Source organism: Anolis sagrei, chromosome 6 (genome assembly GCF_037176765.1).
Source record: "Anolis sagrei isolate rAnoSag1 chromosome 6, rAnoSag1.mat, whole genome shotgun sequence".
Classification (NCBI taxonomy): domain Eukaryota; kingdom Metazoa; phylum Chordata; class Lepidosauria; order Squamata; family Dactyloidae; genus Anolis; species Anolis sagrei.
The window spans coordinates 108,056,906-108,124,336 of record NC_090026.1 but is presented as its reverse complement, the minus strand read 5'-3'; the positions used below and the strand labels follow the sequence as shown (position 1 = coordinate 108,124,336).

The following is a 67,431-nucleotide window of genomic DNA, read 5'->3' as shown; positions in this document are numbered from 1 at the left end:
TAAAGTGGTGCATGCAACTAATTCTACAATGCAGATAAGGCATGGGCAAACTTCGGCCCTCCCTCCAGGTGTTTTGGACTTCCACAATTCCTAACAGCCCCAGGCCCCTTCCCTTTCTCCCTCAGCCGCTTAGGAATTGTGGGAGTTGAAGTCCTAAACACCTGGAGGGAGGGCCGAAGTTTGCCCATGCCTGGTGGAGATGCACCCCAAGCTCTAAGCTTGTCTAGCCTTTCTCCCTCCATGAGTGTAGATGAATGTTTCTTTCTCTTGGGGATGTTGGGAGGACAATCCAGTGAAAGGCGTGGTGATGGAAGCCCTTTTCGCCCTTCCAATCAAAATAAATAATAAAGACCAATCAAAAGCGGAACAGTCCACAAATGGATCAATACAAGAAACCAACCAAGCTCTGGTGTGACGTGGAAAGGATCTCTGGAAAGACCTTTGTGCCCCTCAGAAAGAAACTCCGCGTCTTGCCAAAAGAGAACTTAGCCTTCATCTCAGAGAAAACAGAAATGGATCTCTTGGCAGGAAGACAGCCGCCAGAAGGCCTTTTCTTCTCTGGCTGCGACGCCACAACAACCCACGCACCACTTCCAACTCCATCCCCTTTAATTGCTTCCCTCTCCAAGGCAATTGCAGGGAAATCCTTCCATTCAGGACTCAGAGCTTCCAGTCTAAGGCTTTGAACCGGAATATAGGGCAGTGTGGATTCAGATAACCCAGTTCAAAGCAGATACTGTGGGATTTTCTGACTTGATATTCTGGGGGCCCTTCCACACAGCCCTATATCCCAGAAGATCAAGGCAGAAAATTCCACAATATCACCTCACTACCTCTGAGGATGCTTGCCATAGATGCAGGAGAGAATGCCTCTAGAACATGGTCATATAGGAAAAATATGGCCATGTAGGAAAAAACCTACAATTCCACAATATCTGCTTTGAACAGGGTTATCTGAATCCACATTCAGATAATGTGGGATTTTCTGCCTTGATATTCTGGGACACAGGGCAGTGTGGAAGAGCCCTGGGTTAGATGGCTGTGTGGAAGAACCCTAAGTGGCCAAAAGCCTAGAGTGGATTTCAGGGACAGCTTCTAATTATTATTATTAATAATAATAATAATAATAATAATAATAAATTATTAGAAGCCTTTGCTTCTAATAGTGACCAAGGGCCCTTCCACACAGCCCTATATCCCAGAATATCAAGACAGGAAATCCCACTATATCTGCTTTGAACAGGGTTATCTGAGTCCACACTCAGATAATGTGGGATTATCTGCCTTGATATTCTGGGATACAGGGCAGTGTGGAACAGCCCTGGGTTATATGGCTGTGTGGAAGAGTCCTAACTGGCCAAAAGCCTAGAGTGGATTTCAGGGACAGCTTCTAATCAATAATAATAATAATAATAATAATAATAATTAGAAGCCTTTGTTTCTAATAGTGACCAAGGGCCCTTCCACACAGCCCTATATCCCAGAATATCAAGACAGGAAATTCCACATTATCTGAGTGTGTTTTCTGATGCTCTTTGGTGACCCCTCTGAAACCCCCCTTGCGACCCCCAGGTTGAGAAACACCGCTCTACACAGTCTGGAGGAGAGAGAGAGAAAAGGTAAACATGGGTTTGCTTCTCTCTGCAGAATGAAACAACCTCTCTAGGTTTCTGAGTAGGAGGTGGGGAATACTAGGGTCCTAGTTCCACAGCCATATATAATCCAGATTAGTGTATATGACAGTGTAGACCAGGGACGAGCAAACTTGGGCCCTCCGGGTGTTTTGAACTTCAACTCCCACAATTACTAACATCCTCAGGCCCTTTGCTTTTCCCCCTCAGCAGAATTGTTAGAAATTGTGGGGGTTGGAGGTCCGAAGTTTGCCCTGGTGTGGATGCACCCACAGTTACTTTTCTGAACCACAATTTCCAAAACCCACAGCAACTTCCGCCCCAACTTCTTTACTCTCAGGGAAAGAACGTGTGAGCATGGTTTGGGTTGGATCAGGCCCGTTGGAGACCGGATTGTAGCAGCTTCCTGGTGGCTGCTTTCGGTTGCTATTAACCTCTTAGCGAAAACAAACACCACAAGCCCATTATCGCAAACGAAAGTATTGGAGTGGATCCGAGAGGCAGATAAATAGAAAAGGACGTCCCCGGTGCGGTGTTTCCAATCATAAGGAGGCGACCGTGCGTCATTGCAGACGTCAAAGCTCCGCTTGAAAAAGTACTTCGGAAGATCCTAGTCTGGAGTCTAACTTAATAATAGAGGCATCCAAGTGCTAACCAGGCCTGACCCTTCTTAGCCTCCAGGATCAGGCTGTAAATAGGACAAATTCCAAGGCGGTGGGAGTTTCCTGCAATAGACTTAGCAAAGAGATCTTAAAATTCCTTTGAGGTAAGTCTGAATTGGATTGTAACTCAAACGTCGAAGCGGTTTATTTACTGGGTTGCTGTGAGTTTTCCAGAATGCTTCTGGAACATGTATGGGCATGTTCCAGAAGCATTATCTCCTGACGTTCCGCCCACATCTATGGCAGGCACCCTGAGAGATTGTGACGTCTATTGGAAACAAGGCAAGTGGGGTTTAGGTATCTGTGGAATGTCCAGAACTCTTGTCTGCTTGAGGTAAGTGTGAATGCTACTCACTGGTTTACTCACTGTTTCCTAACGCAGAGTTTTCCAAACTGTTTGTCTTGCCAGTGTGTTGCCTGTAGTCCCTCAGTGTGTTGCCTGAACAATACGCGCCCCCCCCCCACTTCCACTCCCACAAACAAAGGCAGGGTGGAGGAGAGTGAGGAGAAGGAAGAAGAGACCACCCAAAAGGTGTCTAGTCCAACCCCCTTCAGCCAAGCAGGAAGACAGTCAAAACCTTCCTAACTGACAGCCATCCAGCCATAGTTCAAAAATCTCCAGAGAAGGAGAATCCACTGGAAGAGACCCCCAGAGGGAATCATGCCCCAGAGGGAATCTAGTCCAACCCCCTTCAGCCAAACTGGAGGACCATCCAGCCATTGTTTAAAAACTTCCAGAGATGTTTAATCACTACAGAACTGGAATGCTGATGCTGCTCAAGGGTAGGCACTGTCATAATATCGTTTGCACAATGTGTTGACTGTCTTGCAGTCATGACCACTACAGTGGATACGTTTTTAATTAAGAAAAATAATCTGTTGACAATTATGTTTGTTCGGTCGCTGTGAGGTTGTGAGGTTTGTTGGAAACTAGACAAGTGATATTTATATATCTGTGGCATGTCTAGGGTGGGAGAAAGAATTCTTGTCTATTTGAGGCAAGTGTGAATGTTGCAACTGGCCACCTTGATTAGCATTGAATGGTCTTGCAGCTTCAGAGCCTGGTTGCTGTCTGGGGGAATCCTTTGTTGGGAGGTGTTAGCTGACTCTGTTTCTTGTCTGGAATTCCCCTATTTTCTGAGTGTTGCTCTTTATTTACTATCCTGATTTTAGATACTTTTTTTAAATACTGGTAGCCAGATTTTGTTCACTTTCGTGGTTTCCTCCTTTCTGTTGAAATTGTCCACATGCTTGTGGATTCCAGTGCCTTCTCTGTGTAGTCTGACATGGTGGTTGTGAGAGTGGTCCAGCATTTCTGTGTTCTCGAATAATATGCCATGTCCAGGTTAGTTCATCAGGTACTCTGCTATGGCTGACTTCTCTGGCTGAATTCATCTGCAGTGCCTTTCATGTTCCTTGATTCGTGTTTGGGTAATGCGGCGTTTGGTGGTCCCTATGTAGACTTGTCCACAGCTGCATGGTACACTCCTGCAGGTAGACTCCTGCAGAGGTAAGAGGCTCCCTCTTGTCCTTTGCTGAAGGTAGCATTTGTTGGATTTTCCTAGTGGGTCTGTAGATAGTTTGTAGGTTGTGTCTGTAGTTTGTGGAGCAGTTATAGAAGAAACAAGGCAAGAATCAACTATAGGACGTAAAAAGTGTAAAGGAAAAAAATCCAAACCTAATTTAAACAGTAAAGATTATATGAAACTTGTATATATTCTGTTACATATTGTATGAAACTCTTATAAGGGGTTGGTTTAACCTCCGGTGTGCTAGTAAAAGGATGTCTCAAAAGCCTGTCACCAACTTGACAAGCTTGGAAAGCAATCTTGCTTCTGGGTTGCTGTGAATTTTTCGGGCTGTATGGCCATGTTCTAAAAGCATTCTCTCCTGACGTTTCTCCCACTCTGGACATTCCACAGATATATAAACCCCACTTGCCTAGTTTCCAACAGACCTCACAACCTCTGAGGATGCCTGCCATAGATGTGGGCGAAACGTCAGGAGAGAATGCTTCTGGAACATGGCCACACAGCCCGGAAAACTCACAGCAGCCTAGTGATTCCGGCCATGAAAGCCTTTCACAACAATATCGCTTCGTCTTCTTTAAGTAGGTGCTGGTAGTACGGATAAAATGACCCTACAATCCTTGTAGAGCCGGGAAGTAATTAGCATTTCTTACAGGGAAAAGGTTAGGAATAACTCTTTTACTGTGGTCAGGACTCTCCATTTTTGAAAGTCCTGGATGGTAGATTAAATGGCTATCTTTCAGGAGTGCTTCAGTGATGCTTCAGACTAGATGTCCCTTGTGGTCAATGTCAACTGTAAATTTTCAAGACTGTTGGTTAGATTTCTTGATCAATAGGGAAAAGGTAGATCAATTCACCAAACATGTGTCTCATTTTATTTTTAAATAGACTTTTATGGAATATATTCCAGAATCTCCACTAACTTCACCCCACAAGGCATGAAGTTAATCTTGATCCTCAGGCGGCCCAAAAAGTACAGTTCTAGAGAAGTCTACTCAGAACCCAATGCCTGGCAGTAATCTGAGTTTCTGACGGTAGTTTTCTGTGGACTCATTTAAAATCCAATATTTATGGCGTTTACTTAACAAATATTCAAGTGTATCTCTGCAAGGGAAACGCAGGGAAGGCTGTGGTTTATTTTTATGTGGGGAAGATGAAGGAGTTTAGAAACAAAACTCACCTCCGCTTCGGATGAGAAAGTATCGGATTGTCTGTCGTCAGGAACGGTTGGGGAACGCTCCCCTTTTATGTAAAGGAAGGGTTATTTGGGGGAAGATCATTGCCTTCCAGGAAAAGCAGAGAGAAGGAAGAGAGAGCCAACTGTATTAAGAATGTGATGTCCAAGACTTTCATGGCCGGAATCACCGGGTGGCTGGGAGTTTTCAAGGCTGTGTGGCCATGTTCCAGAAGCATTCTCTCCTGAGGTTTCGCCCACATCTATGCCAGTGAGGTTTATACATCCGTGGCATTTCCAGGGTGGGAGAAAGAACTCTTGACTGCTTGAGGCAGGTATTTGCGTTGCAATTGGCCACCTTGATTAGCATTGAAAGGCCTTGCAGCTGGTTGCTGCCTGGGGGAATCCTTTGTTAGGAGGTGTTAGCTGGCCCTGATCGTTTCTTGTCTGGAATTCTTCTCTTGTCTGAGTGTTGTTCTTTATTTAGTGTCCTGATTTTAAAAGTTTTTAATACTGGTAGCCAGATTTTGTTCATTTTCATGCTTTCCTCCTTTCTGTTGAAATTGCCCACCTGCTTGTGGATTTCAATGGCTTCTCTGTGTAATATGCCAGGGTAGTTGTTAAAGTAGTCCAGCATTTCTGTGTTCTCAGGGTAGTTGTTAAAGTAGTCCAGCATTTCTGTATTCTCAAATAATATGCTGTGTCCAGGTTGGTACATCAGGTGCTCTGCTATGGCTGACTTCTCTGGTTTAATTAGTCTGCCTTTCGTGTTCCTTGATTCGTGTTTGGGCAATGCTGCGTTTGGTGGTCCCTATGGAGACTTGCCCACAGCTGCATGGTACACGGTAGACTCTTGGCTAGAGGAAATTGGGGGAGAATACCTCAGTCTATCTAGGCTAACAACTCATTGAGAGCTGGAGACTTGTGCAGTCAGGGATGAAGCCTAACAGTCTGCCTTTGGTGTTCCTTGATTCGTGTTTGGACAATTCTGCGTTTGGTAGTCCCTATGTAGACTTGCCCACAGCTGGTATACGATACACTCCTGCAGAGGTGAGAGGATCTCTCTTCATTTTCATAGTTTCCTCCTTTCTTTTGAAATTGACCACATATTTCTGGGTCTCAATGGCTTCTCTGCGTAGTCTGACATGAAACTGCAATGCTATTTAATGCTAATCAAGGCGACCAATTGCAACATCCACACTTGCCTCAAACAAACAAGAGTTCTTTTTCCCACCCTGGATATTATTCCGCAGATATATAAACCCCACTTGCCTAGTTTCCAATAGACCTCACAACCTCTGAGGATACCCCCCAACAAAGGATTCCCCCAGGCAGGAAGCAGCCAGGATTTGAAGATGCAAGGGAAATGGGATTTCTTGATCTGTTCTTTCTCCCACCTTGGATATTATTCCTCAGATATATAAACCTCACTTGCCTAGTTTCCAACAGACCTCACAACCTCTGAGGATGCCTGCCATAGTTGTGGGCGAAACGTCTGAAGAGAATGCTTCCGGAACATGGCCACACAGCCCGGAAAACTCACAGCAACCTAGTGTATTAGGGATTTCCTAAGAACCCTGGATATTCAGGGTTAAGTTGCGGTTTTCCTTTCATCCTGTGTCTTTGTTTGTGCCAGGGAGTAGTTTGAGCCTCTGGAGACCAGGGTTGGATTGACACCCAGGGTTGGATTGACACCTTAGGCAAACCACACACTCTCAGCCTCAGAAGGGAAACGTCATGTGTACAAATCTTGACAAGAAAACCTTTTAAAGCAGGCATGGGCAAACTTCGGCCCTCCAAGTGTTTTGGACTTCAGCTCCCACAATTCCTAACAGCCGGCAGGCTGTTAGGAATTGTGGGAGCTGAAGTCCAAAACACCTGGAGGGCCGAAGTTTACCCATGCCTGCCTTAAAGTCACTATAAATTGGAGGGCGCACAACAACAAGAAGAAGATCCTGGACTTCCAGGGTTCAGATTGCAGGTCTCTTTTCTCCCATGTCTTTGTCTGTCTACACATACTCTGTGCACAGATATATGCACACAAGTCTGCAAACGCTCCATCTGCAGAGCTCCTTACGTCACAAAAGAGCCGGCCTCCTTCCTGCTCCTGCCGGATGGGGAGGGGGCTGTTTCCAACGCGGCGGGTGGCAGAACAAAGGCCGAGCCGGTGCCTTGCGATGGGAGGGGGGCAAAGGTAGCGGAGAAGGAGGGGGAAGCGCCGGTGTGGTTGCCCCTAGCAACAAGCGGGGAGGGGGTGAGCCAGGAAGAGCGGAGGAGGCGGGAGAAAGAAAGGAAAGGGGGTTTCTCCTGGCATCTCTCAGCCCCTCCCAAGGGCCATTGCTTGGAGCACTCACGTCCCAACCAAGATCTTCTCTCACCCTTAGACTGCCTCTTCTCTCACCCTTAGACTGCAGACCCACTAAGAAAATCCCACAAACCTCTGAGGATGCTTGCCATAGATGCAGGCGAAGCGTCAGGAGAGGATGCTTCTAGACCACGGGCATATAGCCCGAAAAACCTCCTACAACCCAATCCCACAGATGCTACGTTCAGCAAAGGATAAGAGGGATCCTCTCACTTCTGCAAGTCTACCATATATCATGCAGCTGTGGACACGTCTACATAGGGATCACCAAGCCCAAACACGAATCAAGGAACATGAAAGGCACTGCAGACTACTTCAGCCAGAGAAGTCAGCCATAGCAAAGCACTTGATGAACCAACCTGGACACATCCTATTATTTGAGAACACAGAAATGCTGGACCACTCTAACAACTACCATGCCAGGCTACACAGAGAAGCCATTGAAATCCACAAGCATGTGGACAATTTCAATAGAAAGGAAGAAAACACAAAAATGAACAAAATCTGGCTTCCAGTATTAAAAAAAAGTCTCAGGATAGTAAATAAATAAAATCTGGCTGCCAGTATTAAAAACCTCTAAAATTATAACAGTAAATAAAGAACAAAACTCAAACACAGGGGAACTCCAGACAAGAAACAATCACCTCCCTACAAAGGATTCCCCCAGGCAGTAAGAAGGTACACCTTGAAAACTGCTAGGCCATCAAATGCTAATCAAGGTAGCCAACTGAAACATTCACACCTAGCTCCAACAGACAAGAGTTCTTTCTCCCACCCTGGACCTTCCACAGATATATAAACCCAATTTTCCTAGTTTCCAACAGACTTCACAAGCTCTTGGGATGCCTGCCACAGATGGAGGCGAAAGGTCAGGAGATAATGCTTCTAGAACATGGCCATACAGCACAAAAAACTTACAACAACCCCGTGATTCCAGCCATGAAAGCCTTTGACAATACATTAATGTAGTTTGACACCCACTTTAACTGCTATGGCTCAATGCTTTGGAACCCTAGGGGTTGTATTTTGGTAAGGTGAGGCAACTCATCCATTTGGGACTGTTGCCTCACCAGACTAAAAACCCCACAATCCCATGCCTCACTGCAGTAATTCTACAGACCCAAATGGCGATCAAGATGGCAGGGATTACTGCAGTGTGGCACCACTTTCTATGCCCTGGCTCAGTCCTATAGAATCCTGGGGGTTACAGTTTTTTGCAAGCCACCCACAGCGTGGATTCAGCCTGACTCAGGCCTCTTTCCACACAGCTGAATAAAATCCCAAATGTTCTGCTTTGAACTGGAATATATGGCATTGTGAACTCAGATAACTCAGGGGCTTTCTACACAGCCATATAACCCAGAATATCAAGCAGAAAATCCAACAATATCTGCTTTGAAGTGGGTTATCTGAGTCCACACTGCCATATATGCTGTGGAAGGAGCCCCAGTTCAAAGCAGATATTTTCTTCCTTGATGTTCTGGGTTATATGGCTGTGTGGAAGGACCCTTATTTAAAGCAATTGAATGAGGCATCGAGGAAAATAGCTTTTACCCAGGAAATGTGATTTGGAACATATTGTCCTGGTTCATGCTGCCTGATTTGTGTGCCCGCTCAGTGAATCTGAGGAGTGGTGGAAGGCCTGAAGAATGAGATCTGTGCTTCTTCAGGATCTGCCTAGTGTTACCATGTTTGCAAATTAGCAGTAAGATGCAGCAGAACTTCATGGCATGAGAGGCTGACATGGCATGAGAGGCTGAATTATTTATTTATTTATTTATTGACAGCATTTTAACCCCGTTCTTCTCAATTGGGGTTGGGGGGGGGGGGGGACTCAATAGCTATTATTCCAGTTTGTGTTCTACCTAAAATACCAAATGAAAGGACTGATTTTTTAGGTTAACTATGGACCCTTCCACACAGCCCTACATCCCAGAATATCAAGACAGAAAATTTCACAATATCTGCTTTGAGCTGAGTTATTTGAATCCACACTCAGATAATGTGGGATTTTCTGCCTCGATATTCTGTTATATAAGGCTGTGTGGAAGGGCCCCCAGCCATGCATTTATTTAGAGAGAAAGAAAACATACATTCTTGAACTACATGGAGCATACACTTCTGTCTTTATGAAGGGCCCACATCCAAAGTACAAGCTTTGATGGCCTTTCCTTCAGTCAGAGGGTGAATCTTCACTAAAGCAAAAATAAAATAAAATAAAGCAAATGCAGCTTGACACAATTTAACTGCTATGGGTATATGCTGTAAAATCCTGTATTTACTGAGGGCCCTTCCACACAGCCACATCCCACATCCCACATCCCAAAATATCAAAGCTGAAAATCCCACAATATCTGCTTTGAACTGAGTTATTTGAGTCCACACTCAGATAACTTGGGATTTTCTGCCTCGATATTCTGTGATATAGGGCTGTGTGGAAGGGCCCTCAGTCTTTGGCAGAGAAGGCTGAAATCATTGTAAAAATCCTATGATTCTACAGCATTGAGTGGTATCAAACTGCTTTAATTCTACAGTGAGATGCACCCTGTGCGAGTGAGCAATTCTTATAGTAAGGCATTGTCTGCCAGTTCTTTAAGGGTTCTGACCTTCAAATGAAGGATGTCCCTTATAATAAAGTACCTGACAACTCTAGATTCTCCAAGACCTTGAGAAAGTTACTTTTAGATTATTAGTCATTCTCCTCCCTTTTTCCTTCTTCCTCCTTTTGCAATTTCCAGTGAGATCCGAAGGCAAACGGCTAATGAAAATTCAAGTTATTTGCACCGAAGGAAATTTGATGGAAGAAGACACCTACATTATTTGAAAATACAACATTTTTCCTCCCAAGAATCCAAACCCGCCTCTTTAAAAAGTGTCTGGACTCTCCTCTTTAAAATAAAATAAAATAAAATAACACAACAACCTTGCAAGATTGTTTAGGTCGAGTCTATGAACTTGGCTTGAAGTTGTTTCAGAGCCCGCATGGAGTTGTAGTCTTGGGACAATACCAGATTTCTGTCTAACTGGGGCTGGATCTACTCTCCATTCACGTTACAGACTTAAAGCGTTCTTATTCCACTTTTAAGTGGCACAGTTGCATTCCATGGAATTGGTGGAGTTTGGTGAGACACTAGAATGCCCTGGTTTAGGATTTTAATCTTTTTCCCCAAACCGCCAATTCCTAGACTCCATAGGAAAGAATCGTGGCATTGATAAAAAGTGGAATGGGAATGTTGTAGGTTTTTTGGGATGTATGGCCATGTTCCCGAAACATTGTCTCCTGACGTTTCGCCTGCATCTCTGGCAGATGCTTGCCATAGATGCAGGCGAAACGTCAGGAGAGAATGCTTCTAGAACATGGCCATATAGCCCAACAAACCTACAACAACCCACTGATTCCGGCCATGAAAGCCTTCGACAATAGATTGAATGGGAATGCCGCAACTGAATAAATACCACGTGGAAACCTCCTAACTACTTGCTAACAAGTCTCAAGCATCACCCATTCTTCATTTGCTTTTTTCTCTCTCCCTTTCCTTTTAGTTGTAACATAATAAGGCATCTCATCTATCTGGATTTTGCAACCTAAATCTTACCACGATTTTTTATTATTGTGATCGTTTTAATCCCAGAGTCTCTGTGTGATTTGACAGCTGTCCATCAAATAGACCAGGGACAGAAAGAGATTGATCACTGCATGGCCAAGCCGTCACCTTCTTGAATCTCAGCCTGTCCTTTGGCAGAAGGGTCCTGAAAGAAAATGTTTAGAGGAGAGACGAGAGTGTCGCCGTATTCCAAGGTTGGTAAACTCCAGTTCCCATCATCTGCAGCCGCTTCAACACGGGATGATAGGAGTTGCAATCTCACAGTTTTACAAAGTCTTTAGCCTTCTCTGCCAAAGAGTGCTTGTGCCTCGCTAAACTATAGCTTCCATGATTCCATAGCATTGAGCCAAGGCAGTTGAAGTGGATTCAAACTGCATTAACTCTACAGTGCAGATGCACCTCTAGCTTTAACCCTGCGATTCTGGAGTCTCTGGAAGAATTATAGCCTTGCGTTCCCGCTTTAATTACCACTGTTCAATACTATGGAATTATGGATCCTGTTTAACCGGCAGGTTTCATAATGCAGTAAGAATGGACCGGATTGGTGGCAATGGAAACTGAATAATTGCGCTACAATTCTTCAGTGTGGATGCGTCGCGGGGAAATGAAACAAGGAGCAACCAAATCCCCGCCTCTTTTATTCTCATTAGGAAAGGCTCTGAGAGCTGCCCATTCCTATGGAAGAAGAAAGTATTTCCGACCATCCTGAAACAGATGAGATTTGGTTCCTTGGAAGAACATCCCAAACTACAGCTCTCATTCTTCAGTGTGAATGCACTCGTAGTGTCTGCCCTCTCTTTTCGGATTTGGAAGGCATTCGACAGCATAAAGGAATAGGGCTGAGTAATAACTATTTTAGCTTATTGGGTGCCCGCCTTAATTAATAATAGCACTGAAAAGGGAGTGAGGTACACTGGATAGAGTTGGAGGGCTACTGATGAAAACTGGTGACAAATCCCCCCTTCAAGTATTGAAGAGGAAAGACTATATTGAGAGAGCCATGTGGGGGAGTGGTTTAGGCATTGGACCACAGTTGCGTCTACACACAGTAAAATTAATGCGGTTTGACAACACTTGGACCGGCTGGGCTCAATGCTATGGAATCCCGGGAGTTGTAGTTTGGCAAGGAACCAGCACCCTTTGGCAAAGAAGGAGAAAGACATCGTAAAAGTACAATTCCCGGGATGCCATAGCCTTGAGCCATGGGGTCAAACTGCGTTAATTCGACAGTGTAGATCAGGGATGAGCAAACTTGAGCCCTCCAGGTATTTTGGACTTCAACTCTCAAATTCCTAACAGTTAGGAATTGTGGGAGTTGAAGTCCAAAACACCTGGAGGGTCCAGGTTTGCCCATGCCTGGTGTAAATGCACCCTTTGAAGGTCAAGATTCGGTTCCTCACTTGACGATGGAAACCCAATGGCTGATCTTGGGCGAGTCACACACTCTCAGCCTCAGAAGAAGGCGATGGCAAACCTCCACAAGAGGGTCGCCAGAATTCGGAAACGAATGTTTAAAAGCTTCTTTGGAAGCTTTTAAACAGAGGCTGGATGGCCATCTGTGGGGGGTGCTTTGAATGCAATTTTCCTGCTTCTTGACAGGGGGTTGGACTGGATGGCCCATGAGGTCTCTTCCAACTCAATGATTCTATGATTCTGTGAATGGAAAGCACGCAATAACAGTAGTTAAGAGGTGATTCTCTCAGTCCAAATTTTTTTTGGGAAAGCAAAATAATACTTCGGAATGGAAGGCGGAGATAAAATTATAGCTAGGTCAGCAACAGGAATAATGTGGCGAGTAATACAATGAATTTCCACGGTGTTTACTTATTTGACGAGGATGTCAATTTGTCTAAAGCCATTCTTCCCGTTGAGATTGGACAACGTTCCTTTTGGTGTGAACAATGTGGGTCATTGGGCCCTTCCACACAGCCCTATATCCCAGAATATCAAGGCAGGAAATCCCACAATATCTTCTGCTTTGAATCAAATCCCACGTTTTCTGCTTTGAACTGGAATATATGGCAGTGTGGACACAGATATCCCAGTTCAAAGCAGATATTGTGGGATTTTCCACCTTGATATTATGGGTTATATAGCAGTGTGGAAGGGCTCTGAGTCCACACTCAGATAATGTGGGATTTTTTGCCTTGATATTCTGGAATATAGGGCTGTGTGGAAGGGTCCTTAGAGGTCGGGTCGCTTGCAAATAGGACTTTAGAAGATAATGGGGGTGTCAAATGCTCCAAGGTGTAAACACAACTGCAGATCCCACTGAGTCCAGTGGAGTTTGCAGCTATTGGAGCAGTTTTATGCGTCGTTTCCAAAAGTGAGTCCCCCTTCGGGGATAGAGAAGGGCGGGGTACAAATATTTGAAATAAATAAATAAATATTCCTAGTCCAACTAATATGTAATAATTAAGTTTCCAATTCTTGGTCTGTGGAACCGCTGTTCCACAGCTGTAGCATTGACTTCTGGTGACACATGGGCTTTGTAGTTCATAATGACGCTGTAGTACAGAAAGCCCCGAATCTCCATTTATATTACATTCTAAAATATAAATATAATAAATATAATGATACATATAGTAATGCATCATCATCATCATCATTAATAATAATAATAATAATAATAATAATATCATTATTATATATTTAAAATCATTCTGCTCAGTCCACTGGGAGCCAAGGAGTTTGGATATATTAGCACTCCAAGGCAGAGGATTTCTGAGAAATCAATTACACCAAGACACCTTGGTGTAATTTCAATTACTGTTGTTGCTGCTGTTGTATTTTTACGATAGCTGCCAGGGATTTGCAGAAAAGCTAGAGCAGGCATGGGCAAATTCCGGCCCTCCAGGTGTTTTGGATTCTAACTCCTACAATTCCTAACAGCCGGCTGTTAGGAATTGTGGGAGTTGGAGTCCAAAACACCGGAGGGCCGGAGTTTGCTCATGCTTGAGCTAGAGCGCTTTCGTTCCCTTATGCACTAAAATACTTTAGCCAACTTTGGCTCCTTTCTGCTTTGACTTGAACGGATCAAAGTCAATCCCGTTGAGATCTTCTGCTTCAGGCGGCAAAATATCTTGAGCAGCCCCAGTTTTCAAACAAAAGACTTTGCGCAGTTACAGAGGCCGAGCATGGAAGCAGAATGAGCCTCACTGCTATACTACAAATTGCCTTTATTTTTCTAATTTCGTGGGTTTCTGTCCCTCCCTCCCTCTCCTTAGTGCTTCTGAATCTTGCGGCCCAAGAAAGACAGACTGGGCCAGCCGAGACAGCGAAGGCTGAGAACTGCGCAGGCGCAAAATGGCTTCGCTAAGAGCAGGAACAACGAAGAGAGGGGGGGAAAGGGGGGGAGGCAAAGCCGCCTGGTCTTAACGGAGTGATTGGAGGGGGGGATGATACTCACCAAGCAGCCTTCTGTTATTGAGAAGGAAAGAAGAAAGAGGAAGAAAGCAAGGAAGGCAGGGAGGGTTTAACACCCCCTCCCCAAATAGGCTGCACCTTGGGAGGGGGGGGGGGGATGATCTGCACGCCCGAAAGGAGACCCCGGATTCATCTCTCTGAGTGTGTTTATGTAGCTCGTGGGTGTAGCTCACCCTACAAAAAGCAGCCCCCGCCAGCTGGTTTCTCCTTCCCTCCTTCTCCCCCTTCTCCAAATAAACCAATCCGTCCCAATCTCGGATCAATAGAAACCGGATCGATTTGAGAAACCGAAACAACCCGCGCTGCTCATTCCTTCCCCCTTTCTTTCTTTCCTTCCTTCCCCTTTTGTTCCTCTTTCTCGCTCCTGTCTTTCTCTTTCTTCTTGCTCTTTTTCCTTCCTCCTTTCCTTCCTTCTTTCCACCCTCCCCTCTCTCCCTCTCTTTTGTTCCTCTTTCTCGCTCCTGTCTTTCTCTTCCTTTTTGCTCTTTTCCTTCCTTCTTTCCTCTCTCCCTCTCTCTTTTGTTCCCTTTTCTCGCTTCTTTCTTTCTCTTCTTGTTCTTTTTCCTCCCTCCCTTCTTTCCTCCCTCTCTCTCTCTTTTGTTCCTCTTTTTCGCTTCTGTCTTCCTCCTCCTCCTTGCTCCTTTTCCTTCCTTCCTTCTCCCCCTTTCTTTTGTTCCTCTTTTTCACTTCTTTCCTTTTCTTATTGCTCTTTTGCCTACCTTCTTTCCTCCCTTCATTCATTCCATTCTTTCTTTCTTTCGTCCTTCCCTATCTCCCTCTCTTTTGTTCCTCTTTCTCCTTCTTTATTTCCTTTTTTCTTGTTCTTTTTCCTTCCTTCATTCATTCTTTCCTCCCTCCCTCTCTTTTGTCCCTCTTCCTCGCTTCTTTCTTCCCGACTTCCTTCCTTCCTTTCTCTTTCATCACGATCGTCTTCCTCTCCCACTCATCCACATATTCCCCCTTCCCCCCAATTCCTTTGGACTTTCAAGGACTCTACCTCTTTCCTTTGTTCTCCCCTCCAAGGAGATCCCAGCTTTATCGCTAGGTTTTGGGGGGTCCCCTAGATCTCGCCGAGGGCGACCTAGGAATAATCTTGAAGGCCACCTTCGCAGAGATTTCAAGACCCCAGAAAAAGGTTTTGGAGAAAAGGAGAAGCCCAAATAATACCTATATGTGTGCGTATATGTATATATATATATATACATCAGGACCTTATGGGAAAGGGAAGGAAGGTGAAAACACAAAGCCCCTCCTAATAGGTGTCTCTTAAGAGGCTCACTGCCTCAAGGCGAAAAGTTTCAGGGGTGCATCTACACTAGGCATGGGCAAACTTCAGCCCTCCAGGTAGGCTGTTAGGAATTGTGGAAGCTGAAGTCCAAAACACTTGGAAAGCTGAAGTTTGCCCATGCCTAGTCTACACTGTAGAATTAATGCAATTTGACTGCCCTGCCTCAATCCTAGGGAATTGGCTGGATTTAGACTACCAAATAATGCAGTTTCAGAATGCAGATTAGCTGCATTGAACTGGATTATATGAGTCTACACTGCTATATAATCCAGTTCAAACTGCACTATATGGAAGTGTAGAGCCAGCCTTGGAGTTGTGAATTTGCAAGGCCTTTGGCCTTTTCACCAAACTACAACACCCACAATTCCAATGGTGTGTGGAGGGGAGGGGGGTTGGAGGCGATCCAGTGGAGGCGCAACAAATAAAATCCTAAGGCTAACTATCTCTCCCACCTTCAGGGTCTTCTCTCGACCCTGGAGGGCATAGTGGAGATACATAGAATCTAAGAGTTGGAAGAGACACTAAAAACCATCCAGATCCAGTCCAACCCCATTTTGCCATCCGGCCTCTGCTGAAAAGCCTCCAGAGGAAAAGACTCCACCAGAATCCGAGGCATCCTTTCCCACCATTGGACAGCTCTAACCCTCATTAAGTTCTTCTTAATTTGTGTAGCATCTTTTCCCCCCTGCAATTTTCTGTCACCAAAGCAGCAAAAAAATAAGCTTGCTGCCTCCTCAAAGTGACATCTTTTCAAATATTTCAACATGGCTATCATGTCCTCTTTCAACCTTCTCTGGCTTCCAGACCTTTGGCCGTTTTTGGTGGCCCTTCTCTGGCTAAGTTCCAGCTCATCATGGTCTCCTCAGTGTAAATACACACCTGGAATTGGGTAGGTGGCGATCATAAACACGTGGGGAATCTGAATTTGGAAATGAGGCCCTGTAGAACCCTCCAAGACGAGAGGGATGGAGAAGTCCTGCATTAGGAGGAAGGAGAAACCTAAGAGAAACTAAAATCGTTCCCATCTATGATGTCTCTCAAATAAACACTCTCCTGAAGAAGCCAAATGATACCCTTCACCAATAGGAAGGCCTTGATCTCTTTGGCCTTCTGGACACCCAATTTCCAAAGCTGGTTTTAATATTTCTATCCTGCAGTGCTCACAGTTTGAGAGAGAAAATTGTTCTTTCCCGTTGAGGAGGTTGATATACCACATCCATTGGCACTTCCATGTCTTCCAAGAGGGAAATCCCATGGTTTCCAGTTTAGAGACAAGGATAAATAATAATATCTAACCGGTGACAAAGCTCCTGTTATCCAGGCCTTCAAGTCAAGAGACTTTTCTTTCCCAGTTTTGTTAGGGAGCTGTTTTGTTTCTTCTGTGAGTGTGGCACAGGGAAAGGCACTCTGCTCATGTTCAGAAGCCATTCTTCACATGGATCAGCCCTCCAGCGCTTCGAGGCTGACAGCCTGTCACCAAAAACAAAGTCCTTGCCAAGCGATGCCCTGCCGACTTTCAGTTTGATGTACATCCCTGGCTCTCTGGTTGCTGTCCGCCGTCTCTTACAATTAGCCCTCTTACACTCGGTGGGACTTACCTCTGAGTAGACCTGCCATGGATTTGCAATGCGAAGCTGCACTCATATGGATTTGCAATGCGAAGCTGCACTCACAAGTCTTCTGAACAGACCTGTACTATGTACAATCTCACATACACAGTCTTAAGTGGAAATAAACTGCCTTGAAGCCATTGGGAATTAGAGTCTTGTATACAGTCTTGCATTGAAATAAGTAGCATTGAACTCATTGGACTTCTTTTGAATAGATCTGAACTAATTGCAATCATGAATACATCAACATACATTGGAAACAAACTGTTTTGTATTCGCTGGGTTGTTGTGAGTATGGCCATGTTCCAGAATCATTCTCTCCTGACATTTCACCTGCATCTATGGCAGGCATCCTCAGAGGTTGTGAGGTTTGTTAGATACTAGGAAAATGGGGTTTATATATTTGTGAAATGTTCAGGGTGGGAGAAAGAACTCTTGTCTGGGTTGTTGTAGCTGTGAACATTTTAATTGACCACCTTGATTAGCATTTAATGACAAAGCCTTCGACAAATGTCTTGTCTGTTTGAGGTAGGTATGGATGTTTCAATTAGCATTTAATGGCTTAGCAGTTTCAAGGTCTGGCTTCTTACCCTTTTGTATTCAAGTGGGACATATTCTAGGGAATTCTGTACAAATTGCAATCTTTTATCCACTCTTTTATAAGTGTCTAAGTGGGACTTATTTCCAAGCAGACACTGCAAAATTAACTCCCAAACCAAGCACCTGTATTTCGCAATATGAAGGACTATTTATTTGTTTCCAGAGAAAGGGGATTTAGTGTCCATGGCACTTGGGCATCCTCTTCCCCAAATGTGTTTGTGGCCCAGAAAACAGCCTTCAAGATTGGTCTCTGATCTTGGGAGCTGAATTCAAATGGATGAAAGGGAGATGCTAGATCAGGCATGAGCAAACTTGGGCCCTCCAGGGGTTTTGGACTCCAACTTCCACCATTCCTAACAGCCTCAGGCCCCTCCCTTTTCCCCCTCAGCCGCTTAAGCGGCTGAGGGGGAAAAGGAAAGGACCTGAGGCTGTTAGGAATGGTGGGAGTTGGAGTCCAAAACCCCTGGAGGGCCCAAGTTTGCCCATGCCTGTGCTAGATCCACCAGCAAAAGAAGATACAACTTTCCCCTTCTGATCCCAGTGATACTCCGTGCATGCCATTCATCCCGCTTCTTTCTTTCCATCGCCAAGCCATAAAATGCCAACATCTGGCTAGTGTTTAAATGGAAAAACCCGACGTTGTTGAACTGGATCCAAAACCAGCACACTCCGCTTGATTCATGGGCACTCGGGGTTCAATGTTGGCCTTGTGTGGATTGTTTCATCTATGGTTTTAACAGTTGGAGGAAGGCTGCCAAGATACACACACAGACCCGTCACACGTGCAAGTTATCTTCATCCCGTTGGCCTCTTCTTAAAGAAAGTAAGGCTTTTTCCCAGAAGTAGTCCAAAGGAGGCGAAAGTCCTATTTATTATGATGTGACAGGATTTAATACCTTTCACTCCTGGTGAAGCATGGAATTGGGGCAGATACTATAGATTGAGGGCCCTTCCACACAGCCCTATATCCCAGAATATCAAGGCAAAAAATCCCACATCATCTGCTTTGAACGGGGTTATCTGAGTCCACACTCAGATAATGTGGGATTTTCTGCCTTGATATTCAGGGATATAGGTCTGTGTGGAAGGGCCCTTGGAAGGATTTGTTTTGGTGGAATAATAGAGGAACAAGGTGTTCCTTACCAACCTTACTTACTGGAGAAATTAATCAGATACAATATTTATGCTGTTATTCTGTATCAAGACTGGCAATTGTTATTTTTTAAATGTCCCTTCCCTTCTAAAATCCACCTTCATTTCTTGTGTTTTTCATCTGTTGTGAACAAGCATCCATGATCTTGCTAAAACCGACTTGTTTATATGGAAACAAATACCTGCACCACTATCTTTCTGGCCCCATCTACACTGCCATATTATACAGTTTCAGAATGCAGATTTAAGTGCGTTGAACTGCATTATATGGCAGTAGAAATCCAGCCTGAGGGCCCTTTCACACAGTCATATAACCCAGGATATCAAGGCGGAAAATCTTACATTATCAGCTTTGAACTAGGTTCTCTGAGTCCACACTGCCACATATTCCAGTTCAAAGCACATAATGTGCTTATTCATCTATGTGGAAGAGGCCTGAGACTCCCAGATAATCTAGTTCAGTGCAGTTAGTCTGCATTATATGGCAGTATAGCTCCAGCTTCTGAAGCTTCACACATTTGTTCAAAGCAAATAATGTGGGATTTTATCCAGAGCCCTTCCACATAGCGCTATATCTCAGATTATCAAGGTGGAAACTCCCACAGTATCTGTATTGAAGAGGCTTATTTGAGTCCACACTGCCACATATTCCAGTTCAAAGCAGATAATGTGGGATTTTATTCAGAGCCCTTCCACATAGCACTGTATCCCAAAATATCAAGGTGGAAAATCCCACATTATCTGCTTTGAACAGGATTATCTAAGTCAACACTGCAATACACTATATTCCAGTTCAAAGTAGATAATGTGGGATTTTATTCAGCTGTGTGGAAAAGGCTGAGACTCCTAGATAATATAATTCGGCGCAGTTAATCTGCATTATATGGCAGTGTAGATCCATCTTCTGAAGCTTCCCTCATTTGTTCAAAGCAGCTAACGTGAGATTTGATTCAGGGCCCTTCCACATAGCTCTATATCCCAGAATATCAAGGTAAAAAATCCCACCATATCTGCTTTGAACTGGGTTATCTGAGTCCACACTGCCATATGTCCAAGTTCAAAGCAGACAACGTGGGATTTTATTCAGCTCTGTAGAAGGGGCCTGAGACTCCTTATATAATCTGCATTCTGAAACTGCATTATATAGCAGTGTGGATCCATCCAGCTTCTGAAGCTTCACTCATTTGTTTGCAATTTTTGAATAGAAATGTATGCGAGGCATATTTACTTCACCCTAAATCCGATTGACATCAGCAAGGCATGGGTAATCTCATTGGAGGAGCAGAATCCTTGAAGCCCAAACCCATAATATTTTTGGCCTTAATTCCGTCCACTTGATTTCAATTAGTTTTGTATCCATTTCAAATAGACTTTTGAGTTGCAACATTAGTTTTGTAATATATGTTATTTTCAGGCCTAGTATTTACAACAGGCATGTGCAAACTTGGACCCTCCAGGTGTTTTGGACTTCAACTCCCACAATTCCTAGCAGCCTAAGGCTGCTAGGAATTGTGGGAGTTGAAGTCCAAAACACCTGGAGGGCCCAAGTTTGCCCATGCCTAGTTTGCAACCTCAGCTATAACTTCTCAAACTTTAGAAAGTTAATGGCCACTGGAACTGTTACTAAAACGTCACAAGCAGCAGCAAGGGAGTATATGCAAAAGTAATGATTTAATGACTGTAAGCAAGACAAAGCAATAGAATTGTGCTTCTTTCGGAGACTGGAGACCATGAAATATTTAGCTACGATTTCTCCATACAAACAATGAAACAATAGGCATATAGGATAAACACCCCCACAAATGTGTTACTGATGAGTGAAGGATACACACACGCGCACACACACAAAGTCTGAGCAAAGTAAAGCACAAACTGAAAACTTATTTGGGGGGGAGTTCTTCACAAAATAAAAAATATCCTTTCTCTTTCATACTGGACGCCTTCAAGAAGCCTATTTCGCAGAAGGGATTTAAGATAGATATCAAAAAAGTACCTGTTAATCTTTCAACCAGTTAGTACTGTACCATAGACATAACATTATATATATATAGATATATATTAAAAACAAATTTAGGTCAAAAGCCTTCATCCACCGACTTGATTTCTGAAGAATGAATGAATGAAGAGGTTCCTTCCCGTACTTATTATGGCTTCTTTTGGGTAATTTTCCCCCTGTGCTTTGTTTTTTTTAAGAAGAGGGGACATAAACCCAACATCAAACCAAATTAATCCGCTTTTCAATCCGCTTCCTCGTCTCTCTGTCGTTCAGGACTCCGGTCTCGCCTCCCTCCCTCCCTCCCCTGCGCCCTTAGAAACAAATCACACTGTGTAAAAAGTAAATAAACAAACAGAAAAGATAAGCCACTGGGAAACAAGGCAGAGTCCCGCACAATCCTTTCGAGGCCGACATTCGCTTCCGGGTTAAAGGCGGCGTGAGTTTGCTCTGCGGGCCCGCAGCCTCCAGGCGCCCCTCTCCTGCAGCCAAGGCCAGGCACAGCCTGCAAGAGCAGGGCAGGCCTGGAAGAGCCGCCCCCCTCAAGGCGCCAAACACGACACTTTCTGTAGAGTATTTATAAATATATCTTACAATGCTGCTTCCTGTTTTGTCACACACCGGCATGGCATGGCTGAGCAGGCGCAGAAACAACGCCATCCATGACCCGATCCTTTCCGAGGAAATGTGTATTCTTTTCCTTTACACACCAAGGGCAAAACCCGAATGAACACGGATCCCCCTTTCCTCATTCGGTCCCTTTTCCTTTGCTTGATAGGGATACAACATACAAATCCAAAGGGCGAATAAAGCTAGAAATCGTGGTTCACAGTGACGTGGCGACCTATATGCACGGTCCTATGCATATTTGTTGGGTGTCATCCCTGGACTGCACAAGTCTCTTGTGACATCAAGTTTCCAGACCTCAATGAATAGTTAGGCTAGAGATAGGATTGAACTGATCCCTACTTCCCCATGCATGTTTCCCAAAAAGGGCTTTGTCTTAAGTCCTCCTGCTAGCCACTCCCCCCCCCCCCTTTGATGATACATGAATGGAACTTCCCCTTTAAGTTTTATTGCCCTGGCTTGACCATTGTTCCTCTTCTGCCTTGTCTTCCTTCCAGGGAGGGAGCATTATGCCCCTCTCTACAGGCAAAATGTAGCTGCATGGATCTCTTTACCTAGTGCCCTGGCTTGACCATTGTTCCTCTTCTGCCTTTTCTTCCCTCCAGTGAGGGGGCATTTTGCCTCTCTCTCTAGGCAAAATGTAGCTGCATGGATCTTTTTACCTCTTCCGAAGATGGGATTTAGTAATACCTTTTCTATCTTTTACTTCAACAAATACTTTCTGAACCTAAAGTTCTGACTCTGCAATCCTGTGCCTTCCTAAGATACAGAAGCTCATCACATGTAAGTTTCTGCTGGTTATGAAGTGTGATTCTGGGACTATATTTATGATGGAATTACCCCAGTTTAGGGGTATTTTTATTCCAGCTCATCCCATGTAAGTGATTATGAAGTTTGATTCTGGTCCTCTGCTATATTTATGGTGGAATCACCTCAACTGAGGGTTATTCTCGAGCCTGACAGGTCAGATTCCCCAACAATATTAAATCCGGTCTTGATGACCAATGGCAGGAGTGGGACAGGGAAAAGGGGGGAAATCCACGTTGCTTTGGAGAACTTCACAAAAGTCACTGTCCAAGAGTAGTGTGAATACAAGGTGTTTGGCCAGATTATATCCCAGGGTTGATCTTCATCCATTTCGAGACATTTTCCAAATCCAAAACCAGGAAGTAGGTTGCAAAAAAACTCCCCAAAAACAACAACAAAGAACAATCCACAACATCGCAGGAGGGAGACAGGAAAGGGGAAATCCAGGTTGCTTTGGAGAACTTGACAAAACAGCGAAGTCGCCATCCAAGAGGAGTGCAAACACAGGGAGTCATTAGCCAAATTATATCCCATGGTTGATCTGCATCCATTTCCAGACAATTCCCAAATCCGAAACCAGGAAATAGGTTGCAGATAGATGAAGAGAGGCCAAAAAAACCTCCAACAATAAAGAAATGTTTTAAAAACCACTCTTCTTTGTCCTTCCCAGGTAATCCGGGGTCTCTTTTGCTTGCTTCACCAACAAATATATAAAACCACCCGTCTTCCTCCTTTCCAGCTCGTCCGGGTCTCTTTTGCTAGCTTGACGTTACTAGTCCTCAAGAAACAATCCATGGGGGGGGGGGGGGATATATCCAACCGTTTCGCAGCTTTATATATCCAAAGCGTCTGTGTGTTTGTTTGTGTGGAAACGTCAGGTAGGGATTAGCATCTCTAAAGCTGAACGACGGCAGCGGGCGGCGTGGAGAGAGACAGAAGGGTAGGAAAGACAGCTCTAGGAGAGAGAGAGAGGCAGGAGGAGAGGCGCTCAGCCGCAGGAAGTGGCCGAGGAGGAGCCGTTGAGGGAGGTGGCCTTGCGGGCCCGGTTGCCGAAGTGGTGGTGGTGATGGTGGTGGCTGCTGGAGCCGGTGCCGTTGAGGGTGCTGGAGATGTGGGGGAACTGCGGGTGCGGGGACTGGAGGGAGGGCGGCGTGAGGAGGCCCGAGGAGGTGGAAGGGGCGCCCTTCTCGCTCCCAGAGTCACTCTCCAGCTCCCCACCGGCGCTTAAGCCCAGCTTCATCCTCTTGCAGGTAGGTCGCACCCGGTACTTCAACGGGAGGGGGCCGTTCTGGGGGGGGGGGGACAAAAACACCCGGTCAGTATCATGCCTTCCTGCCCTCCTGCCCGGCCCAACCATTTCTCCACCTCTCTTTTCCTTTGTCTCAGTGTGATCTTCATGAACTTTGCTACATATTATCTTCTCCTAACTAGGACTGAGCAAAGTTTGGCCCTCCTGGTGTTTTGGACTTCAACTCCCACCATTCCTAACAGCCTCAGGACCCTTCCTTAAGCGGCTGAGGGGGAAAAGGAAAGGGCCTGAGGCTGTTAGGAATGGTGGGAGTTGAAGCCCAAAACACCAGGAGGGACCAAATTTGTCCAGGCCTGTTCTGTAGCACTGAGTCATGCAGTTAAAGTGAAGTCAATGTACATTAATTCTACAACAAGTTTACAAATACACAAAAAGGCAGGCATGGTAGGCCTCTGGAGGTATTTATTTACCCTTCTCCAGGTGTAAATGTAGGCAATGTCCATGAGTGTGTAGTAGTCCTTCAAAGGTTCCTCTTCATACATGACATCAATCTGGTAAAGAAATGTTAGAGGAGACTTCAGTTCACTGTGTGAAGAGCATCCTATATAGAATGTAGTCTATATGGCCTCTTTGAGTGCTTTAACCCCAACTAGATAGCTCTAGATGACTCTAGATAGTTCTAGATATCACCCTGAACACACTAAACTTATAGAGTTTATCCTCTAGGATTTTCCTAGCTAGTTCTAGATCTCACCCTAAACATGCTGAAGTTATAGTTTATCTTCTAGGATTTTTCTAGATGGTTCTAGATCTCGCCCTAAACACACTAAACTTATAAAGAGTTTGTCTTCTAGGATTTTTCTAGATAGTTCTAGATCTCACCCTAAACATACTAAATTGATAAAGAATTTATTTTCCAGGGATTCTCTAAGTTTCAGCTACTTTTGGTGGACTTCAAAAACACAATAATATAGGCCCTTATTCTGAAGGGCTTGGATGTTGTTGTCCTTAAACTCAGGAGCTAGATTTATTAGCAAAAGCTACTGAATAGTCCTGGCACAATCAGGGGCCCCTTCCACACAGCTGAATAAAATCCCACATTATCTGCTTTGAACTGGAATATATGGCAATGTGGATTCAGATATTTCAGACCAAAGCAGATATTGTGGATTTTTTGCCTTGATATTCTGGGTTATATGCCTGTGTGGAAGGGCCCAGGGTCAGCTAATCATCTCCTAACAAAGGATTCCCCCTCCAGGCAGGAAGCAGCCAGGCTTTGAAGCTGCAAGCCTATTCAGTACTAATCAAGGTGATCAATTGCAACATTCGCACTTGGTCCAACAGACAAGAGTTCTTTCTCCCACCCTGGACATTGATCCACAGATATATAAACTCCATTTGCCTAGTTTCCAACAGACCTCACAACTTCTGAGGATGACTGACGTAGATGTGGGTGAAACAAGAGACAATGCTTCTGGAACAAGGCCATACAGCCTGGAAAACTCACAGCAACTCCTGAAAGCCTTCTACAATACATTGGACTTCAAACATTTAAACCCAAAGCAGTGTACAAAGCTGTGATACTCAGCCAGGAGGCAAGAGAAAACCTCACAGTCCAAGGCATAACAGCTCAGGAGGCCTATGCTTCCCTTCCCTTTCCTGAAAATAGATCATTACATTTACATATAATGTAATTTTATATTATATAGAAATGAAAGCACTTTCCTAACACCATGCTTAGCATTCAACAGGGAACAGCATCACGAGAATAGTAAAAAGTTATATTATTATTATTAGATGATGATGATGATGATGATTATTATTATTATTATATCCCACATTTTATTAGAAATTTTACATACACAAATAAAGTCAAAAATACCTGGAAGGAATTGGGAATATCCATCTTACTCCGCAGAAATTTCCTCAAATGCATTACAGTCATTGCTGCTGGGCAGCGCAAATATCTTTTGTCATTAACCTAATGGAGCATTGAGTTGAAGAAATAATGCATACAGTTAAAAAAATTGACTATACCATTCCCATGCATGAAGGTTAGATACACTAAACGGGTTATTGTTAAAGCAAAAACACATATGGGCTTAACTGCTGAACTACAACAAGAAATAGTCAAGATATAAAACATACTGATTAGCTCTATGGCAGGATTTAATTATTATATATAGCTGCTTTTCCTATTAAAACTATTTTTCAGGGAAGTAAGAATAGGAAATGTACTAGAATACTAAAAAGAAAGAGTTCTTGATCAGGTTTTTCTGGTGATTTTGTTGCTTGGTTGAAAGGCGATACTTCCCCCCAGCAATATATCAAGGAAAGAAAGACAAGCCCTCAAAAACCTCAACTCAGATCCAGAAATCATCGCTACCTCTGAGGATGCTTGCCATAGATGCAGGCCAAACGAGAGAATGCCTCTACAACATGGCCATATAGCCCGAAAAAACCTACAACAACCCAGAAATCATCATTCTCCCAGCAGACAAGGGGAATGCCACAGTAATCATGGAAACAGAACAATACAAAGAAAAGATCAGACAACTCCTGGATCCCACAACATACAGAAAACTAAAACAAGAGCCAACCAACAAAACCACCAGAAAAAAAACCAATACTTCCAAATATTTGAAAATGTTTCAAAATGTTTCAAAATGTTTGAAATATCAGTCACAGCTCTGTTACTTTTCGTTGCTAAGAAAGTACAGTAATTATCTTAACAATAGCATCTTTGGCTGTTAATTTGGGGGGAGGGAAGAGAACATAAAACTAAATCCTGTCTTATTTGATCTGAAAAAATAATTTAAACAGTATTGTTTTCTGAAGAGGCAAGAGAAAATAATATGTATTTACCTCCTCTTTGGATTTCTCTTTTTCCTTGTTTCCTTTCCGGTCAAGTCTAAGGAGAGGATGTACACAATTACAACAGGGAAGAGGGGTCTATGAATGCACAGATAAGGTGAAACAGTGCTTTGACACTTGCCTATTTTGGTCAAAGAACTCAATGGATAAGCTTATTATCTCATCATCTGTTATAATCCTTTTGTCTTCATCTGCAACTTCTCCCCTGTCTTCATTAGAGCCATTGGCAGCTGCACAGAAATGTTCAGAGTCATTTACATTTTGACATTCAAATCAGGAAGAATGAGAACAAAACTCAGTAAAAGGGGGGGGGGGAAATCTCACACAGCTAAAATTATTTATGCCAATACTAAAACAGCTCTTACTATGTATAATAATTTTTAATGAACTATGCTGTGTATTATCCTGACATTTCACATGGGCTATACTTGGAGGGGAAATGTCCTAGAAATCTTAACTTTTGGAAAGGAAGGTAGTTTTAAGTCAAAGAATAAATGCTTTTACCATCGGCAGAAGGATGAGCAGCATAAAAGTCTCTTCTTCTTTTCATTTCATCTATATGACAACACATATTGATCATTTAGTAAGGCCCAAAATTATTTATTTATTGCATCCAAACTGATTTGTTGATCAAATTGCTTACTTACTTTTGAAAAGGCCTGGTACTAACTTGTACACAATATCTTGGAGAGTTTTATCAGATCTAAAATATAAAATTCCAAGACAACAGAAATTATAGAGTTGGGTCAGAATTCAAATCTGATCTCCATCCAACACTTTTCAAAATCCCCAAAACATATTATACTAAAATGCCTAGCCATGAACCATATACAATTTTAACATGAGATTTATATCACCAAATATTTATCCATAAAAATAATAACAAAATAAAATGGCAACTTAAAATCGTTTTCTGATTGCTATAAAGTAAAGCTGACACCGCCAAGTAGCAAAAAAAGGATACAGATAAACAAGAGGAAAAAAAAGTTGCTTAACTTTTGCCTTGTTAATCAGTATTTTACTTCGTTGGACTAAATTTAAGAACATATAAAATGGCAATAAATGAAGGGGAGAAAAAAATAAACAATCTGCATTTTTGGTCAGGCTGGACAGAAAGAAGGAATGGGATGGTGATAGTGAAACAAAATGCCAATTGAAACAGACCAAAGTTCCTATATGAACTTCCATTAGCAAACTGACATCTCTCTTAAGATTTAGGCTTTGAGGCACAAGGAAACACAAGGAAAACAAGAGTCCCTAATTGTGATATAAAGCAGGCTTGGGTCCAAATTGGGCCCTCCATCCGGGTGTTTTGGACTCCTACCATTCCTAACAGCCTCAGGCCCCTTCCTTTTCCCCCTCAGCCGCTTAAGCGGCTGAGGGGGGAAAAGGAAAGGGCCTGAGCTGTTAGGAATGGTGGGAGTTGAAGTCTAAAACACCTGAAGGAAGGACCTGAAGGAAGGTTGCCCATGCCAAATATAAAGAGACCGGTCCTACCTTATGTTCAAAAGCGGCCTGGTTTTGTGAACTTGGACATCGCAAATGGGGCAATACTTGCTCGTCTCCAAGTAATGCACGATACATGTCTTACAGACTATAAGAAAAGCATAAGCATGTATGTATAGTAAGACTCCAAACAACAGCCAAGTTGGGGTCAGGCAGCGATCTTTTTCTAGAGCCGCCCCTCATCCCTAAAGGGCAACTGGGCAACCTCTCAAAGGAGCTGAAGGGAAATATCCTTCTCCCGATGGGGATTCTCTAGCAAGGGCCTCCCTCCCTCCTTCCCTCGCGGGAGAGGCTACTCACAGGAGTGCAGGCACTCGATGATGGTGGTGGCGTCGATGAAGTACCCCCCGCAGATCACGCACATGAGGTGCGGGTTCAGCTCCGTGATCTTGAGGCGGGTGGTGCGGTGCATTTTGGCGCGGGGTCTGCAAGAGGAGGAGAAAGGGGTGGCGGTGAGGCGGAGGGAGGCGCGGGGAAGCGGCCTCTGCACCTCGCAAACGCCCCCCCCCTCCCCCCCTCCCCTCCCCTCCCCTCCCTCACCCCCGCCGCACCTCAAGCCGCAGGGAAAGGAAAACACAAGGGCTGGCGAAGGGGGAAGAGGCCGAGGACGGACCTGTGGAGCGAAAGCGGGTGTCGCGGAGGGGAGGGAGCCTTTCTAGAGAAGGAAGGGAAAGGCTCCCAGGTCGAAAACGGAGGGTGGCGGAGTCCGGCGAGGAAGGGTAACGGAGTAAGGAAGGAAGAGCAGGAAGGAGGGGCTGGTGCGGCGGGCATCGGCCAGACAAGGCGGAGTAGAAGGAAGGAGGGCGGGCGGCGGGACTGGAGGCAGGAGGAGACCGGGCCGGAGCTGCGCCTGCTCTGCCTCTGCTCTTCCTTTCTCTCCTTCTTCTCCTCCGCCGCCAACAGCAGCAGCAGCAGCCCAAGAGGCTCGTCGGGACGGAGGCGCCTTCGGAACCGCTCTATCGAGGAGGGGGTTGCTATAGCAACTTACACTTACACTTGGCATCCTGCCACCGCCCGGAGCGCACCGAGGGGGGGGGGAGAGGAGGGGGAGGGGAGGAAGGCAGGAAGAAAGGAAGGAAGAGGGTCTGCGGGTGGTGCGGCGGAGATAGGAGGGAACCGAACCCCGGAACAGAAGCTCGCCTGTGTGTGGAGGGCGGAAGCGGGGAAGGAAGGGAAAGGGGGGGGGGGGTTGCAGCTGCAGGAAAAAGGGAAGAGGGGGCGTGGCTGGGCGGAGTGGGGCCGTGAAAGGGGGGAACCCTGTTGGGCCTCGGGGGGGGGGCGATCTTCCCTCTTCCCTCCCCACCACGCCTCCAGCCGCCTTTCCTGTAACAGCTTCCCCAGTCCTCAAAATAAACCTCTCCCCCCACTTTTGTAGGAGTTTGAGAGCCAAGGGGGTGGGCAGGGAGGGCAGGGCAGAGAGAGGAGGCCCAAAGCGGGGCTGGCGGCGGCGGCGGGAGGCCTCCTCCTCCTCCTCCTCCTCTTCCTCCTCCTGAGCGAAAGCGCGAGGCTCCTTTCCTCTCCTCTCGGGGGCCTCCATCCACGTCGACTCGGGGCAAGGAAGCAGCAGCAGCTGAGACCTCGCTGCCGCCCTCGCCTCCCTCCTTTCCTCTCCTTTTCTCTCGCCAGATCTCAGACGAAGAGCGGAAAAGTCCCGCTCGGTGTGCGTGTGCGAGAGAAAAGAGGCAAAGGCTGTATATGAGAGGAGGGGGGGGGGACCCGTGGCCCAACCACGGGGGGGGGGGGGAAATGCTAGCTGCCGTGGCCATGCTCCCGTAGGCCACATGGGAGGCTTAGTCCACACTCACGAGCACGGAGTCCTTCCAGAGGTTGCTGCCCAGCCTCCTGCAGCGGCCTCCTGAGCTCTTCCCTGGGCCAAGAAAAGCCTCCTTCCCTTCCTCTCTCTTTCTCTCCCCTTGTGTGTGTGTCTTGCTAGAAACTCCCACCCGAGACATGCAGCGCGCACACACATACACACACCGACCTCGGCGGAGAATAATTTACGGCGCAATCAGATCCGGGGTGGGAGCAAACGCGCCTCTCCCCCGCTCCCTCTCCTTCTCTCTTTCCGTCCCTTAAAACACAGGTTGGGTTTCTTGATCTTCGCTCTGTGCTGATTCCCTCTTGTCTCCGGACCCAGCACAGTCGGAAGAAGGGAAAACACTTCCCAAAAGAGCTCAAAAGGGGTTGTTTTTTTTTGGGGGGGGGGGTGGAAAAATGGGATGGGAAAGGCTTTGGAAGGAACATGTCGCCTCGCCTCACAATTCCTTATCGCCTCTACACAGCCTCCGGTTGAAAAACAGGGGAAAATAAGGAGAAAGGAATGGAGGTGTGTCTCTTTGTGTAAATACTACACAGAAGGAACTTCTTCGCATCACACAGAGGCAAGCAAGTTAATGAAAAGGGAAATTGGGGGGCATCTAGGGAAGAGGCGAGGCAGCCTTGGCCTTGGAGCAGGCATGGGCAAAGTTCGGCCCTCCAGGTGTTTTGGACTGCAACTCCCACAATTCTTAAGCGGCTGAGGGGGGAAAGGAAGGGGCCCGAGGCTGTTAGGAATGGTGGGAGTTGCAGTCCAAAACACCCGGAGGGAGCGCCCAAGTTTCCCATGCCTGCCTTAGAGAGATTAGTAGAAACACCAACACACTGGATAGTATTTCAGAAATCTTCTCAACATAAGAAAGCCTCCACTCTTACGCTGGGATCTGGCCAGCTTCGAGGTCGGTCTCTGCCTTTGCCTTTTGTCAGGTGGGAAATGATTTACGTTCCTCTGACGTTAATCACCGCCCCTTTCTCTCTCTCTCTCTCTCTCCTTAAGACCACGCAATGTGCCTCATACCTGGACCATAAACAGCTGCAAGAAGGTCTGGCTAAAATTTATTCCCTTGCAGGAAGGGAGACACACCGAGGCAACCCAAAGGGGCCAGCACATGTTTCATTTCACGGGAACAGAGAATCCAAACTCAAACCAAGCGTGAGACCTTTTCTGTCGAGTCTACCCTCTTCCCCCTTAACCCCACAATATTTATTATCGGTGGGCAGAAGTATCTCTGACACTCAGGATCTCAAACTAGTACATTGATTCAAAGCAACGAGACACTCGCCTCCTCGAAAGATGCCAACACACACTCTACATGTCTACACTCTCCTCCCCTCTTCACGTTTACAGTACACACTGCATATATAAACATAAAGAGCGTCTTATTACCAAACACACCAACTCCTCCAGGAGGGGAGTTTAAGCTTCTGCTGCTCCTCAGCTTCCCAACACCACAAACTTCTCTCCTTCCTTCTGTCAGTGTCGTGCAGAGTTGCAGTTAAGATACTACCGCACTGACTTTTAAAACCAGTAAGTATATTTAATTTCCATAGCCCTTATCCTCCCCATGCAACTACAAAAATTTGAGATGGCAACAACTGGCTCAAGCAGCCAAACTGAGAAGTTGGAGGCCTTGCTGGAGTTACCTCCAAATATAAAGGAAAATTGAACCAAATCCTGGTGTGACAGGCCAGTGGGACTCTATGCATCAACACCAGGCATCTGTACTGGAAAATGTGCAGAGGTTTCTCATCTACTCACTGACCAAGTGAGCTTAAGCTGAGCCAAGATACACCTACAACCACACAGGATATCAACTCTCCCTTTGCTTGCCCTGTAAGGTTGGGGCTAATTCTGGATGGCATCAATAACAGCTCAAAATATGAGGAAAGTTATTATAAATACTTGTGTGTGTCCTGCAGAGTTGCAGTTAAGATACTACTGCACTACATATTCTCGGTCTACACATTCTTAGTCTACACATTCTCGGTCTATTCACTGACCAGGTGAGCTTAAAGAGAGCCAAGATGCACCTACAACCACACAGGATTTCAGGTCTCCCTTTGCTTGTCCTGTAAGGTTGGAGCTAATTCTTGATGACATCAATAAGTTTAAAATATGGGGAAAGTTATTATAAACATGTGTGTCTCTGTGTGTCCTTAGACAGTATCAAAAATAGCACACACACCTCATAACTGTGCTAACATGCATAAATCCAGCCAGGGTCATGGCTCTGTCACAGGCATGAGTAAACTTGGGCCCTCCAGGTGTTTTGAACCTCAACTCTCACAATTCCTAACAGCCTACCGGCTCTTAGGAATTGTAGGAGTTGAAGTCCAAAACACCTAGAGGGCCCGAGTTTGCCCATGATTGCTCTATAACCAGATTCCTACAAGTAGCAAATGGGAACTTCAAGACAGTCTCCCAAACCATCACTTTCCATCACTTTTAGAAGACATCAGCCAACTTTCTGGCAAAGTCTGCGATTATAGATTGTAGGCAAAAAGAATCACATAAGTACACAACCCTATCTTTTCAACTAGACTAGAACCAAACAGTTCAGTTTTTATAAACTCGCAACAACTCAAAGCTACATATATTTAACCAACAAGAAAGAGAGAGAGTTCTTTCTCCCATCCTGGACCTTCCACAGATATATAAACCTCACTTGCTTAGTTTCAACAGACCTCACAACCTCTGAGGATGTCTGCCATAGATGTGGGCGAAACGTCAGGAGAAAATGTTTCAGGAATATTGCCATACAGCCCGGAAAACTCACAGCAATCCAGTGACTCCGGTCGACAACACAAGAGAGAGGTTTTCCACACTTCAGGGAGATAACGTGACCTCACAACTAACCCAAATATTTGGGTTTGGGGCCGGAGTGTTAGTGGTTCAGAGAGAAGCTTTGCTTTGGTAGTGCTGTCTTGTTTCTTTCCCAGCACTAAAACAGCAAAAACCTGACCCTTCTGCCAGTCCTGTCCTGTCAGGCCAAGTGATTTTACATGAACATCCGCAAGCAGGTTTCATGGATAAGACACACTAAATACCATGAGAGCAGGAAGCAAAGCACAGATCCGTCCCATCCCAAACACTAGCAAGGTGTCCCAACTAACTCGCCTTTTATCCAGCTCTCCAAGGAAGGGTATGTTTCAGAGAAAGTAACGCCAATTAAATAAATCAAACGCCACGCTGGAAACCGTCTCTTCCATCCCATTCTCCAATCCTCCTCAATCCGAACAGGGGAAAGATCTTCAGGATCAGGGGCGCAACCCACTTCTCTCCCCCAAAGTTATTTTCACAACTTCGCCCTCCCCTGTCCTCCTCGAAGCCTGGGAGGTTTAGCATTTTAACAACAAACGAAAGGGGCACACGGTGGAAGCGACGCGAGGACCGCCATCTTATCAGCACTTCATTTTCACCCAGGAGTCCCCCCGAACTTAAGTTAATAAAATCTCTTCGGGGGGCCCTACCGGCTCGAGGCTGCCCCCATCGGGACCGCAACCCCTCGCCGGACCCATCTCTATAAAATGGGGGAGCTGCTCGTCTCCTGAGCCCCCCGCCGACCCCTTTCTTTACAAAGGAATCGCCATCCCATGACCCAGGCGGTCCTGGATTTCACGAACTGTCCCCGTTCAATCAAAATCTGCCTTCCAACAAAGAGGTCTGCCCAGGAACGGCTAGTAAGGGCTGAAAGTATAAATCTTCTCCTCCGAGGACATGTGCCCAGGAAGACTCTAGGGCCAAGCTGGGGGGAGAAAGGAACTAAAACCTGCGAAGTGAGGGCGCGCAACGAAACGCGTGGCTGCTCCTGGGTGGATCTCTCTGGACGAGAAAGCAAAGGGGGAGGGGGGGAGAAGGGTGTGCGGGTTGCGGTGTGTGTGTGTGGCTGAAGCAGACTGTCAGCGCTTTCCCAGACGGAGCAGGAGGAGGAGGAGAGCTCGGGGACACCTAGCTTCCCCCCCCACCCACCCCGAGCCTCCAAAGCCCTCCGAAACCGCCCCCGAGCCCCCCAGCACCCTTGGCCCGGCTTGGAAAGCACGCCCCTCCATACATACCGGCGGGAAGGCGCGGGTGGGGGGCGATCCGAGCCGCCAAAAAAAGACAATGAAAGTTAAAAGTCGTTCAGCAGAAAATGAATGTGAGCCAAGCGGCCATCTTGAAATGAACTGCAGACGCTGTCAATTGCAATAAGCGTATTGCTGCTGCTGCTGTTGCTGCTGCTGCCGCTGCACTCGGCTCATGTTAGTTCCAGAAACACCCGGGGTCTTCTCCTCCGTTGACCCCTCCGCGCTGGCCCTCCTTCTCCCCCTCCTCCTCCTCTCCCTCCTCTCTCCGTTTCCCCCTCCTCCTTCAAGGCTGGGATCTTACAGAACTCGCTCTATAATCCGGAGCGTTTGCCTCTCCGCCTCCGCCTCCTCCACCAGCAGCAGCCCATTGTCTCTCCCTCTCTCTCTCGCTCTCTCTCCGATCCCTTTCCTCTCTCTCGCTCTTAAGGAGGGAAGGAAGGCAGCTCTTTCTTCCCTTCCCTCTCTGCTTTCTCTCCTCCCTCCCTTTAAAAAAATAATAAAAATCGAATATGCTGCTTATAGTTGTTGTGGAAAGGGAGGAGGAGAAGAGCGAGAGTGGCGGCGAGGAAAAGGAGAGGAGGGGGGAGAGAGGAGAGGAGAGAAGCGGGAGGGCGGGCGGAGAATGCAACGCCGAAGGCACACACTGGAAACTGACACCGTCCCCAAAATGGCTCAGAGTTCGCCCGCCCCGCCAGCGGTCACGTGGGGCGCCTCATTCCTTAAGGGTGGCCTGGGAATTAGTGTCGGAGGAGCCGCAGCCCCGCCAGCCTCGCCGTGACCCAATCCCGCCGCGACTCTGGAGCCGCCTCCTCCCCCTCCCTCCCTCTCTCCCTTTTGCTCCCTCCCTCCCTCCCTCTCTCCTTCTCTCTCTCTCTCTCTCTCTTCGCCCAGTCCCCCCTCCTTCCCCCTTTCACGCTGCAGCCTGTTCCACCTCCTCCCTCTCTTCCTCTCTCTTTTCCTCTCTCCCTGAGTCCCTCTCTCTGGCATACAATGCGATATTCCTTCTCCCTCCTAACACAACAATATTCCTTCTCTTTCTTCCAACACATCCATTCCCTCATTCTCCACGTTTTCCCGGTTTTCCTCTCACCTTTCTCTCACAATCCTTTCTATTCTTCCCTATAGCACACCTCTCCAGTTCGCTTTTCTTTTACTCTGCCTTTGTACTCTTTTCTTCTCTCTACCTTTGCACCTTTGGGCTGACAGCCTCCTCCTCCTCCTCTCCCACCCCCCAGTTAAGGTTCCTGTTAGGAACTGTGGGAGTTTAAGTCCAACACACCTGGAGGGCCGAAGTTTGCACATGCCTGAGATATATTGTAATGCTTCTAGCGGTCCTCACAGACAAAGCGTGGGGTCTAATTTCCACGTGTTAAAACCCGAACCCACTCAGACCATGGTGGAGGTGGTGGCACCCCAGGTTTTCCCTCGAAGCAACCCCTCCCCCCTTTCCCCCTCTCTCTTCTGAACAAAGAAATACTTTAATATAACGATACTGCTGGTAGTGGTCACCACAGTTTCCACGTCTTAAGACAGGCATGGGCCAACTTGGGCCCTCCAGGAGTTTTGGACTGCAACTCCCACCTTTCCTAACAGCCTGAGTCCCTCTCCCTGGCATACAATGGAATGGTGGGAGTTGCAGTCCAAAACTCCTGGAGGGCCCAAGTTGGCCCATGCCTGATGTAGATGCACCCCTAGTTATTTTCTGAACCACTTAAGTGTCTGAGGTGAAAAAGGAAGGGGGCTGGAGTTGTTAGGAATTCTGGGAGTTGACGTCCAAAACATCTGGAGGAGGGCCCAAATTGGCCCATGCCTGTCTTTAAACCTGAACCCACCGTCAAGGTCTTAGGGAAGAGAAGGGTGGGTTCAAGTGTGAAGACAGAAAACAATCAGGACTAGCTAACACCTCCCAACAAAGGATTCCTCCAGGCAGGAAGCAGTCAGTCCTTGAATCTGCAAGGCTATTCAATGCTAATCAAGGTTTCCAATTCACACTTGCCTCAAACAGACAAGAGTTCTTTCTCCCATCCTGGACTTTCCACAGATATATAAAACCCTAGTTTTCAACAGATTTCCCAACCTCTGAGGATGTCTGCCATAGATGTGGGCGAAACGTCAGGAGAAAATGTTTCAAGAATATGGCCATACAGACCGGAAAACTCAAAGCAATCCAGTGATTCCCGGCCATGAAAGCCTTTGACAACTCATGTGAAGATGATGACACCCAGTTTCCCCCCTTTTCTGGGCAAATAAATATTATAACCACCGTTTCCACATCTTAAAACCTGAACCTACTCTCCTCCTCCCAAAAACCGCCATAAAGGTCTTAGAGAGGAGAAGGGTGGGTTCAGGTGTGAAGATAATGACACCTGGTCCCGTCCCCCCCATTTCCTCTGTCTTCTGGACACGATAAATAATTATGAGAGTGGTCCCTCCAGGCTCAGTTTCCCTACCTTAAAACCTGAACCCACTCTTCTTTTTCCTCCTGGGAAATTTATAAGGGGCTTGGTTTATGAAGATCCTATTCCTCTAACCATGACTCCAAAAACCACTAAATGTGAATTACCGAAAAGCAGGCATGGGCAAACTTTGGCCTTCCAGGTGTTTTATACTTCAACTCCCACTATTCCATTGATAGCCATTTGGAGCAGGGTGATTGGGGACATTTTATAGAATCATAGAGTTGGAAGAGACCTCATGGGCCATCCAGTCCAACCCCCTGCCAAGAAGCAGGAAAATTGCATTCAAAGCACCCCCACAGATGGCCATCCAATCTCTGTTTAAAAGCTTCCAAAGAAGGAGCCTCTACCACACTCGGGGGCAGAGAGTTCCACTGCTGAACAGCTCTCAGGAGCTTGGTTTATGAAGATCCGATTCCTCTAACCATCACTCTAAAAACCCTAAATGTGAATTACTGAAGATCAGGGATGGGCAAACTTGGGCCCTCCAGGTGTTTTGTACTTCAACTCCCACTATTCCATTGATAGCCATTTGGAGCAGGGGGATTGGGGACATTTTATAGAATCATAGAGTTGGAAGAGACCTCATGGGCCATCCAGTCCAACCCCCTGCCAAGAAGCAGGAAAATTGCATTCAAAGCACCCCCACAGATGGCCATCCAATCTCTGTTTAAAAGCTTCCAAAGAAGGAGCCTCTACCACACTCGGGGGCAGAGAGTTCCACTGCTGAACAGCTCTCAGGAGCTTGGTTTATGAAGATCCGATTCCTCTAACCATCACTCTAAAAACCCTAAATGTGAATTACTGAAGATCAGGGATGGGCAAACTTTGGCCTTCCAGGTGTTTTATACTTCAACTCCCACTATTCCATTGATAGCCATTTGGAGCAGGGGGATTGGGGACATTTTATAGAATCATAGAGTTGGAAGAGACCTCATGGGCCATCCAGTCCAACCCCCTGCCAAGAAGCAGGAAAATTGCATTCAAAGCACCCCCACAGATGGCCATCCAATCTCTGTTTAAAAGCTTCCAAAGAAGGAGCCTCTACCACACTCGGGGGCAGAGAGTTCCACTGCTGAACAGCTCTCAGGAGCTTGGTTTATGAAGATCCGATTCCTCTAACCATCACTCTAAAAACCCTAAATGTGAATTACTGAAGATCAGGGATGGGCAAACTTGGGCCCTCCAGGTGTTTTGTACTTCAACTCCCACCATTTCTAACTGCCTCAGGCCCCTTCCTTTTCCCAGGTTTCCCCCCCACGAAGCAGCTCCTTTTCCTTCCATTGTCCTTCCTCAGGCTTTCTATCGCTTTTCTTCTTCCACACACGAGGCAGACTCGCGGGTCTTAGTAACTCAAACACTGTGGAAGTGCAGTTTCAAGGGACGCCTCCCATTTGTTAGGGACTTAAAACAGGCAGTCCCTGTGTTGTGCCTTTCCTCCCTCGCCTCCCTCTCTACCTGCTTTCATTCCCAGCCCTTTGTCTTCTTTCATTCCCAACCCTTTCTGGGTTGACATAACTGTGGTCCCTTGCTTTTTGGCTGACCCATTCACACCTGTCTTTTGTGTCGTCCTCTTCCCTATCTTTCTCCCTCAGTGACCCCATTTCTCCTCAGTCCCCCTCAGTTTGGACTCCTTGTTCTCCCTCACTTTTGAGACCCCGAAATAGGCTCGACCCGTGTTTATTTCACGACCCCAAAGGAGTTGCGAGGTCTTGATGTTTATGTTATGCTTTATGTGTCCCGTGGAAACATAACACGTGGATAACCCCCCCCCCCCCCACACACACACACTTCGTCCTTTCACTTTCTCCCCTCAGAGTCAATGTCTCTTCAGCATCAAGGCACGTCCCCTCAATTTGGACTCCTCCTCCCTGACTTTTGGGACCCCAAAATAGGCTCGACCCGTGTTTATTTCACGACCCCAAAGGAGTTGCGAGGTCTTGATCTTTATGTTATGTGTCCTGTGGAAACATACAAGTGCCCCCCCCCCAACAAAACCCCCTAGTCCTTCTTTCACTTTCTCCCCTCAGAGTCAACGTCTCCTCTGCACCAAGGAACGTCCCCTCAGTTTGGACTCCTTCTCTCTGACTTTTGAGACCCCAAAATAGGCTCGACCCGTGTTTATTTCACGATCCCAAAGGACTTGCGAGGTCTTGATGTTTATGTTATGTGTCCCGTGGAAACATACAAGTGGACCCCCCCCCCCCAAAAAAAACCCCTCGTCCTTTCACTTTCGCCCCTCAATGTCTCCTCAGCATCAAGGCACGTCCCCTCAGTTTGGACTCCTTCTCCCTGACTTTTGAGACCTCAAAATAGGCTCGACCCGTGTTTATTTCACGACCACAAAGGAGCTGTGAGGTTTTGCTTTATGTGTCCCGTGGAAACATAACCCTCCCCAAAAAACCCTAATCCTTCTTCCACTTTCCTTCCTCAGAGTCAATGTCTCCTCAGCACCATGGCACATCCCCTCAGTTGGGACACTTTCTCCTTGACATGTGAGACCCCGAAATGGGCTCGACCCATGTTTATTTCACGACCCCCAAAGGAGCTACGAGGTCTTAATGTTTATGTTATGCTTTAGGTGTCCCGTGGAAACATAATAAGTGGATTCCCCTCACAAAAACCCCTCGTCCTTCTTCTACTTCCCCCCTCAAGAGTCCATGTCTCCTCAGCACCAAGGCACGTCCCCTCAGTTTGGACTCCTTCTCCGACTTGGGAGACCCCGAAATTGGCTCGACCAGAGTTTATTTCACGACCCCAAAGGTGATGTTTATGTTATAATGTATGTGTTTATGTTATACTTTATGTGTCCTGTGGAAACATAACATGTGGATTCCCCCCCTCAAAAAAACCGTCGTCCTTCTTCCACTTTCCCCCCTCAGAGTCCATGTCTCCTCAACATCAAGGCACGTCCCCTCAGTTTGGACTCCTTCTCCCTGATTTTTGAGACCCCGAAATAGGCTCGACCCGTGTTTATTTCACGACCCCAAAGGAGCTGCGAGGTCTTCATGTTTATGTTATACTTTGTGTCCTGTGGAAACATAATATGAGGACCCCCCCCCCGCAAAAAACCCCCAAAACCAAACAGTCGTCTTTCTTCCACTTTCTCCACTCAGTCAATTTCTCCTCAGTATCAAGGCACGCCTCCTCGCTTCCCGCCTTTCTCCTTCGCTTCTTCTTCTCTTCCTTCTTCACCCTTGCCTTCAAGACGACCCACGTCTTCCACCTCCTTCCCATCTTCACCCTCGTCTTCCATTAACTCTCCTTCATGAGATTTATCACACATTTTGGTCGCCTCTATTTTGTCTTGGTTCCCCGCTGACAGGGGCCCACCACCTCATAGCGACATTTTCCACCACGGAGAATGGTGTCAAGGGATACATCTATATACTTGTGTGTGAGGGGAAGAACATGGGAAACTTCTCTTTGGTCCTTCCTCGCTTCTTCTAGGGACAAGAAAGGCTTTATACACCACTAACGACATTATAAAGAGCGCAAACCCAGCTCTATTTGGTCTTTTTTTTTCTGAGGGGGGCTGGACTTCCCTCCATTTCAGGCTGGGAATTTCAGAGCGAGTTGTCTTTTCCTTCCATTGATACCGATCTCCCTTAATGGAGAGGATGAAACTGCCACCGAAGGCTATCAATGGGCACAAATGTCCACCTTCCCAACTTCCACGAATGTTCGTGGCTTGAGTGGCATCCAGATGACACCCCAGGTGTTTTATTCATAACATGACTTCTCCCCCTCAACCCATACACAAAAAGCGATTCAGACGGGAAGACATTTACACTTTCCTGCCGACATTTTGTGTCATAATCTCAACCCTCTTGGTTAAGAGAATATTTTTGGAAAGAGAAATATGTAATCTCTGAGGGAAAGGGCATGGGGGAAGGGGGAAGAAAGTGCTCCCAACTTCCACACCAATCCAAGTCGATAGGATTTTGCTTTAAATGACATCTTCACTGGCACAACTCAATTCCTTGAAGCTCAAAAACCAGGGGGTCCCATCGAATAAAATGTGAGCCCCACAGCTGTGTATTGAGGATCCTGGTGGTTAGGGAAGGGGGATTTTCCTCTGTCCCAGAGAAAGAAAGTACTTCTCTGGTTGTTAGTCATTTGGGGCAGGAGGATTGGGGACATTTATAAGGGAACTGGTTTATGAAGGTCCCATTCCTCTAACCATCACTCTAAAAACCCTAAATGTGAATGACTGAAGAGCAGGGATGGGCAAATTTGGGCCCTCTCTCCAGGTATTTTGGACTCCCACCATTCCTAACTCCCATCATTCCTAACAGCCTCAGGCCTCTTCCTTTTCCCCTTCAGCCCCTTAAGTGGCTTATTTGATTTGAACTAGTGTATATAAGTGTACACCAGGAGTGGGCAAACTTGGGCCCTCCAGTTGTTTTGGACTTCAACTTCCACCATTCCTAACAGCTTCAGCTCCCCCCCCCCACACTTAATTGGCTGAGGGGGGAAAGGAAAGGGCCTGAGGCTGTTAGGAATGATGGGAGTTGAAGTCCAAACCACCTGGAGGGCCCAAGTTTGCCCATGCCTGCTGAAGAGGATATCCTTGCCTTTCCCCTCTTGTCGGATGGTTCTCTTCCTTAATGCTGAAAAAAATTAAAACCACCCAGATTGGCTACCGTGCATCAATGGAGGTCTCCCCTCCCACAAATTTGGGCAGCATTGACTTTTTATCCTGCACCCCTTCATTCTCCCTCTCTCACACACATAATGTAGATATTGGGGAAGGGGGATTTTGGGCATCTTGCCCTTGAGTGTGCTGGGGATCCTACAGTTCTAAGAGTTTTCCATAAGAAGGGGAAAAACCCCCTAGTTACCCCATTTTTATCCAGAATATGCTTTTCCTAGAATGCAGCACACTTCATCAAATGGACAGGGTGTTCTCTCTATTTGCAAATATTATACAGGCTAATCACTCCTGACTAAAAGGATTCTCCAGACCGTCTACTGACAATATGATTATCCTCTCTTCCAAGTAGAGAACAAATATTATATAGGATAATCACTCCAGACTACAAGGACTGATAGCCTCTGGACCTTCTACTGGCAATATGGTTATCCTCTCTTCCAGGTAGAGAATGTTACTAGTCCTTTTGCTATGATATCACAGAAAACACAAAGAAGGGCGGAAACTGAAACATGTTTTCCCCCCCTTTCCCTTTATAAATCTGTGCCGAATCCCTACCCCTTTCCCAGGCTGGGTATATAATTGCTAATGGGAAATGCGAGATGGGGGAGAGGGCAGGGTTGTTTTTTTGTTTTAAGTTGCGGAGACAAGGCTGGTCACATTCCATTTATAACCATTCAACGGCATTGAAGTGAAAAGGGACCGACTGGTGCAATTAAGGGCACGACTGCCATTGTCTATCTACATAAACTACTGAATATTTAGTGAGTAAATCTGAGCTGAAACAGATGAATGACAGTTTCGTGTCTCAACCTTTGCGTGTGAATCACTAAAAAAACCTGTAACCCTTTAGCCAAATGAGATACAAGCAGGCTGACTGCTTAATTACAACACAATGAAGTCCTCCTTAGCTTCAGAGGTCCACGGATCTTGAAAGTGATTTTTGCTGGGGAGGTTAATCTTGGAATGTTGACTCTACAGAAAGGACTTCATGAAAAGCCTTCCCAACAAACCCCACTATTATAAGGCAGCTATGACACACAAACTCAATTCTCTCTCTTTATTAGAGGTTAGAAATAAGAAATGGAAAAATGAAAGGGTTTTTTTCCTCAAAAGAGTGAACAGTAAGCAAACAGGAAAAGAGACAGTTGATTAACAAACATCTCTGTAAGACATGTTATTAAAATACAATAGTCTTGACTGAGAACAAATCTTGTCTTCTTGTTTACAAAGTACTGGCCAAAGGTTATCATAGTTTCATCCAACAAACAAAGAAAAATCATCTCATGTTCTGTCTTCCATCCAGTAGACTGGCACCTCTGCATTTACTGCTGAGTTGTTCTCTCTAGGCTTTTAGCTGCATCTTTTAATTTTCCAACTAAATCCTAAAACATGGAGCAAAAACTTTAGAAAACAACTTTTTTTGTGGTAGTTATCTGGTTGCTTGCATGTCTTAAAAGTTATACGAATCTCTATTGTCCTTTAAAAGATACAAAATTTACCTGTGTGAAATTGTGGCTATCTATTTAATATTTTACCTTTGTGGCTATATTTGAAATGTTCCTGATCTTTGAGAAGCATACAACCTTTCTACCATATTTAGTAAGGGGTACATGCATAATGTGTAGAACAGGAATGTTATGCTACTAAGATTGGGACATTTTACAATGATTATAAGATTTGCCACTTAGTGTCATTTACAAATGAATTAATCAAACAAAGTTGTAAGGCTGCAATCCTAAAGGGTTTTCTCAGATGCACCATCATTTAAAAATGACGGAATTTTCAGTAAATGGTATATCAAACTAAAATATGTTTACTGTTTTCCACAGATACACTCCTATGAATGTTTGTTCAGAAGTCCCACTGTCTCCAATGGCACTTTATTTCAGGTAAGAGTAAATAGGATTGAACATGAATTTAAAAGGAAATATTTAAGTTCTGTTTTAAATTTATTTTTGTTAGCTCTGGACAATGTAAATTTCCTAATGCAAAAAAAGTTTATAATAATTAAGTAAGTTGAGGAAAACCCCAAGAAAGATGATTTCTGTACTGCCTGCACTGTTATGTCAACTATATTGTGATGGAACATGTATATTCTCTTTCAGAACATATTTGAAAGAGTTGTTCCCTTCCCACTCCCCACTGAATATTCCTACATTAGTATTAACTTGAAACCCCATATTCAGAAATTATAAAAGTAAATAATCATTCTATGTTTTCAAAAGGGAAAGGAAAAATAATATGTTTTCACATATTTGCGAAGTTTACTTTTAGTGGATTCCTGGTAGAAAATGTAATTACTCTGGTGATATTGGGTACTGATACACACAAAGATGATATAAATATACCTGTAGCTGCTCCATGGAACAACTAAAATTAACATCCTGGTGAGATCTTGAGTCATTGTTCTAAAGGAACAAAAAACCCCAAATAACACAAAATTAATAAATGACAAACCCTGAGACATTTCTTTAGTTTATTAATAATTACAGAATGCTAAGGATGAGTACAGTACCTCTACATTTAGGGTCATCAGATAGATAGGGTGATAGTTTTTATGAAGCTGATTCGTCTAAAGTAGTAATGAAAGGAAAAGGTCAAAATTTAACACAAAGAGAAAAATAGTAAAATAAATTATATAATTCAGTTACCTTTATTTGGTATTCTAAGCGCCAACAAACATCAGTTATATGTGGTGGACATCTCCCTGTACTGGAGAATACAATAATTATCTGTTAGGTTATATTATGCCTGGTAATAAACTGTTGCACACTTCATTGATATATAGATCAATTAAGTGTACTTCAAGTTCAATTTAAGGAAGCATGTTACTACAACTGACAAAATTCTGCAGAAGTTGTATTCACTGTATTCATTCTAGAAGTCTCTTACACTTCTATGTTATAATAGAATTGAAAACCAACAGCTATATATACAGGGTTAGTCAAAATGCATAGGCCAATAAGCCATGTATATTCAGAATGAATCAGTGGGGCTTTCCATAAAGTATATTCAATATTTCAGTCTCATAATATCAAAATGACATACCTTCCCAATAGGATTTCCAAGTTATCTTTATTTTTCTGTAAATGGGAAGAGGGAAAATGTTTGTCTCTTATACAGATTAACTAAAATATGAAATGGGGGGTAAAAGTGGGCAAAACTAGATTAAAAACCTGGTATTCTGTGCAAAATTGTTCAATTCTTTCTCTGTCAAACTTACAGTCTTCTAAATAGGTGCTAAAAGGAAAATCAAAAATAGAAAGTGTTAAACTTAATGCCCAGTACAACTCATGTAAGTTTTAATCAAATTGACATAAAAACTCAACCCCTGAAGGGCATTAAAATAGGAATATACCTTATGGCAGATTTGTCAGCTTTTTGCTTTCCAGCTTCCACTATACAAGTTGCAGCTGCAGCATGGCAATATTTTAATACTGCTGGATCAATCTGTTCCAGATCTGGGTGATCTAAAAATAAACGGGTTGGTGATGATTTATTTGGTGGGAGGGGTTAGTTTAAAATACATATTCTGAATATTTACCTACAGATAGACTAACTGAGTAGGACTGCAATAGCTGTTGGTCCATTAGGATGCATACAATATCGACAGCCTGTAAGCATAGTATTGACTCTGGTGCTTGTCTCACAAAACTCCCTTTGTAATCAATCATACCTAATTTTGGCAAAATCTCAACTTCCTTTTAATCACATACACATACTTTCCCCAAAGACTTTGATTCTGACACGTTAGTTTTAATAGCATTTAATGTTGGGTTTTCCCATAAAGTTCAGGCCTTGGAATATAAGGCCTACCTCTCATGAATTTTCTACAGACAGTGTCCTGGTTTTCCCCTTCCCATGCGTTTTCATATGCAATCAATGCCTGGAATTTCTTGGCAACTGAGGAGCTGCGGAGGAAATTGTGCTGCTGAATAACCAAGGAAAACTTGCATTTAGAGCATGGCTTTCTCCTTTTTCTGGGTAGGCAGGGCGCTAGGATTTCTTTCTCCCATTTGAAACTGGAGGCGAGATAATCTTAGGAAACCATTTTTCTCCAAGCGGTTACTTACAATATAAGCCTTCAGCTGGCTCAACCGACTTGCTCCTAATACAATCGTGTTCTACAAGCCCTTCTAGACACACACACAAATGGTCTGATTTGTTTCCTGAGTTTTATTTATCTGCTCGACAACTGCAGTTCAGGCCTGTTCCTACCGGAGGCCGCGCGTTAGCAAAGCAAGCTGCTCCCCAGGATTCAGGCGAGCGGCTGAAACAACCTCCTGACTTGCCTGCAATGCAAAGCAAAGCCTGGGAACAACAGCAGCCAGGCTGCTTTGCCAGCATACACAACCGCCGGTGCAGAATTTTGCTTTTGAAACACAGAAACTGCCCAGGCAAAAGCGCGAGGCCTGAAATAAAAAAAAGAAGGCACACAAACACTGTGCTCAGCCCGGGGTGAAGCTCGGAGCAACCAACTGATCTTGAGGCTTGTTTCCACTGCGCCTTCCGAAAAATAAATCAACCCGTTTACAGCTCTGACCTTTGCAACAACAACAACAACAAAAAGGTGACTCCAGGGCTGCCCAGAAGAACTCTTCTGGGCAAAATTTTAAATATATACAAAAGCAGCGGGAACAAACCGACAAGAAAGGGCGAAGGGAAAGGACAGTAAGCCATACACAACAGGCTCTGGGCTTTCAGGAGAGAGAGAGAGAGGCTGTGCTATTGCTTCTAGGCCCAAAAAACCAAAACAAAACACCCAAGCGCAAGGCATATTTACATTTCTGCAAGGAAGTGACAACCGCAGGGCAATGGAGAAGAGGCCCCGACCATAACAGAAAGAAACGAAACAAAGGCCGTGTGTGGGTGGCTGCCTCGGTGCAAGAGGACACTTCCTGCGTTTCAAGGGGAAGCAATTGTGGCTCGCTGCTGCTGCTGAGACACAGCAACCAGGCTGAACAATGAATGCACCAGGAAGAGAGGAGCAAAGGGAAGGAAGAACCCCGCTCTGCTTTCACTTTGCAAGGAGATCTCAGGAAAGAATCCAAACATTACGGCTTCCCTTCCATTCCTGCCGACTCTAGGCAACGGCGCGGGCTTACCTAAGAAGGCCTGCTCGGCCTGGCTGCTGAGCAAGCTCCGGAAAGCGGCCTGGAGGAGAGCGGCGTAGGCGCCCGAGGAGAAGCAGCCAGGATCGGCCAGGGCTTGCAAGCCGCTCTGCACGGGCTCCGACAGCTCCATTGTGAGCCGCGCCGTGACCTTCGACACCCCGACCACGTGACAGCCGCGCTCAGCTGATGCTGGAGCAGGAACGCAAGGGGAGCCGCCGCCGTGGTGAATGCTGCTTCTGCTGCAGGCGCCGTTTGTTTCAGCTCAGCGCCAGCAATGGGGGACGGCGCTGTTGCCATTGCTCTTGGAGCTCCCCCTCCACCTTCCTTCCTCCCTTCCTTTCTTCCTTCCACCTCCATCTAATAGGCCTGTAATGCATATATGTTCAATTAAAAAGGGCTTGATTTCAAAGCAGTTTCTCTTTTTATATATTCATCTATCATCTCCCTTTTTATTTATAGTTGTGGGTGTGAAGGGATATATTTTAGCACCGTCAGGGATTGATGTGGTTTCCCCCCCTTTTCTTTCTTTTGTATTGTGAATTTTGTGAGCTTGTATACAGGTGGTAATAGTACATTGGGTGTCTACAGCATTTACGTACACAAGCATTCCAAATAACAAGGAAAGGGGGCAAGCGTGAGCAAACAAAGGCAAAGAAAAGATTAATAGTAAACAGTAAGCTGAGAGATTGGAATGCCTCATAGTCATCCCTATTTTGAATCATGTATGTCAGTTCTTTTAAGATTCTTGTTTTTTCAAACGAAAGGCCTGAATGGTATGTTTCGATCTATATCATAGGAAATTACCCACACATTGTAGTTGACTGTAAGACAGGTCTGAGTGTTCCTTGGACTCACAGACAGATGACATGTTTTTTTCCCCTTTCATTGCCTTATAGACAATGATATAGGAGCTGTATTTCAGTATGTTCTACCATGACTTTATAAGGAGTTTTGAAATATCTTTAATATCATGAGGTAGGCTTACATGGGAAGTTATCTTTTAAAATACATGGTTATTATATTTAATACATGTTAACAGGAGGCTAAATGTTATTTAATTTTATTTATTGTTTACTTTGTTATAGTTATGGATTTACTTTGGAGATTAGGCAAGGTTGTTTATTTTGTCTTTGTTTAATGTATTGTGACATTGAATGTTAGCCATTTTTTGTTGGGAGCTGCCCTGAGTTCCTTCAGGGAGATAGGGCAGAATATTAATATTAATAATAATAATAATAATTAGAAACACTACAAGAGTAGCAAATGATAGGCTTTCTTGCTCAGTGTTTAGTTCAAAGATAGTCATTGTAAACAAAAATTGATTTCTGTCATGTTATGGAAATGTTTATAAAGGTATTTGTTTTTAGTATTAAAAGTAGAAACTTATTTCAAGCATTAAAGTTGCAACTTTAAGAATTTCTTTAGTTTCTTCCAAGTAGATCCTTTAAAGAACTAGGTGCTTCTATATATAGGTATGACTAATAGCTTGAACTGGACCAATGAAGTTTATATTTTGAAAACTTATAGTTTTCTAATGTTCTTATAAATATACCTTCCCATTCTCTGCTAGTTCCTGCTTTATAGGCCATCTCATTTTGTACATAAGCACAGTCTTATGCCTTTATTATTCAGATGAAAGTCCCTTACATTCAATAGGATTACTCCCAGGTAAGTGAGTACAAAACTGTCCATACTTAAGGCTATTTAGGCCAACCTTTTGGCAACTTGGTTTAAACAGAAATTGCTATTAGAACATGAATTCCTGTAGCATTGTTTGTAACAGTTATTCATTTAAGAGACAAATCTCAATGGCTAAGGTTTGTATTTAAATTAAAAAGTGAAATAACAACTGTTTTAGCACTATCTTTCTTAGCTGTACACCCTTCTGATAAACTAATTTGAGCTAGTTCTGGAAACATTCAGCTAGGTAGATAAAGTTTTATTTTTCTTATATACTGCTTTGATGAATGGAAAATGTGGCTAATTTAGTCTTAAAAGCACAACTAATGCCATAAATGGCATTATGGTAGTATACTGTACCAATTAAAGCCAGTTTTCTTAATTTAAAAAAGTTCCAATTGTTAGGATTAAATTCACTTGAATGATAAATTGTGATAGCAATATTAACTCTAACAAGTTGATTCTATTCAAAATGAAATCCCAAAGCAGAATAAATTTTGTCATTTATTTCAACAGGATTCTTCACCTGATGACTCATTATTTCTTTGTTTCCTATTTATTGATAAGTTAATGAATTATCCTAGTTCTTAGATTCTAAGACACACTTTTTTCTCCATATGAACATCTCTAAAAATTGAATGCGTCTTAGAATTGCAATTGCTTTTCTTATATATAAGAAAATAACAGATTTGAAATAATGTGCAATGACCATGGAACGGCTTGGACTATGATTATGGATGGTGTAATTTTAATATAGAATGTAATGTTTAAAATATTAAATTTTTAATAAGTTTTAATCTTTACTTTCAATTTTGGAATTGTACATGTTTGGCATTGAATAATTACCTCTATTGTAAGCCACCTTGAGTCCCCTTCGGGGTAGAAAAAGCTGGGATATAAATAGGGCAAATAAATAAATAAGATCTATAAATAAAGCTCTTTTTCTGTTGGTGGTACTGCAATTGGTGTGTGTTTTACAGTCAATGGTGTCTTAGAATAAAAAAAATACATTAATTCTAGAGCAGCCTTCTGAGGAATGTTGATGAACAGCCATTTTATAAACTTCTCAGAAAATTAATCTGAAGTTTCATAAGGTATACTACTACCACACCCACCCTAAACAAACCTGATCACATCTGTTTTCAGAAACTAAGCAAGGTTGGGCTAGGAGAAAAAATCTGAAACCAAAATTGATAATACTGGGCTGGAGCAGTCAAAAGAGCTGACTTAGGCCCCTTCCACACAGCTGAATAAAATCTCACATTATCTACTTTGAATTGGGTTAAATGGCAGTGTGGACTCAGATAATCCAGTTCAAAACAGATATTGTGGGATTTTCTGCCATGATATTCTGGGTTATGTGGCTGTGTGGAAGGGCCTGAAATATAAGTTATCTGTATATGTTGCTAGCAGAAGTCCTTTAGCAAATTAGTGAACTTTATTTTTCTATTACATATGATGTTTTTATGCTAGTAGAATGTATAAATAAGTAACAAAAAGCACAATAATGTTGCTGGTGAAGAAAAGAGCAATATATTCTCTTGGAAGTATATCCCATTAAACATACACATTTTTAAGTAAATAGGCATCAGCTCAGGGAAACAGCATATCTGCTAACTCAGTGGTAAACTGCCCATTGACTGCATGGTAAGGATTCTTCCTGCATTAAAGTGTAATTCAGAGTGCTTGTGTTTTTATCTATTGTTACCATGTAAACAAAGTTATACTTAAAGCACAAACACATGGATGGCTACTGTAACAGCACACCAAAACTATAATCCACATTTACTTGTCTTTATTTCAACTCTAATATAGCACCAAATTGTTGAAACAGAGTTTACATGGAAACAATTCTATAAAACATCTGAGTAGAGGCTGATGCAAAGTGAAACTTGTTTAATGCAGAATCATAATTCAGATCAAAAGATAACCTCTACTATAATTCTCAATAATAGGCCCATCCACTTCTTTCTTCAAAGGAAGATGGGTCCGCATGTTACTCAGTCAGCTTGTCTTCCTCAGGTAGATTATTTTCTTGCTGAAGACATAAAATTATGAAATTATTATTCTATTTCTTTTTTTCTTATACTTGGCACAAGAAATGTCATCATATGTGCAAATCATTTTAGTAAGATATTGCTATTTTTGAGGATGTATGCAGTCTTTTCTGTCTTACAATTGTAACTGCGTACAGAAGGAAAACTAAGTTAAATAAAGACAAACATTATGAATATTATCAGGAAATCCCCTTGACATACTAGTTTCATATAATAATTTGAGTGAGCCCTTTATGTATTCTACCCTCAGTCAACCTCAAGAAGAATGAAAATATAGACAACAGTTTCATTTATTATTCAACCTGCTTAGCCAAAGACTTCTTATAAGTGATAATTCACATCCTCCAGTTCAAAGCGTTTGATTAGTATACTCTGATGTCCTTGATTTAATTATTCAAAGAAGCTATTAAGCTGCACTTCCCAAGTTCATTTATTTTATATCACTTTTAAAAACCAATTTTCTATATAATTAGTTCTAGCTCAGATATCTTAAGCTTTCTTAGGGCACACAACATAGGGCCTAAATTCTTGGTGTCAAATGTTCTACTATTCATAATTCCAGAGGTATTTAAAAAATGAATCTGTTACTTTTAAAAAACAGGATTCTGACAATTATCTATTCATGTTTATTTAGAATTGCCTATTTAGAACCATCTCAGTCTCTAAATAACTACAAATGAATGCATATAATCTGCTATCAGAAGGTTTGGTTTATTAAATCAGTCAGTTCAGGCTATAGGTTTGGGAAAATGCTATTTTCACTGTTGTATATGATTCTAATATGGAATGGAAAGGACAGTGATAAAGATGACCTGTCATTAAAAAATAGTGATACTTGCATATTGGGTTAATCTTGCATTTCCTTTATTATCTTTAAAAATTTAAAGTTTTGATAATTTACATAATTTATACTTCATTAATAGATTAAAAAGAAATCTGGTTACATAGGAAGCAAATCTTGGTAGATGCTTGGAATAAAATTTTACTTCTTTGTTTAGGAAAAGTAACCCTGTATACTTGATCTTTGGTTCTCTATTTGTTCTCAAAGAAATTGTGTATATTATATATTCAGTAACCTTACAGAGTTTAAAAGCCTATTGCCGTTTACTAATTGGAGTTATCCAAGGTTGCTTGGATTTCCAGTTCTATTTTCTTGATTATGAAAAACTTGTGATGAAAAATAACTTGGCCAACATATGCACAGGCATGATATGAATTGCATAGATTCATGCATTTATATGGGCGAGGAATAAAAGTGTTCCCTAAGCCCATATAAAAATCTGATTGTGATCTGTTTGATTATTCCTATATCATAAAATGCTTAACTTCCTTTTGGATCAAAGCCTGTTTGCCATGTAAGATAAGGAGTTTGATACTGGAAGAAGTTAACCAATTATAGTAAATATGCAACTCTGATTACCCTGCATTCATAGAAGTAGTTCCATTATTTTTGGACTGTAGGAACATTTCATTGGCACTATACATATAATTTATATCCCTGTATCATTCACATCTGATATATCTTCTACAGTACCATCAAAGTCCTCTAATTTAAAATAAATGCTCTGGATTTGCAGGAAAAAAAATCTGGTTTTCACATTTGTGCCAGAAACATTCTAGCTGAATTAAATTGCTATGTTTTCAGGACTTGGCCGTGATCTCTGTATTTGTTCAGGTTTTCCTTTTTTAAGTTATAGTGATTTTATTGAGCCAGAATAGTGTAGTGGCTTGAGTGTTGGATTCTATTTCTGTACACAGGGTTCAAATCCTTACTCCAACCATGGTACCCTCAGGTTCAAAGGAAGGCAAAGGCAAAGGCCCTCTGAAGAAATCTTGCCAAGAAAACACTGTGATAATTTCCTTTTGGGGTCACCATAAGTCAGAAGGCACACAACAACAACAAAGCAATTTGGTTGCTTTTAATCTTTAATTGTGGTTTCTATGCTATTTATATTTGGTTTATTTAACTGAATAACTTTCCCGGAGAAAATGTATAATGGATAGCATTATTCAAATGTTAAAAATGAATGCATAGAATATTTGTAAAGAGTGAGCTTTGACAGGTTACCTTGAATAAGAGATACAATAACTTTAAACAATGAAACTTTAAACAACTTCAAAGTCAAGATTTTTTCAGCTAAATTATTGAAAATCATAATCATAATATACCTGGCTTTTCTTTCTGAATTGAATCTCAAATCTGAAAAGAATTTCCAGGGCATGGAAACAAGAACAGTATGGTGTAGCAGTCCGAGTGCTTTATTTGCCTCAGGAAAACACAGATTTATGGGTTTAATGTGCAACATTTGACAAGAGATGCACAGTTTAATTTATGAAACAGGATCGTTTTGAGATTAAGACACTGCTTCAAAGAAGTTGAGAGTAACACGTCATTCAACATAGATTCATTTTAGTGCCACTCCTTACTCTGAAAATCTAGTACGTAATTGTTCTAATGAGGTATTCTGTGAGCTCGTTTATTTTAAGACATTCTAATCCAAAGTGTAATTCCACTGTCATTCTTCCTGCAAATGAAACAAAAGACCTGATACATACATACTATTTAAACACATGTTAGCAGCACGGAATAAATGTGTTACACATACATGGATATATACAATAATTTATATATTTCTCTAAAGCACTGGCATGCAGGCAGGCATGATAGTGTATCTGGCCTATCATCTTATCTGCACTACTTTATCACGTTTAACAAGGCAATAGTAATAAAAATCAGAAACTTATATCACAATTCTATGTTTCTTTACTCAGAAGTTAGTCTGCTTTGTTCACTTACAGGTTTTCTTCCAAGTAAGCATATGGTAGCTGCAATAGTCTATCCAGATAAGGCCTTTGTAATATAAAGCTTTGTTTTTCTAAGTTCCTCCATTGATTTCTTTTCAGATATTAGTCTCTATTTTAAGATTTAATTGTACAAATGCAAAAGTACATCTATGGATACAAACTAAAGCCTAGTACCAAAGTTCTGATAACTTGCTTAAAAGGAATTCACAAGAATTTCTTTTAAGGAAAACTGAATAAATTAATTTTTAAATAAAATCTATAAAGAAAAATATAGGTGGAATTTAAATCCATGTTTTAAAAACCAGTTCTTTTTTAATGGTCCCTGCCATTCTCTGGTGGTTTATAATGAGTCATTTGCACAATTTTCTACTTTCAGCCTGTGATCTCTGAAAAAAGACACACCCACATAAGGACAAAGTACAAAAGCACTAGCCTTGAGAAGGTATGTATACATTTACCTTTATTATACCAGTGAGCATATATCCTTGCTAATAAAGCTGTGTTCTCAACATACAGATTGCAAGGAAGACTAGACAACGTATGGATTGCAGCAAAAACTATATATGCAGAAAAAATTAGATTGTATTATTGTATTATTTTTGCATATGTATATTTAATTATCCTTGATCTTTCTTTCCCCAGTAATAATACCAATTAAGATACATGCATCTCAAATTTTATATAAAACATAATATTAAAAAAATTAAAAATCTGAATTTATTCTGCTTAACGGTTGACATGTTGCCATTACATTTATGATCATTTGCTTTCTACACACTAGTGAACAGTTCTTGCCTTCTTTCAGCAAACTTGCCACTTAAAAATGACAGTTTCTAGCAAAATCGCTCAATAAAATGTAAGTATCAAAGCTATCAACTAATAAAATTTATCAGATAAATGGGAAATTGTGTTCTTAATCACATGCGAACACAAATTCACCTATACAATGTCTTGTACAGTTTTTCATGTGGAAGCTCAGTATCTCATTATAAGAGAAGTTAATGAGAAATTTATTAAGAAGTGTAGCAATTCATTGTTTATTTTGAAAGACTTAAACCACAGTATTGTTATGACCTTTCAAAACACGACATTAATTAATATTTTTTAAAAACAAAGGTGCTCTGAATGCCTCTTTGATTATAAGAAACATAAACTATCACAACAATTAATAAGGGAATTAGGTGAGCTTTCTTCAACCACTGCCATCCAGATGTGTTAGTTTCTAACTCCTATCATCTTGGATGTTGGAATCCAGAGCATCTGGAGGATAGCAAGTTGCAAAATTCCGGAGTAAGGCATTATCATATTTTTATTAGTTTAAGAAAACTTGAAGAGATAGCAGCAATACTTTTGTATATGAAATCCAAATCTTCTGCAATATGAAGTACTGTCCTGGAGAATATCTAGATAGTTATACATCAACCTGAACATGTAACAAAGCTTATTCCTCCCAGTTATGCATACAATATAATGCCATTTTAAAATGGTGAGTTTCAAAACTCATAATTAAATAATAAGTGATGGGCCCACTACAAGGTATAAATTCACTTACTGTCTTTAAATGGTACCAAAAGACATGTTATAATCAAGGTTCAGTAAAGTGTAGTATATCAATAGAGAACCATATCTCTCTTGTAGAATCAGATCTTTAATATCATATGTATAAAACACAATGTACACAATCCTATGCTTTGTGGACAAGGATTTCAAGGAGCAAAATAATTTTGTTATGATAGCCTGTCATCAAAGTAAACAAATAATGACTAAAATTAGGTGTGTAATGACATTTGAAACCTCAAAATAACATCGTGACCAGTTTTATCTTTTACTCTTCCAAAAAAATGGAGGGGGAGTAAGAAAGAAGGGGAAATTGCAGAAGAATAGAGAGATCCTCAGTAAGAAAAGCCAAAATATCACTAACTGTGCATCTCTCCAGAAATATTGTATTTACTTGTTCAGACAAGTAAGCAAATTTATGTTAAAAAAAACCCAAACAGGCAGAAACAAATAAACAAGTAAAAATAAAAAAACACAGAGAGCTAAAGAAACTGTACAAAATGTATAATTTAGAATTGCTCACTTATTGCAATATATATTGTAAATTGTGTTGCGTTCAGCGTTTCAGAGTAACATGTCTTGCTTTATAAAATGTCAACAACAAAAAAATTATTCACTTTCTGTCTAATATGTTTTAAAATTCTTCCCCCTTGGCGTGACAATTTTTGATAAAAAGTCTATCAGGCATATCGTGGGAGAATCCCCATTCCAAAAGAAGTTATTGTACAACTTGTAGTCATACTAATCAATCTGCTGGACTAATGTTTACAATGAAATTTAGATAATTAGCTTAATAACTAAGTGGTGTACTAAAGTTAAAACGTATTGTACTAAACCCAAAATTGCATTCAAAATAACCTTGAAGAATGCCCCAAGATAGTAACAACAAACTATAGGAATTAGATTTATAGGGAGGCCGGAAAGATAGAAATTTAAAAAGAATCATAAAAGGAGTTGAATTTGACTAATCATCATCATCATCATCATCATCATCATCATCATCATCATCATTTAATAACTTATTAATCGCCCTCCATCCGAGAATGCTCTAGGCGATTTACAGCTAAATTATAAAAGATAAAATACATACTAATGTGAAGTTCAATATAATCTTTTTTTGATAGGAGCTTTCTTCTTCCCTCCCTCTCAGTCTTTCAGTTGTAAAAAGAAAAGCATGAAAAATGGGCCCTGTTCCATGTCAGTTATTTCAAACATAGCTAAACAAAACAGCAGCTCAACATCCAAGGGCAAATAAAGGACGTCCTCAAATGATCTGCATTGCCTTTACATTGTGAAGGAAAGATTACAAAATATACATTTATTGTAAATATATTTTAATTAAATAAAGCTAGTTAGTCGGTGCACTTTTCTATTACAGAGAAGGAATGTCACTAAGAAACCTTTCTTCCAAGTGTAGAGATCGGAATTAATTTTCAGAAATTATTGTTCTGCTCTTTTGACTTTATACCGTTGGATAAGGGACCATTTTAAGAAGATTGCACTTGGAAATGCTACAAAGACCTCATCATGTTGAGTTCAATTTATTAGATTCTTTAGATTTCACTGCAATCACTAAAAATTGTGAACTACTATTTTATCAAATTCTTTACGATCTGAAATTCAATCTCCTATACCATAATTATTTTGTAATTAGGAAAATGCATGCAAAATACTGTACTTATTTACTAATCATATATTTCATTTTGACACTGTCATATTTTATTTCTCATAACAAGGGAATCTTTATTTAGGTCTATTTGATTTGTGTTTTATCCTTTGAAAAAGCCCATATGGCTGGAAATATTCAGGAAAAGCATATTATACTTATCTGGACTAGATCCTTCTAAGACCTCTCCATTTGGCTTTTTGATTTTTATTCATGGCCATAAACATTCAGAATAAAACATCTTGGGATAATATGCCACACTTCAGGAACATCAAAGGCATTTTCAAAATATATAACATTGCAATCAAGTGTAATGAAAGTACTATCTTCATGTCATTTAATTTAAAATGTCAAGTCAGTTTTAAAGAAGTTTGTTGACAAATTTATTCCAGACAATAGAGTTATATTTCAAGGAAGAGTGTAGTAAAATAGTGTATATAGGAGATTTTTTAAAAATGGGAATTTTAATGAAAACCAGTATAAGTAATGTATCTCAAGATTCCTTGAAAAGTCAAAATGGGACCTAATGGTTGGTAAATATTTCCATACAACAACAGGTAAAATTTGAAGATGTACATAATGGAACTATGTCCCATTCTATGCACTTTAAGATTGCAATCCTGTATGATGGTAGCAACCCTCAATGAACATTAGCTTTTTAGTAGATGCGTGTAAGATTGTTTTGTAATAGGTCTTCTACTGGTAATTTATAATGAAAGTTATAAACATGCGGACACACAAGCAACACAATGCAGATATTTACTGATAATGGAAATACATCTTGGAACAGCAAATCAAATATTGGTGATTTAAATTTTTTTAACCAATTATTAAATCTGTAATTTAATATGTTGTTTCCCTGGTTGTGCTCTCTCAACCTACTAGATCATTCTTACTCAAATGTAGTATTTCCTTGAAAGCAAAAATATAGGGCATATGTGATTTAACAAAAATAAAAAGCAGTGAGGCTTGTAAACAACATCTGAGTTTAATGAGATAACACACGGACACTAATAAATTAACACCATTATTTGTTGCATACAAAATTTAAGCTTATAAAAAACAAATAGATTCATCAAATTTATAAAAGAAAGTGTTCACCCTAAAAATTTGCTGTCAAACTGCCATATCTAGCAGTAATTGATACCAAGCTATAGACATTTCATAAGAAGTTTGAGGCATTGTCCTCTGACCATTTCAGAGAGCAAGAAAGTCAGTAAATCTCTAGAAAAAAAATCTAGAAATGTAATGAAATATCTCTATATATTTTTAAAAAAACCCTCAGAATGAGATACAGAATTATTACCATAATTTAAAACAGTCTTTTACACTTACATTTCTGGACATTTAATATAGTAATGACTTGTGTTTTAAGTTTTACATTCCCGTTTCCTTATTTCTCAGATCACTTTATATTTATTTATTTATTAATATGTAGATCATTTTTATAGACCATATTTAAAAGATTTAAGTGTAGTGTGCAGACAACAGGAAAAAATAACAAAAGTATAAATCCCTATAAAATTTAAAGGATTAAGACATTTAAACATATACAAACACACACACACACACTACTGTTTTGCTTTGTGAGTTAGAGTGGAGAATCATACTAGAAATGTACACATAACAGGGATAACATTAAGTGACTATAAGGGGGAAGATAACATTAAGTGACTATAAGGGGAAAAACAGATAAAGGGGACAAAGTAACATGTTAGGGATTTGAAGGTTTGTCATGGTACTGAAATGTGATTTAACATGAAGCCAAGCTAGTAAAATAGTTTTTGTTTGTATAACAAACAGAAGCATGTTTTCATAAACTCTCCTTCTAGTTAGCTCCTCATCAAGTCACAAGATGAATTCTCTGAACTCCAGTAAATGCAGCAATGTTTTCTCCAAGTCATTTACCTTTGGTACTGTTAGAGAAAATGATTGTGAGACCATATAGCTATATGCTCTAACATTCATAGTAATAATAATACTAATTTTTAAAACATTTGCTGTATAATTTGAAATGGATTAACCAGTTAAGGCAGCATCAACACAAGAATTCTGTGTAAGATCTTACTAAGCAGACTTGTAACAAACTAAACATGAAAACCAAAATTGTATATATTATTGGCTAAAATATTTAGTCTTCTGTAAATATGAGTTGCCCGATGAAAGCCTTATTAATTTCCATCACTTATTCAATGTTAATTTGACATCTTACTATCTAGATATGGGTTCTAATTTCTTTATTTCTTTTGGCTTGACAATTATGTTAATAATAAAAGGATTATTAATCATGTTGCCAAATGAAAGCATGTGATCCTATCCATCTCTTTAGAGTACGATCCCATATGTCTTCAGAAAAACAAGCTCTTTTACAACCAGTAGAGCTTTCTCTGTGGTACATGGGTATAGGATAGCAGCCTTAAAACTTACACTAAACTTGAAAGGCATAAACAGTGCATGTAGACTATGTCATCTATAAAACAACATCTTTCCCATTGCAATTGCATGACTTGGGTCAACCTACAATTTATAGGCTTTTGTGTGTACATATACACATTTTTTCACAATTAGATATTTTTAAATAAGTCAGCATTTTCCCCACAAGAAAAAATATAGACTTATGAAATAAAGTCTTCTCCTTTCAACTTGGTACCTATTGTTGAAACTTTACAGATGAAAATCTGTAAAGTAACTAGATCCTAGAGAACAAATGAAGAGCACCTCTAAGGTCTATAGACCACATTGGTTTTGTGAGCAGCCTCAGATCTAAATTATTGGTTTGTGTCCGATTGTCACCCGGCTGAAGTCATTCACCATGTAAAATTAATACTAATCACAAAACACTGTTTGCAGCTCAGCCTGGCATTATATGGTAATTATGAAACAAAAACCCCATGTGGAGTCTGAATTAAGCATGTTAGCTATACCCTTTTAAATATTGGTGGTCATGTATGCTTTGTTTTATCCTGGGATTACTTGATTGTGAGTGAAGTTTCCAATAATTATCTGGTAAGTCAGGTTACTGAATAGTGAGCTATTAAGGGGGGGGGGGGGGGAATCCATGTTTATAGGGCATACTTAAATTACTGTTTTCACAATTTTATTTTATCAAATAAGATAAAGTTTGCATAATATATGTTGTTGCTTTCAAGTTGCTTGTCACTCCCTACTCCATTTTCTGGAAAGAACAGAAAAATTGAAAATATTTCTTCCACACAAACTTCATTTTCAGGTATTTACATAAAATAACAATTTTTTATTTTATATTTACAACATTTCTGCCTCACCCTTCTCAACCCCTGAGGGGTGACTCAAAACAAAACAGCTACCTGCTTAGACTATTGTCTAATTTATCGTATTGGAGAAAAAAATCAACAGTAGTAAGATGTCCAAATGTATTATTGTGATAGCCACCAAAGCTGATTAGTTTTAAAATGCACTATGGTTTATTTAATCCATTAACACTACAATGGTAATGCAACATATTAAAATTTCTACCATTCAGAAGTGAGTAGTCACACAGCTTTCTGAAATATAGTTTGCAAAGAAAAATTAAAGATATTTCAACAGTGTTTCCTCAAATATGCGGGATATTTTCATTATAGATATTTTATATTTCATTATAGATAATATTTTGAGAAATATCCTAAGGAAAGGAGCTGAGCAGCCACCCATCCTATAAACAGAGGTGGCACCAGAAAAGAGAGTAAATATGGCAAGCATTACTTCCCTCAATACAGAGCTTCTCCTTACTCCCTCTTCGTTGGCCTCCTGTGTCCATCCTTTCCTCATTCTTAGAATAGGGCTGATCATTTGATGATGAAAAGGGAGAAATGCTATATTTGACAGATATTGGGAGATGAGGAATTGCAGCAAGGTGTTGGAAGAGAGAGTTGTGTACACGTCGTATGATCTCTCTTCTTTTTAGTTCTGTCATCCAAAAGAGGGAAATATCTTGAGAGCTTAGGTTGAATCCCCAGGGATTTGCCATTGCTGCATAGCACCATCAGTCACATGAAGTGGTTGCTTCAATTTGCCTAATGGTAGAATTTATTTATTTATTTACCAAACTTGTACCCCATCCTTTTCATCCCAAAGGGAACTCAGGGTGGCTTTACAACCAGCAACAATTTGATACCCAACAACAAACAAATTCCAAAAATAACAATTACAAATAGAACCAATATGTTGCACTTGGCAAGTTAACCTTTCTTGAGGGAGTGGTAGAGGGCACTGTCCTGTCATGACTTGCAGAAATATTTAACTGTCAGTTTGGTTGGCTTTTATACATGGAATTCCAGAGAAAGTGTATTGCCTGCCTTAGGCATCAAAAAATCTTGGACTAGCAGTCTAAAGGCTGTATCTCTCTGAATACCTAGAGCTGAGGACAGGCAGGCAGTATAGGAACACATTAAATGGCAGTGATGCAATTGGGCACTATGTGTTTAATGTTAATGCTTTTTAGCTGGTAATGCCCAGAATCCTGTTGTTATTTTCTGTTAAGTCAATGTCAGTATGTAGTAACTCTATGAATAAGAGGCTTCCAAGATCTCCAGTCTTACTAATTCAGAGCGATGACGTCATTGATTGACTCAATTCATGTATAATGTAGTCTCCCTCTGTTCTTAATCAACTAGAATAGGCTTATTGAGTTCTATTTCTGAACTCTGAGTCAAGATATAGATGAAAACAATACATTTAGTGAGCCTCCTGCTCATCCAGTTAAGCAGGGCCCTAAACCTGTGCTCAGTCCTATTCCAATGCTATTGCCTTCTATTGGGGCTTGATACCTAATGCCATTGCTTCTCAACTGTTGTCATGTGTTGGAGACCATTTTAAAAGGAAGTCTTTTTACTAACAAAAAAGTTACTGACTTTTTTCCAGCTTCTGTCACACTATGATTTTCTGTATTAAAATTCAGTTATGCTGTTACATTGATTTTGGGTAGCTAGTGGGCGTGTGCCTTAAGTGAGACATCTAACCCCTTTCTGAAGTCTCTGTTGTTATGATGGTACAATGTAGTAACACCTTATTCTCTCATGCACACATAAATGCACACACCACATGCTGCTTTAGATTTGGTGTTAAAAAACCCCCCAAAGAGATAGAAGTTATTAGCTTTGATCTTCTGCTTGTTCTCTTCTGTGTAGGGATAATGTCTGAGCTTCCTTCCACAATGATATTACTATAAAATGTTGGTAGGAAGGGGAAGTGGGGATGACTCATCTGAGGAGGGGGGCCAATTGCCATTTGATTGGCACTGCATATAGGCAAGAGGCTACTCGCTTCTCTTCCCTCCCCTCCTCCATCCCCAAAGCTTCTCAGAAAAGAAACAACAAAAAGGGATGGAAATAATGTTAGAGGAAATAATGCGTAGGCAGTCTGTGTATGATAAGGTTTTATGCTAATGGAGGTTGTAATCTCAGAATGGTTCTGAAGATGTGCAAGGAAAGACAGCAGTCTCAAGTGCATAATATTTTTACAGACAATGCATTGTAGCAGGAGAGGGGGCTCCTGCGATAGGTTTCAGAGATCTATAGCCATACTAGTTACTCCAGTTCTCTATTCCATTCTTTCTATATATTTCACTTCCTAATTGTTTATAGATGACCGAATATATATATATCTTGTTACTTTGTATACTTGGTTGGCTTTAATTAGTGTCTATGGGAACCTCAGATGTGCTTAAAGCTGCAGAGCCAAATCTGAATTGTAACAGATGTTTCAGTTTTACATATTGCTATTTAGCTGCTAAAAGGTAGTTTAAACTGATCCAGCAATATTAAAAAGGGTAAAAATTCATCAATACAAAGTATCTGATTTAAGGTAAAAATCCCATTATTGGCCCACCCCTTCCATAAAAATGTTTTTTTTTCCAGTTTTCAAATCTGGAGTCAATTTGGCATGAGCATATGAGTCAAATTGCAATTGATGAAGCAATACTAGCCACACATTACTAACTGAAATTGTTGGTAAAACACTGCTCTTTTTAATAATATAAGAACCAACTGCCAGAAATGAAGAGTCGAGTCTAAGGCCAACCATGGTGGATTACTAACTTTCAGTGGATACGTCAAAAAATACAAAATTACTAACATAACTGATGTTAAATAAGAAGATCTGGAAGGATGAACCTTCCCTCTTTTATTAGAGTTAGCATTCTTTTAATTGAAATTCTAGGAGTTTATGACCACCACATCAATCTCCTGAACAATGCATTTAGTTTTTGAAAATGCTTTCAAGATAATGCTTTTCAATAATAATAATAATAATAATAATAATAATAATAATAATAACAACTTTATTTTTGTATCCCGCCACCATCTCCCTGAAGGGGCGGCTTACACATGGCAGAGTGTGCCAAAAACAACATGAAATGAAACACAATTAAAATACAGTTGAATAAAACACATAGCATATTAAATGACAACTTAAGAATCAATTAAACAATGCACATAAACAATGGCGGTAAGCTTCTATAAATTTGGCCAGGCTGTAAACAATAGGACAGGGAATGGGATAAGTTAAAAGCTGTTCCCATGGGATGAGGGCATGGGATAAAGTGCAAGGCTGCATAACAATTGCATAGATCAGTTAGGTCATAGATCAGTTCCCAAAAGCTGGTTTAAACAGCCAGGTCTTCAGGTCCTTTTGGATGGAGGACAGTGTGGGGGCTTGCCTAATCTCCTTTAGGAGTGCATTCCAAAGCCAGGGGGCCACCCCGAAAGGGGGGCACCACCGAGGGCCATCTCCCTCGTCCCCACCAACCACGCTTGTGGCAGTGATGGGACCAAAAGGAGGGCCTCTTCGGCAGATCTTAGAGCCCGCGCCGGTTCATGGAGGGGATGCAGTTGCAAAGATAGGCAGGATCCAAACCATTTAGGGCTTTATAGGTAATAACCTGCACTTTGAATTGGGACTGGAAACTTATTTGCAGCCAATGGAGCTGCTTTAGTTAGCTCCAATTAGTAGCCTGGCAGCTGATTTTTGCACCAATTTCAGTTTCTGAGCCATCTTCAAAGGCAGCCCCACATAGAGTGCATTGCAGTAATCCAGTCTAGATGTAACAAAGGCGTGAATCAGGCCTTTCGAGGTACAGTCGCAGCTGGCGCACAAGCTTTAATTGTGCAAAGGCCACAGCTGACACCTGAGCTTCAAGCGTCAGTGCTGAATCCAGGAGGAACCCCCAGATTGCAAACCTGTGTCCTCAGGGGGAGTGTAACCCCGTTGAGCATAGGTTGCCACCCTATACCCTGTTCAGACTCAAAACTAAACCAAGAGGACGTCTGTCTTATCTGGATTAAGCTTTTTTTTTTCTTTTTCGTATTTATCCATAGTTTATTAATAAGATTACAGTCCTTCTTTATATCAGATATTCTGCCCTAAATGCTGACATACATTGAAAACAAGTCAACATACATAAGAGACATGCTATAGCTGTTTGCAAAGTCTTCAGCGAATGGGTTGAAAGCCCTCCAGGACTTCTGCCATGGTTTTCTTATCTTTTTCCTTAAAGTCTTCAGGGTGGTGCCTTATGTACTCAGAGATGTCTCTGTCTCTTTTTGCATATGTGTAATTGGCTCGTCTTACAAGGTAGTGGCCAAGGTAGAAGCCCGCAGAAAGCCACAGGAGTTGCCGATGGACCCCGGATCTGAGGGCGGGCCTCTGGTTGACGGCGTTGTCGCCCAGGCGGCCACCCAGCCCATGAAGGCTCCCCAGACCGAGCCGTGGTTGAGCAGCGGAGGGGGTGGCAGCGAGAAGACCTCGTCCGGCAGCCTCAGGAAGAAGACCATGGCTGCCTCCCTCCAAGGCCCAAGGACGAGGCATGAGTCCGTCCCCTAACACGGCCTATCTGGATTAAGCTTCAGCTTCTTAGCCCTCATCCAGTCCATCACAGCTGACAGGCACTGGTCCAGGATCCAGGGGGCTTTCTAGGATTTCAGTGGAAAGGAGTAGTTGAGAAATTCCACAAATAACATAAACAATTTTAGCTATAGCATTCATTTTAATCATACTTACCTCACACCACACAGAGACCGCTGTGACGTGCTCCTCACAAGAGCCATGACAGGTGCTGATGACTGCTGGACAGACCACAGGCTAATCCGATCCACGATGGCTATCAAGATCGCCGCCAAGCGCAGACTCCAAGGAAGAAAGACAAGGCTCAAAATGAACACCCAAGCCCTTCAGGAGCCCTCCAAACGAGCCCTTCTCCAAACAGCACTCAAGGACCATCTACCCACAGAACACCCCGAAAATGTTGAGAAACACTGGAACAAACTAAAGACCTCCATCATCACAGCCTGCGAAAAAACTATTGGATATCAAACCAAGAAACATCAAGATTGGTTTGATGAAAATGGCAACGAGATCCAACAGCTAATTGACAAGAAAAGGAAAGCCTTCCAAACATGGCAGAGAGACAACAACTGTGCTGCTAAGAAAAAGATCTACACCAGTGCAAAAGCTGAGGTCCAAAGAAGGATAAGAGAATTCAAGAACATCTGGTGGACAAAGAAGGCTGAAGAAATCCAGCACCTGGCAGATACCCATGATGCTCAGGGATTTTTCAAAGCCACAAATGTCATCTATGGACCAAGAAACCATGGCATACAAGCCTCTACACTCATCAGATGGAACCAAACTCCTGAAGAACCAAAATTCAATTGCACTAAGTTGGAAAGAACACTACCAAAGCCTCCTGAACCGCAGCTCCAATGTGGCCAAATAAGTTCTCTCACAAATTCCGCAACAACAAACCAGGGATGAGCTTGCAGCACTGCCTAGTTTGGAAGAAGTCAGCAATGCCATCAGCCAACAAAAAAAAAATAACAAAGCCAGCGGACCTGATGGGATCCCTGCTGAAATCTTTAAAGAGAGAGGACCTGAGCTGACACAACAACTCCACCAGCTCATAGAAAAGTGTGGGTGACCGAGAAAATCCCAGCAGATTTCAAGGATGCCACCATCATCACCCTCTTCAAAAAAGGGGAAAGAACAGACTGCGGAAATTATCGAGGTATCTCCCTTCTAACCTCAGCTGGGAAAATCTTCGCAAGAATCCTTGCAAACCGCCTTCTACCCCTCTCAGAAGACCCCCTCCCAGAATCCCAGAATGGCTTCCGCCCCTCCAGAGGAACAGTGGACATGTCTTCACTGCACGACAACTCCAAGAAAAATGCAAGGAACAAAACTAACCTCTGTACATGGTATTCATTGACCTTGCAAAGTCATTTGACACAGTGAATCGCAGTGCTCTCTGGACCATCCTTCAAAACATCAGGTGCCCTAACAAATTTGTGAACATCCTCTGGCTCCTCCACGATGACATGATGGCAACAGTCTTGGACAGCAATGGCTGCCAAAGTGATCCATTTAAGGTGGAATCAGGTGTCAAACAGGGATGTGTTATTGCCCCAACTTTATTCTCCATCTTCATCGCTATGATACTTCACCTTGTTGATGGGAAGCTTCCCACCGGAGTGGAAATCATCTATCGGACAGATGGCAAGTTGTTTAACCTCAGCAGACTGAAAGCCAAAACCAAGGTTACAACAACATCTGTTATAGAACTCCAGTATGCTGATGACAACATCATCTGTGCGCATTCAGAAGAAGATCTACAAGCCACTCTAAACACCTTTGCAGAAGCATACGCGAAGCTCGGCCTGTCATTGAACATTGAGAAAACCAAAGTGCTGTTCCAGAAGTCACCAGCTAACCCCTTTCCAATGTCAGCGATACAGCTTAATGGTGTAACATTAGAAAATGTTGACCATTTCCGCTACCTTGGCAGTCAACATCGACACCGAAATACAACACCGCCTGAGCTCTGCGAGTGCAGCATTTTTCCGAATGAAGCAGAGAGAGTGTTTAAGGACCGGGACATCCGTAGGGATACCAAGGTGCTTGTTTATAAAGCTATTGTCCTCCCAACCCTGCTATATGCCTGCGAAATGTGGACTGTCTACAGACGTCACATGCAACTCCCGGAAAGATTCCATCAGCGCTGCCTCTGGAAAATCCTGCAAATCTCTTGGGAAGACAGGCGGACAAACGTCAGCGTGCTGGAAGAAGCAAAGACTACCAGCATTGAAACGATGGTCCTTCACCATCAACTCCACTGGACTGGCCACGTTGTCCGGATGCCTGACCACTGTCTCCCAAAGCAGTTGCTCTACTCGGAACTCAAGAACAGAAAACGGAATGTTGGTGGACATGAAAAGAGATTTAAAGATGGGCTCAAAGCCAACCTTAAAAACTCTGGCATAGACACTGAGAACTAGGAAGCCCTGGCCCTTGAGCGCTTCAGCTGGAGGTCAGCTGTGACCAGCAGTGCTGTAGAATTTGAAGAGGCACGAATGGAGGGCGAAAGAGAGAAATGTGCCAAGAGGAAGACGCATCAAACCAACCCTGACCGAGACCGCCTTCCACCCGGAAATCAATGCCCTCACTGCGGGAGAAGATGCAGATCAAGAATAGGGCTCCACAGTCACCTATGGACCCATCAGAATACTGCTCCTGGAAGACTATCATACTCGGCCAATGAGGGATCGGCTAACTAAGTAAGTACACCACACACTCATTTTTAAGCTTGCCCATCTCTCTAAATGTTGTGCAGTATCTTTTTATCAACTGATTTGAATTAAGATAAATAATTTGAGGTGAATTTCTAGGGATAATTATACCCAGATAAGTAATAGAATTCGTGCAATATCAAAACTGCCATGCTTTAAATATGCTAGAGTCCAATTTGTCTCCCACTGGCAGTATTTATTTATTTATTTCACGCATTTCTACCCCGCCCTTCTCAAGTCCCGAGGGGGGACTCAGGGTGGCTTACAAAGGCACAATTCGATGGCAGCATAAACATAACAATGGATAAAACATGTAAACAGCAATTATAACAATTAAAACGGTCAGTATATACATAAAATCAATAAAAACAATCTAATGCTCAGTGTTTGCCATCTCAGAGTCCGTAAATTCATTCCACATTGTCAAGTACTATTGATTCTGGTCGTCATTGTCCTTATCTAACCGCCAGATTGCCCGAAAGCCTGGTCCCACAACCATGTTTTTAATTTCCTTCTGAAAGAGAGGAGGGATGTCGATGACCTAATTTCCCCCGGGAGTGAATTCCACAGATGAGGGGCCACCATCGAGAAGGCCCTGCTCCTTGTCCCCACCAATCTGACTTGTGATAGAGGTGGGGTCGAGAGCAGGGCCTCCCCAGAAGATCTCAAACTCCGAGGTGGGATGTAGAGGGAGATGCGTTCGGATATGTACCCTGGGCCGGAACCGTGTAGGGTTTTGTAGGTCAAAACCAGCACTTTGAATTGTGCTCGGAACTGGATCGGCAGCCAGTGGAGCTGACATAACAGAGGGTTGGTATGTTCCCTGTATGATGCTCCGGTGACTAATCTGGCTGCTGCCCGCTGGACTAGTTGAAGTTTCC

At 42.6% G+C, this 67,431-nt stretch overlaps 2 protein-coding genes and 1 pseudogene across 5 annotated transcripts; all 3 read right to left on the bottom strand.

Moving 5' to 3' along the window:
• Positions 1–20,694: 20,694 nt before the first annotated feature.
• On the bottom strand, positions 20,695–34,750 carry BMI1 (BMI1 proto-oncogene, polycomb ring finger). 4 transcript variants are annotated; one of them, XM_060782385.2, is made up of 10 exons: positions 33,970–34,750; positions 28,399–28,523; positions 28,090–28,186; positions 27,240–27,295; positions 27,097–27,147; positions 26,714–26,822; positions 26,584–26,629; positions 25,601–25,699; positions 24,189–24,269; positions 20,695–23,757 (listed from the first exon to the last, which is right to left on the bottom strand). In XM_060782385.2, exons 2-10 carry the CDS (start codon positions 28,508–28,510, stop codon positions 23,458–23,460), a joined length of 951 nt encoding a protein of 316 aa, XP_060638368.2. In that variant the 5' UTR covers positions 28,511–28,523; positions 33,970–34,750; the 3' UTR covers positions 20,695–23,457. The 4 variants fall into 4 exon arrangements, with proteins under 4 accessions (XP_060638368.2, XP_067326434.1, XP_067326436.1 ...); XM_067470333.1 differs by lacking the exon at positions 33,970–34,750 and adding an exon at positions 29,904–30,242; XM_067470335.1 differs by lacking the exon at positions 33,970–34,750 and adding an exon at positions 29,087–29,243.
• Positions 34,751–42,137: 7,387 nt separating this feature from the next.
• On the bottom strand, positions 42,138–46,431 carry COMMD3 (COMM domain containing 3). The gene is made up of 8 exons (XM_060782386.2): positions 46,200–46,431; positions 44,453–44,564; positions 44,271–44,334; positions 44,143–44,177; positions 43,746–43,806; positions 43,610–43,666; positions 43,443–43,502; positions 42,138–42,476 (listed from the first exon to the last, which is right to left on the bottom strand). Exons 1-8 carry the CDS (start codon positions 46,336–46,338, stop codon positions 42,417–42,419), a joined length of 588 nt encoding a protein of 195 aa, XP_060638369.2. The 5' UTR covers positions 46,339–46,431; the 3' UTR covers positions 42,138–42,416.
• A 16,845-nt stretch (positions 46,432–63,276) lies between these two features.
• LOC137097278 (NADH dehydrogenase [ubiquinone] 1 subunit C2 pseudogene) lies at positions 63,277–63,813 on the bottom strand (annotated as a pseudogene).
• Between the last annotated feature and the right edge of the window lie 3,618 nt (positions 63,814–67,431).

Coding starts and splice junctions, on each gene's coding strand:
- COMMD3 (XM_060782386.2), bottom strand. CDS start 46,338: ATGGAGCTGTCGGAGCCCGTGCAGAGCGGCTTGCAAGCCCTGGCCGAT. Junction 44,335..44,452: donor GCTGACAAATCTGCCATAAG/GTATATTCCTAT, acceptor TTTTCCTTTTAG/CACCTATTTAGAAGACTGTA. Junction 44,178..44,270: donor AATTTTGCACAGAATACCAG/GTTTTTAATCTA, acceptor TCCCATTTACAG/AAAAATAAAGATAACTTGGA.
- BMI1 (XM_067470333.1), bottom strand. CDS start 30,067: ATGTGTGTGCGCGCTGCATGTCTCGGGTGGGAGTTTCTAGCAAGACAC. Junction 28,187..28,398: donor CATCGAGTGCCTGCACTCCT/GTGAGTAGCCTC, acceptor CTTTTCTTATAG/TCTGTAAGACATGTATCGTG. Junction 25,700..26,583: donor AAGAGAAATCCAAAGAGGAG/GTAAATACATAT, acceptor ATGCTCCATTAG/GTTAATGACAAAAGATATTT.